Source organism: Anas acuta, chromosome 1, assembly GCF_963932015.1.
Source record: "Anas acuta chromosome 1, bAnaAcu1.1, whole genome shotgun sequence".
Lineage (NCBI taxonomy): Eukaryota > Metazoa > Chordata > Aves > Anseriformes > Anatidae > Anas > Anas acuta.
The window spans coordinates 92,648,686-92,709,633 of NC_088979.1; the positions used below are offsets into that span (position 1 = coordinate 92,648,686).

The 60,948-nt window shown below is 42.4% G+C and overlaps 2 protein-coding genes and 1 long non-coding RNA gene across 12 annotated transcripts; all 3 read right to left on the reverse strand.

The window, feature by feature from the left end:
* Window positions 1–4,072: 4,072 nt before the first annotated feature.
* On the reverse strand, window positions 4,073–30,419 carry B3GALT5 (beta-1,3-galactosyltransferase 5). Of its 9 annotated transcripts, none has more exons than XM_068687837.1 (4): window positions 30,399–30,419; window positions 12,704–12,792; window positions 11,175–11,364; window positions 4,073–10,786 (listed from the first exon to the last, which is right to left on the reverse strand). In XM_068687837.1, exons 3-4 carry the CDS (start codon window positions 11,265–11,267, stop codon window positions 9,830–9,832), a joined length of 1,050 nt encoding a protein of 349 aa, XP_068543938.1. In that variant the 5' UTR covers window positions 11,268–11,364; window positions 12,704–12,792; window positions 30,399–30,419; the 3' UTR covers window positions 4,073–9,829. The 9 variants fall into 9 exon arrangements, with proteins under 9 accessions (XP_068543938.1, XP_068543928.1, XP_068543964.1 ...); XM_068687827.1 differs by having other exon boundaries at window positions 30,396–30,417; XM_068687863.1 differs by lacking the exon at window positions 30,399–30,419 and adding an exon at window positions 19,817–20,089 and having other exon boundaries at window positions 12,754–12,792.
* A 1,914-nt stretch (window positions 30,420–32,333) lies between these two features.
* Window positions 32,334–59,885, reverse strand: SH3BGR (SH3 domain binding glutamate rich protein). 2 transcript variants are annotated; one of them, XM_068687922.1, is made up of 7 exons: window positions 59,670–59,881; window positions 54,056–54,241; window positions 48,097–48,177; window positions 40,533–40,646; window positions 35,868–35,897; window positions 33,788–33,913; window positions 32,334–32,840 (listed from the first exon to the last, which is right to left on the reverse strand). In XM_068687922.1, exons 1-6 carry the CDS (start codon window positions 59,712–59,714, stop codon window positions 33,830–33,832), a joined length of 540 nt encoding a protein of 179 aa, XP_068544023.1. In that variant the 5' UTR covers window positions 59,715–59,881; the 3' UTR covers window positions 32,334–32,840; window positions 33,788–33,829. The 2 variants fall into 2 exon arrangements, with proteins under 2 accessions (XP_068544023.1, XP_068544031.1); XM_068687930.1 differs by lacking the exon at window positions 32,334–32,840 and adding an exon at window positions 33,199–33,583 and having other exon boundaries at window positions 59,670–59,885.
* Window positions 40,679–43,308, reverse strand: LOC137859203 (uncharacterized). Its single transcript, XR_011098191.1, has 2 exons — window positions 41,143–43,308; window positions 40,679–41,007 (listed from the first exon to the last, which is right to left on the reverse strand). It is a non-coding gene; the product is annotated as an uncharacterized lncRNA (long non-coding RNA).
* Window positions 59,886–60,948: the final 1,063 nt, after the last annotated feature.

Consider the following 60,948-nt stretch of genomic DNA (forward strand, 5'->3'; position numbering starts at 1 on the left):
GATACAGAAGCATAGAATCATAGGTCATTAAGGTTGGAAAAGACCTCCAAGATCATCTGGTCCAACCATCCCTCTACCACCAATGTCACCCACGTCCTGAAGCACCACATCCAACCTTTCTTTGAACACCCCCAGGGTCAGTGACTCCACCATCTCCTTGGCAATCTGTCCCAATGCCTGACTGCTCTTTCTGAGAAGAAATTTCCAACCTGAAATAAATCACACTTTGGTGAGATTTTCCTGATTATTTTGACTACAGAATAATTTGAAAGACTGGATTGGACTGGCTATGCTCTTTTAGAATGCAAAGGTTAGGTGAGACCAATCCTACCAAGAGAAGATGTTTCCCTTTGATCTGAGAAAGTGGGTTGTTGCACTTTGTCCTACCTCCTTCTCCTTGTCTTATCTGCCTAGGAAGGCAGGTCATCTTTGTCTTGACCTAAAGATTCATGAAATGATGCTGCTATAATTCAGGCCTCAGTAAGTCCTCATCACACTAATATAGCTCATCTGATTTTTTTTCAGTTAGATTTTTTTCTTCAGAGTTTATTATAAAGCCATAACTCAATGAAGAGTTATGTGCTTTGGATCCTTAAGGAGGAGAGCTTTAAAAATAATCATCTCCTAGATTTTCATGCACAGGAGGCCACACGATTAAATGCTTTATTTGAATTAATATTATTGCAGTTTTTATTTGACCTTAATAAGCCTGCACATCTGCAGTATTTTTTTCCAGTATTTTCCTGGACAGGATTCCTTCTGAAAATCAATCCTCGCTTCCCCTCTGGCAGGTATATTCCTCCTCTCCAGTACTGACATTGCTGATGAGTTGTAGCTGTTAAAATGAAAATGACATAATTTAGGAAACATATTGAAAATATTCAGCATGGAGTCCAGGCAACAATAAGTAAGTAAGAAAGAAAGTTTATCACAGAATGAAAGAAGATGCAGCTTTGGTGCTGTTAGGAGGAGTGTAAATCTGAGAAGGAAATTTTTAGTGCACTCTAATATATGAGTTACCCTAGCAACATTTTCTTCAGCTTCAGAAATGTTTTGTCTCTGGTCCAAACTGTTAGCTTAATTGCTTTGGTTATCATTCAGTTTATTCTAAGGAACTTTTCAATGCACGGTAGCATGCCAAGAAAATGTAAACATTGTTCTGTACACTCATTATAATCACTATTACATTCTTCGTTATTGCTTAGGGTCATGATTTTAGACTCCCTCCTGAGCTTTACATGCACAACAAGAGTCTTCAAGGAGTTTGGGTAAAGTGCATCTTTACCCAGAGCTCCCTTAAACCTAGTACTCTCAATACCTATTGATAAGTCAGTGCAACTCCAGGCATCACATGAACAGTGCACAAGCCTCATCAGTGATATGCATTCATAAGCACTATGTCCAGGGCTACAAATTCCCCTGGACATTCCTGATAATACCAGGAAAACTACCATGGGGTATGAAATTATACCCTTTTTCTTTCTTTGCTGATATTTTTGCAAGGTTGACGGTTATGAGAAACATTAAAGCTCACTCTTCTGAAAATAGAATATTAATGAATATTCCCTAAGTGACCTACAGGCATGATCCAAGCTGACACTGCAAAGATGAGAGAACAGATTATCACCATGAAAGTAGGCACTGTACAGGAGGACCTCTGTCCTTTTTGCATTTTCATGAAATACATCCTTATGACTGACATCTTATTGCTCCTTTTGGGCATTCAGTTAAGATCACAGTGTATAGAAGGCAGCTTTGGTCTTGTGTTTCATTGTGGTTGTTGTTGGTGGTGGTTTTGTTTTTTAATTTGAAATATGTCTCCTATGTATTGTACTTGTGATACAGAGTCTGTGGTTGAAAGCTGCCTTTCACAGTAAGAAAACTTTAGTCCCTGGCAGAGGTTGTTTCAGATATTCAGCTTCTCTTTATGTTTGTGTTCACTGCTATATTTTGGCTTTCTCTTATACGGGAGCAGTAAAATTTATTTTGATATTTAGCCATTACCTTTGCAACACTCATATGTAAAATAAGATTCCCCAGAAGCTTAGGGAACTGATGAGCATGGAAAGATCTCGAGAATATGGTAAAGATTTATGTTTTTAGGCTAAGGTTTCCAGTCCCTCTTCTCACCTATCCCATGCACTATTTTTTACAGCAAAGCCGGAGCATGCAGTACTGCTCAGATACATTGGTCTCCAGCAGCAACCCTTCTGCCCCTCAAGGTAAACTTGCCAAGCATGCAGGACCTGGCATCAGCATGAGTGGTCAGGACCCCCAAAATGGGCTGGGGGCCCAGGTGAGCCCAGCCTTGGTACCTGTGTACATCCTTACCCTGGGCACAGAGGTCTGCTCCTCCAAGTGCTGCTTCTTGGCTGCCTCCTTGCCCCAGCAGGAGCAAGCTGCATGGCTCATGCACACCACAGCTCACTCCCACTCCTGCCTCCTGGCTTCGCTCCCTCTTTAATTCCCTCGTTGCACCTTTGCTAGCAGAAGCACGTGTAAAAGCTGGAGGTCTCTTTATGTACTGGAGTCAAACATTTACTTACAAGCACTGTTCCAGCAATAACAATTAAATTAAACATGAAGGGAATATAGCTGCCTGGAAGATCTACAAGCTGGAGGTGTAAATCACACCACATAACTAATTTATGACATTCTGTGCCTACAGCTGTACGCTGACGTTTTTTAAGTGTAAGGGTGGCTGTGATTTCTAAGTGCTTTTGGCAATGGAAGAATAGGAAACTGACTGCATGTGCCTCTGTCCCTGCACCCAAAGCCATAAAGGAAGCAAGGCCAGGTTAGGTCAACAGCCAGACACAAGGGATATCATGTAAGTGATTCTGCTGGAGAAATCCAAAGAGGGGACTTGGATTTTTTTATTTATTTTTTTTTCCACAGAAATAATGAGCTTTCGATTTTGTGAAACATAAGGCAACAGCAAGGGCATTTCTGAAGAGAAATTGTTCAATTACATTTTTCAGTGAAAATGTACTTGAGTAAATTTTTTAAAAGGATAGCCTTAAACCACTGTATTATTAGACTTTGGAGAAAAAAAAAAAAAAAAAGAAAAAGAAAAAAAAAAAAAACACACTGTATTTTCTCAGCCAGAGCATGTTCAAAATACAGATCTGTTTTTTCAGGTTGGATCTCATATGTCCTGCATATCTCTGTCTTGTGACTGAGATGCTTTCCCTCTATGTAGTGTGATGCTATCTGTAAATACTTTGGGAAATACATTGTTGGAATGAACTAAAGAAGTTACGGCCACCTACAAACAAACAAGCAAAATATGCCAGAAAGTTAAGCAAGGACAAGAAGATAAATCAAAAGATGCAGGTAGTGAGGAAGAACTTTTCTAGTTGCAATTCCTAGTTCATAACTGCTTGTGTTTGGCAGACAGTCCGACTAGCTTAAGTTATTTGACATTTCTCTTGTAAGTGATAGGGGGGCAGAGCTGTTCTTCCTGATCTGAAGGAGCATGCCAGTCAAGCACAGTCAAACACTGCTGGCTACTGTGACGCAGGCAACGCTGTTTCAGGTCTGTGTTGTTTCTGGACCTGGATCTTCAAAATGGCATAAACTGTGGTTAAAACTGTATTTTTATTATTATTATTTTTTCTACCCTTGTTGTGGGTTTAATAATCTTGTACTTGACATTCTTGTCATTTTGGAAAACAAACAAAAACAAACAAGCAAAAACAACAGACAACAACAACAACAAAAACACTCTGTGTTTCAAATCACAGCCTGCTTATAAGATTCTGTTTTAAGCTGCCTTTGACTTAAAGGTGTACCATGTGCAGATTGTTAATGACAAGAGTGTCATGTGGCAGGACTGCATGTGCAATACTTGAGAAAGCATTCCCATTCTTGGTCACTTTGTTTTTCATGGGAATTATGTACTTGCCTTAGGAAGAGAAACCAACAACTCTTATTTTAGGATGTGAAAAATAAGTGTTTTAGAGAAGAGGAGAAAATCAATTGTAACTGGAAAAAGAGCAAACCTCCTGACTTGACTTCATCCCAAAATGTTAATATGTTCACGACTGAAAAAGAAGTGACCACACAAAGCTGTGGTAACAAAATATTTTACTAAAATATTATACATTGAATATTTAGCTCAACATTCTCAGGTTCTATGCAAATAATGCAAACGTGTTTTATATAAACATTACACAGTATCTTGCACAAATCCGAGAAGAGCAACATCTCTGCCAGATCCATTATAGGTGGTTAGCCCTTGTGTTCCACTCAGCTTTTATATAAGGCAAATGTTTGATTGCAAAAATCTATCCTGTATTCTCAAAATATCTTGGAAGGGTGATACCTCTTCAGTAATGCTGAATCAGGCAAGGTATGTGACCAAATCCTTCATGGACATTTTTGAAAATCCTAACCTAAATTAAGAACAGGTTAGTTGATGGGTTATGATTGTGAAAAGTATATTCATTTTTCTGTATTCAAAAGCCAATCTTGCACTGGGAGAAATACATTATGCTGAAGTGCACTTAACCAGCTGTAAGACGCTATAAACTCTGTTGATTTCTACATGCCTTATTACTAAATGAGAACTAACTTTTCAGATAAACTTTCCAAAGCTATTCATAAAAAAAAATATGATTTAATGATCTACTGACCCAAGCAGCATAAAAATGTTAGGATAATGCACATAAGCTTCCAAGAATTTGTCTACGTTCTTCTATTAGCCTATAAAAAAATAGAAAGATAAGTGTGTGTACACTGCAGTATTTTGTTTACCATCCTAGTTACATTTCCATCCTTTTTCTGGTCATCTATCATAGGAAAATACATTTATTTTGGCAAAAGGCCACTGAACAGTTTTGATTGTGTTAAAAGTTATGATATGTGGCTGAAGCAGCAAAAACTCATTTTATTTAGCTGATACATAAAAACTGACTATCTTTGTGTCTTTGTTTCAGTAAATAAATTTGCCTTACATGCAATCAGCTAATTCTCTTAAATCACCTTTTACAGCAGTATCTTATATTTTGAATAATTATTCATTTACTATGTTCTGATTTAAAGTAGCCTATTGAACTTTATGAGATTTATGGAATCACTACTGAGCTTTACAAAATCACTTTCTAATTTATGTGAGCATACAGAAAATCATAGGCTGAGGAAAATAATGTGCAGCAACCTAAAGCATTCACTTGGGAAGCTAATTTCTAAAAAGGAGAGGAACAAACTACCTGAATTTGTAACATTTCAGCCTGTACTCATTTGCTTCTTATTGGAGATTTAGTATTGGTAGGCCAAATGTTTCAGTGAGGCAGGACATTAAATGCTTAACTGCATATATTCAGTGGGGACAAAATATTTCAAATACAGCAATAAGTAGGCATCTTGCACAGGTTGCTAGAAATTTCAAGTATGCTCCTAGGAAGCAGCATCCAGAATGTGATAGTTTCTTAAAACAGGCCTGAGGACCTTATTAGCTACAGTACAGTACCTTATTAGTACAGTAGCTATGAATTTAGCTCAAAAATATAGGGTTAGCATCTACGAACGTGATTAACATAGACCAGAATCATCTTCCCTGATATTCAACTTCCCTATATTCAACTAAGCAGGAACACTCTTAACTAAAATTAAACCCGTAGTCTATAAGGCTAGCTGAACCTATCTGTCAAGGGTAACATTTCCGTGATGGTACAAGGCCACAAACAGCTAGGGTAAGCCATATTTTAATGCTGTTCAAGAACAGTCATCCTTCAGTAAACAACACAATATGTCTCCAGAAAGGAGACTTTATCCGTGGCCACCAACTCAGTGAGACAAGACCAGCAGCGGCACTGTCCCAGGAGCCAGGTGCCACTATACCTCTTGGATCTCAACACCTAGTGGAGGTGAAAAAGTAAACTCATCTGTATGTAAACAAAGGGCTGTTCTGCCCACACACATTGATCGGACTGGTCCTGCCTTCTGGGGTAAGGCTGGTGCCAGGCACAGAGGTGGAAGTGAAGCACATGTCGTGGTGTGTAAGGGAAGGAGAGACCCACAAGGGACTGAAGGATTATTTCTCTGAGTACCAGAAGAAGCCAGTGTGAGCACCAGGCTTCACTGTGCTGTCCCAGCTTACAGCCCCTCCTGCCCCACAGGAGTGGGAGCTAGGAGAGGCCAGAAAACTTTCCTTTATGATCAGTATTTTTCCATAAGTTAAAATAATAGAGTCACAGAATCACAGGTTTGCGTTGGAAAGGACCTTAAAGATCACCCAGTTCCACTCCCCTGCCATGGGCAGGGACACCTCCCACCAGACCAGGTTGCCCAAAGCCCCATCTACCCTGGCCTTGAACACCTCCAGGGATGGGGCATCCACAGCTTCTCTGGGCAGCCTGTGCCAGTGCCTCAGGACCCTCATAGCGAAGAATTTCCCCCTTATATCTAATCTAAATCTCCCCGCTTTTAGTTTAAAGCCATTGTCTCATCTTGTCACTGCACTCCCTGACACAGAGTCCCTCCCAGGCTGTCCTGCAGGCCCCCTTTAGGTACTGGAAGGCTGCTGTAAGGCCTCCTCTTCTCCAGGCTGAACAACCCCAACTCCCTCAGCCTGTCTTCACAGGAGAGGTGCTCCAGGCCTCTGATCATCCCTGTGGCCCTCCACTGGACCCACTCCAACAGGCCCATGTCCTTGTGCTGGGGACCTCTGAGCTGAATGCAGTATTTCAAGCAGTACAATTGCCAGCTTGCACCTTGGGTACAATGACAATAAATGGCAAAAAGACTTTTCTGCTGTTTACATGGAAAGAATAGCAATTTAAATGCTGTTGCTAGGCTTGCCCAGTCTGACCCTTTGCACATACTGAAGGCAGCAGCACAAGTAGATGTGCTACAGCAGAGCTTTGAGTCCAAAGCCAAATACACCTGCAAATTTGGTATGGGAGGCAGGGAGATGCCATTCAGCCTGGAGCTGGGCTCCCCACTCGCCGGCTCAGAGTATGTGCTAGGGGAATTCAAACACCTCCTTTGCCACCCACCCAACCACCTGGTTAGCCATGTCCCTGTAAACACCATATGCGTGGCTATTTTCTGAATGGGAAACTTAAAATAGAGATTATTCTTCTACACAAAAAAAAAAAAAAAAAAAGTCCTGTATTTTTTCATCATAATCTGTGGACTCAGGTAACTTTACATCAGAAGAAAATGAATAATATAATGTATATTCTATTCTCTACCTTATATTCTCTATATAAATATAATTCTCTTAATAAATACTTTTCAGGATGGGACATATTTCTGCTGAAAATATTTATCCTCCTCTTCAAGCACAAGCAAGTGAAAAAGGACACTTGGACAATGGTCACTAACATGAATAAAAAGAACAGAAAAAATACAAATAAATAAAACTAAAGTAATAAAAGTATTCTATATTAGAATTTATGTATTTGAAAGAGTGTCATAGAAAACCTTGAAAGACCAGAATACCTACGCCACTCCTTGCTCTCTTCATCTCTAGATCTTCCCTTGTGAGCCCCTCAAAAGAAACTCAGCAAGGCTCTCAGTTCTTGCTTCTTCACTCATCCTAAATACAGAGTTAGACACCTACCTTTGCTTGCACAATCCTTGCCCTGACTGGAAGCGTGGGTGGTGTTCACCTGCCCACCACGTTGCTCCCAAGAAGGCCAAATGTGGCCAGGAGCAGTCACCAAAGCCAGAAGTGCACTTCCCATCTCTCCTGGCTTTCACTGTGAGGAAACCACAAGGCTTGGGCTGGAAGGAGAGCCCAGCACTGCCCGGCTGGGCCAGGGTAACGTGGGGATTGGGACCATGGGGTGTTTTGTGGAGCACAGCCTCACCGCTCTGTAGGGAGGGTTCTTCTTTGCCATCCCAGGGCCGTGTCTGACCCTGCTTCCCCTCACCAGTCCTAATTCTGACCCCACCTGTCATTGCTATGGCCCACCATTGATCTCACAACCAAAATCACAACCATTATGATCTGGACTCTTGGTTGGGCCTGGCGGTTCTGCTTGCTCACATGGCTGTGTAGGGCTGGACCCTGCCAGCCATGGCAGGGATCTGCTCAGATCCCAGGTCACTTCTCCTAGGGAGCAGCCCCACTCTTGCTGCTCTCTGGAAAATATATTTCATGCACTCCCCAGGCATTCGATCTTTCTTTGCTGGTAAAACTGACCTTTTCTTTGTGTGGATCAAATGAAATAGGAGTACTGAATAACTCATGAATTTATGAACTCCTGCCTCCCTGCCCAAATGTGTTTTCCGCTGCATCTGCTGTAAGGACTCAATTCCTTATCTATGAAACTTACAGACATCCTAGTGATTTCCTGAGTCTTTAGCTGGTAATAAAATAAGAAATGAGCTTCCTAGCCTGAATGTTTACTTGGCCATATTTTCCTACTAGGTCTTGTTTATAAAATAAAAATCCTGCTGTCTTTTCCACCATACACACCTAGTTCCTCACAGGGAAAACATCTAACTCAGATGTATTATTTAGTTCACTTTAAGGAATCTGGTTTAGCCTTGATGAACCAGCTTTCAATCAATCAAAGTGAGGCATAAATGTAAACGGCGTCTCCTGGGTCTATTGCAGTAGAGAGACCTGGACAGTCTGCACAGACACTCCTCCTGGACACCTGGGAGAGTCCAGTGAAGGGTCACCAAGATGGTGAAGGGGCAGGAGCACCTTTCCTGTGAGGAGAGGCTGAGAGAGCTGGGGCTGTTCAGCCTGGAGAAGGGAAGGCTCAGGGGGATCTCATCAATGTCCATAAATACCTGAAGGGAGGGAGCAAAGAGGACAGAGCCAGGCCCTTTTCAGTGGTACCCAGCGCCAGGACAAGAGGCAGCGGGCACAAAGGGGAGCCCAGGAGGCTCCCTCTGAGCAGCAGGCAGCAATTCTGTGCTGTGCGGGTGAGGAGCCCTGGCACAGGCTGCCCAGAGAGCTGTGGGGGCTCCTCCTTGGATTTACTCAAAACCCAAGTGGTCCTAGGCAACTGGCACTAGGTGGCCCTGTTTGATCAGATGACCTTCAAAGGACCTTTTCAACCTCAACCAGTCTGTGATTCTGTGATATAGATCCATCTCTACCATATGATCATTTCAAATGGGTGGCATATACAGGGAAACAAATGCACATTTCATGTCACCCGTTTCATGTGTAGTCTTACATGTTCACAAGGTGGTCCGCAATACCTAGAGTTATTCCAGGAGTGCTGCAAGGGAAAATTCTTCCATCTCTGAAAAAAAAATAAATATATATGTGTAGACTGGAGAAGTATCCATGCCACTATGCAGTTTTGCCTTTGCAGAGCTCACACTGCAAAGGCACAACTGCATAGCTGTGGTTCTTTATGCCAGGAGGGGAATGCCCTGGCAGCAGCAATCACATTTTCTTAAATGCCTGCACAGATGAGTGCAAATGCAGTAATCTATCAAGGGAGACAGAGAAGGTGGTGCAATTTTTTTTCTCTGAATGAAGGAACCTTGATTATTATTTTTTTTTGAGGTTTTTGTTTTGTTTTGTTTTGTTTTTCACCATAGATTTGTTCCCAGTCCTGTAGCAGCAAGATTTGGAGAGTTGATCCGTGGAGAGGATAGTTTTGTGTGCCTGCATCTCTTAGAAAAATAAAAATAAAAAAATAATTGCTTACGTAGAGAAGGGATGGAAAGATATGGGAGTGAATAGAAGAGAAAGAGGTTACAGTGTTCTGAGGCAGAAATGGAGTTTAAAATAATCTTGAAAATTGTCTTTAACATGATGGGTCTAGAATTAACTGGGAGTTTTGCTGGAGTCAAGAGCAGCCCTGTAAGTTCTGAGCATTTCAGCTTGTTAATTCAATCAGGGAATGTGCTAGAGCACTCCTCCGTGTTCTTCTGTCACTAAGTGATTCCAATAGCTCAGCTGTTCAGATGGTTTTACTTGATGGCACATCACAATTTTCTTAAAGCGAGAAACAGAGAATGTAATCTTGTCTGGAAAAAATGTCTGCTCTGAATGAAGCTCTTCCAGATGAATGTTTAATTTGGCAAGGCACAGTCCTATGAATACATCCTCCAGTTTGATGAACAAAGTGCTCTCTGAAACATTATAGATCTGACTGGCAACATCAGTGGATAAAACATAGCCAGTTCCTGAACAAAACGGTGGGTAGGTGTTTCCTGAATATTCTTCTATGCTCACGTACCACTTACTCTTTTTATTCCTTATGGGGTTATCGTGCAGTTTTAAAAAGCCTGTGAAGAACCCTGTGGTCCTATTTTTCCTTAGAAGCAGCTCAGTGAGGTAAAAAACATTGACAAACACATCTGTGTCGGTTTTCATCACAAAGCTGGACTGGTTACAAAACTTGTGAATCCACTCAACTCCCATCATGGTCTTCAAAGTCAGGTTGTAGTATGTGTCTATAAAGTCCTTTTGAATAATGTCTTTGTATTTTTGGCTTTCAGCAATGATGTCAGCCTGCTGTGTGAGATTCACAGTGGTTCCCAGGAGGAAATATGTCACAAGGCGTTTGCTGGCCACCATTCTCTCCTTCCCCCAGGTTTGCCGGATGGCCATCCTGGCATTGATGTTCTGGTATGAAGATGTCACAAGGAGGACGAGAAAAGGTGGGTTCTTATGGCAATCTATATCTGGGAGCTGCAAGAAGTTTCCTTGGAATCTCCCAGAAGTCTTTTTAGGTAGTAAGTGATTCTGCTTTTTTTCACAGAATATACAGAGTTTGTTCAAATTCATGTACGTAAAACAGAAGCTGACACAGCTAACCCCTCCAAGGAAAAAAAGAATCTTGAGTTTTCTGAAATCCATCTGAAAGAAAGAAGAAGGAATGGCATATTAAAAAACATCCAGTTCCTTTCAGAGTTGTATACAAAACCCCCTGCATAGGGATTTAAAGCCAGGTCATCTCTAATTAAAAGCTACCTTCTTCAGGGCACTCACTCACATACTTTTTCTCTGAGGATCATTCCTACAAGGCATTCTGCTGGCAATCAAATTCACACTCGTGCTTCTCTGAACCTCCCCCCAAGCCCGTATACCCTCACAAACCCACACAAGAGGGCTCACCGACACCAGGCCACCCTGACCAACGCTTCAGACCCGTCTCACAAGCTAGACAGTGGAGAAGAGGTAGATATGTGCTCATGCCAGATGAGAGAGAATAACAGTAACAGTTGTTTGTTTGGTTTTTAAATACCATATTTATCCATTCGTTGGAAAAATGTCTGGGTGTTGAAGCCAGCAAGCCCTGTCCCATTAGCAGACCTAACCAGGCTCCTCCTATCTTCATCTTCTTCGCATCCTGTGGGGCTCTTGCACCAACCTAGAGACTGCTCCCGTTCTTGCAGCTGGAAAGGCCATGAGCTGTTTATTTGACATTGGGCCAGCTGTTTGGGAAACCAACAAACAAAACAGAACAAAACAAAAAGCAGTGGGTCAGATTGCTGGGATTTTTCCCCTTTTGCAGAATTCAGGTGACTCAGTAGGGCATGCTGAGGGGAAAAGGGGGTAGTGTGTACGCCCCTATGCTTTTAGGTGAAAGAGGTCCCATCAACAACAACACTAATTTGGTCATCCTTGTAACAGATCAATGTGCTGCGTAACTGGTTACAAACCTAGTACAAATCCTAAGAGAAACAAAAACAATGGAAGTAAAGCAAAAAAGGCCACAGTGCCAAAAAGGATTACATACCTCCATAAATTAACCTGTTGAGGAGTCTGATGCCTGAGCTCCACAGTCCCTGACCCCACCACCTCCTGTTTCAGAACACCACGAATTCTCACTGGGGGGAAAAGCTTTCCCTTCCTCTTCCCTTCCTCCCCCCCCCCCCCAACTCCCTAACAATGAATTTGATCTGGCATTACATCCAAAAACACACACAAAAATGAGCTGACAAGCCTCAGAGATGCAGATTTCAGGGAAACTTGATCTCTGCCTTCTGAGGAGGACAGTTCTGCCTGGACTCCCCCAAGCCACTCTAGTGCCCTCAAATTGCTCAAATCCAGACACAGCTTATCCCCTTTCCATGCAATGAACGGGTTTTGCATTACAGGCGTAAATATATTTTAAAGTCCAGACAGGTCTGCCTGAGACCAAGTCCAGCTCACCTTACCTGTAAGAATAGTCCCATTAATTTTGAAAGGTATCCACAAAAGCATGAAATGAGCGGAACTGGAGTCCTGGATCCTGATACTCCTCCCATAGTGAAATCTATTTCTGTAATGATTCACTAATCATTTTTGAAAATGCAAACAAATTTCACGTCTCTTCTGCCACTTGTATTGAAAATGTTGTCTTTAAATTGAATATTCCTCAAATCTGTTGTTGCTTTTTTTTTTTTATGTATATGTAGCTTACTTGAGATTAAATCAAATGTTGTTTTAACTAAATGCACATGTAAAATTGTGTGAGATTGTAGATAGAAGGAAATGCATATATATGTTTGTATATATGTATATATACATATGCATGTGTGTATATATGTATATATATACATTATATGTATATATAATGATGTTCTGAGAACGCCAACAGAACTGCAGAAGGGGTCTGCTCCTGTCAGCGCTTCTCATGACGCTGTTCAAGGGTTTGCCATTGCTCTGTAGCAGGACTTCCAGGACATACACAAACAGAAGCCCTTCAGATAAGCCCTTCCTTTAGTGGAAGCCCATTAAAACATCTTCAGAAATACTCAAGAGCAAGCAACCATAACACATCACGCTCACTTTGCCTAATCTCAGCAGAATCAGACTGATGATGGCTTGACTGCAGCTACCTCTCACGTCTCTTCTGGGTTTGGTCACTGGTAACACATCTGCAAAAAAGAAAAAAAAAGCAAAAAGCTCCAGGGGTGGGTGACTGGCAGAGCAGTCCCCAGCACACATCCTGGCAGGTATCCTGGCAAGTATCCATCCTCCTTTTCAGTCTGCAGATGAAGAAGCATGCTGTCCATAGATGTGTGGGCTATGCAAATGCTTGCATATTTATGTTGATTTTAAAAGGTAGTTGTAAACTTCGAAAGTCAGACGTAATGTAAACATGCAGTATCAGCAGGTCCCTGCCTACTGCCAGTCGGGCAATGGCCTCTGATAAGAAATACTGACTTCCTGGAGCAAAGTCTCTTCTGACAGCTGGAAAATTATGGCTTTTTTTCAAAGGGTTAACCGTCAAAACAAATACAGGCTTATGAACTAGGAACTGTAAACTATTATTTTTTTTCAACAGAAATTTCTGCATCGTCCCTCAGACGTATGAGCAGCACATCAGGCACTCGCAGTCTGGGGTCTCGCCTTTCGCTGCTTCCCCACTGGTCTGCATCCCATGCTGAACCCTGGTCTGGGCGCTCACCCTGGCTGCAGCAATGTGGCACTGCCACCAGCCCTGCAGACCCCCACAAGACCCACACAGGGTACTTCTCTCCTTCCCTCTTGCAGAGGTAGGAAGATTCAAGGGACCATGTAAAATGAGTTATCAGGGAATTAAATCCCACTGGCACTGGCTCCTGAGTCCCCAGCTCACCCTCATCCTACCTGTAAACAGCAGGGTTAGCTTAATGGGTGAAGCAGATGCTGTGTCTCCCTCATTTCCTGGGAAAAATGCTATTATATGAAGGATGGGTGGAGAACAATGGCTTCTGTCATTTTTAAACAACACAATATGGCTACGAGTGCATTTAGCAGTCATCCAGCCTAAAGCTCATTGTTCTACAGCATGGGTTAGGTATGACAAGACACGTGGTTGCTAAATTAAATTTGACTTCCGCTGTATTTTTTCTCCTTTGTCTGCATCTGACAAATAATACAGCCTGTGATTCAAGATTTCCAGCCTGTGAGCAGCTATCGTTACGGAAGACTCCTGGAAACGTTAGTTTGAAGTGAACAATAAGTCTACAGAAGATGGTCTAGAAAACAATGGAGACTTATTAGCAATCAGTCTCTTTTCCATAGGTTATTTTGAAGAGCACCCTAGCATCAAAACAAATCTTTTAGGCTTTATAGAAAATCCTTTTGCATTAAGGTCTATTTGAGGTTTCTCTCTGATCTGGGTCAGAAATTGCAGTTTGTAATTATCTCAAGGCTTTTTCCATCTCCTATTGTTGCAACTGCAAAATATTTTTATGTAGCGTGTTGCTAAAAAAGTACCTGCTTTGTGTCCTAGAGAGGGGTTTGTTCACCCAGCCTGGCAGGGTGTGTTACATCTCTGGGTGGATCCAGCCAGGTTTGTGCTAAAGCCTGGGACCAGAGCTATGGCAGCCTGCAACTGGTCACTGTCCTGGCACACACCTAAAACAAGCAAAGGAAGGAAAGGAGAAGGTAGCACAGGTCTGCGATCCCAGGGGGCTGAGATCTGCCTTGCATGCAGATGAACTCATTAGGTATTGGGGGGATTTGCAGCTGGGCTCGGGAAGGTCCCCAGGGGCCTGAAGTGGCAGCTCTTTGCAGGAGAACCAGGAGCCACTTCCAGCCTGAGCCTCAGAGTGATCTGGAAAGCAGCAAAACAGCAACTTGGAGCTCACTGGCACTCACCAAGATAAAACCTCCCTGAATTTCATTTCTCTCAGCAGAGAAGGAGAAAGGGGAAGATGCATCTTTGCTGTCCTAGGAGGTTTCCCAAGAGTGATGGAAGTTTGCCATGCTGAGCAAATTTGCTAGGGTGTCTGCTACAACACTGACCCTTAATAAATTCCTTCATGTTGTGCCATGAATGGGCCACGTTAACTCATTTGACTGAGCCTAGTTATTCCATCAAAATTAATCCGTCACCCCCTTTAGGTTAATGAGTATAATTATCTAAACAGCACCAGGAGATCAGGGCTATGTGCCATATGGGTCAGGGAAAGCAATCCGGCCAGCGGCAGAGAAGGTAAGTAGGTCTAGAGTCCCCATGAGAAAAAGATTCAAAATACCAATTTAAAGAACTAAAGGTTGCTAAATTTTTCTGGGGCAAAGCTGCTGCTCTCACACTACTGAGTGCAGTGGGTGATCGCTGTTGGCTTTGCATTGAGGTTGCAGGCCGTGGCCATGAAGGACCCAAAGCACAAGACAACTCAAGCACTTTTGACCATCAGCAGGAGTCACCACCTTGCACAAGAGAGAAGCACGCAGCTGCTGCAAGGCAGACCCTTGAAAAAAAAGCCTGGCTGTCATTGAAACATCCAAACGGGAGTAAGAACCTCGGGCACAACTAAAGGCAGCAGAGGAATGCCAATTTGCCTTTCCTAATAAGCAAAAGTAACATGTGTCCTGGTGTAAGCACTACTAATGCCTGCTAACTTTTGATTTTTGCTGGAACAAAGCCCTTAAATTGCTTTCTCAGAAGCTCAGCAGGACACAGAGAGGGATTAAATATGCATAGATAATTAGAAAATGTCAAGTACAGCAGGAAACATTTATTTTTTTCCTAAACACAAGCCTTTCAGAAGAGTGGGGGCCAGCTCTAAGCTCCCAAAGTCGAGGTCCCTGGCAAGGCAGTGGGCTCAGCAGTGGCTGGACCAACATTTCAAGGGGAGGAAAAATTCCTTTGATGGGCATCTGGGTTCCCTCATTAGGCCAAGCTCAGAAGCTAGGGCCGGCCAACCCATCTGACCCATATCCGAAATCAAGCAATGCCCGGGGACACGCGACTCTGCCTTACCCCCTTGAAGCACCAGCTGACCCCTACTCAAGAAAGTCCTTGGTACCCACATCCCATGGGGCCACCACCCATGGTGGCCAATCCAGGTCATGGTGCCACCTCCAACTGAATGCAGATAGCAGCTGAGGCACTCTGGCTAAATGTCTCCTCTGTGATGCTTTAAAACATCTCTTCACATCAGAAGGAACTACACACGGCAGCATACATTAACATCCTCACTTATACTGAAAGTCATACTGGCCAGCAAGGAGGATGGAAAACCAAAAAGGGCAAAGGAAAGGGGAAAAACATCTTTTGGTCTTTCTGTCGGACCACAGGAAGCCTTTTTCTCTATACTACTTGTCATCAACCTTCAATATCTGAATTTTCTGCCCTCGTCAGTCCATCAGCAAATCTATGCAAGACGTTGTTCTTGTGCTTCATACAAGCCAGTTTCTGTCACTGAAGCATAGAATTGCTAGACATTTTATTTACAACCAAATCCTGCTTTTTTTGTTTGTTTTCGTTTGTTTGTTTGTTTGGTTTGGTTTGGTTTTTGCTTTCTTTACACAAATAATAATATTTTATTCCACCAGTAACGCCCATAATGGGATTGCCAGCAAGATAAGATAGAAGCCACGTGAACAAAACTTGTGGACTCTGGTCCGTCACAAGAAATGCTTTTCCTATTATTTTTAAATGGAAAAACATTTAAAGAAGACATTGGCTCTTCCATGTGGGGCAGGTGGCACTGCAGGTTAAACAGCCTGAGAGGAAAGTGGAAGGAGAGAGCCAGGCAGCCAAAAACCCTTTCTGTGCTGCAGGATCACACGTCAAGCCAGGGTGCTTGTGGCACCAGTCCTACAGAGAGTTACAGACATCCCTAACCTTGCTGATCCAAACAGTCCACCTATGCTGCAAGTGAGCAGCTACATGACGGATGGAGAAGGAGCGTTATTGTCACCGATCTGCAAATCCTACTGTGCTGCCTGGCTTGTTCCCCATCATCATGCTGCTAATGCACATTTAGCCTATTGACCCTGTAACTGTACCAGCAAATTGAATTGCCTTCGTAGAAGATTATGCTAGTTTTATTTACCACTTCAGATCTTACAAGGAATAAAAAAAAAACATTTTTTTCTTTAAAAAATGAAGAATAGAAAGAAGTCCAGCTATGAAAAATTAAGTAGTTCTAGGGTAAAAAAACAGATTCGAGAGATGTGTTAAATTCTAAAATAATACTCATCCCAAGGAAATTCTATGCATATAGGATCTGCATTCAGATATATGCATACAACGTAATTTTTAAGCATCATGATCAACACAGCCTAAACACTGTTACAGTTGTAATATGTAGAAAAACTTTTTTTCTAATAATAAAAGAAGGAACATGACCAAAAAATAATGGAAGAAAGAAAAAAAAAAAAAAAAAGAGAGAGACTTATAAAACTTTTTAAAATTCGGTAATGGAGGAAAAGCCTCTGAAGGTTTCACCTGCTTGCCCTAGATCTCCTAAGGCTGTGCTATAGCACAGACAGTTTTAGAATAGCTGCCTGACCTGCTGCAGCTCCTTCTCTCTTCTTACCTCTTCAGAGAGCAGTTTATGCCAATTCCTTCTCTGAATGATGTTTCCCATAGTACCCAAGGTAATATACTAGAGGTGAACTACAGTGCCAGTAGGCAAAGGAGCGAGCACAGCCTTAGCATGGCAACTCTCTCAGGTGCATCATCTAGGCACACAAACATTTTGCCACATAATATCCACATGCAAGAGAGGCATGAGGAGAGAACAAAAGTTCATGACTCCCATCCACCAGACACAGTCTTCCCAGTTCAGACACAGCAGCACCACCTGTGCAGATTTCCATTCCTAAAATGGTCCAGGCCAGAGGTGCACACCTCAGCACCCAGGTGGCCAATGCCTACAGGAGAGCAAAGACTGCGAGCATGTTTTCACAGAGCTTTGGACCTTCTGCACTAGAGGCTGCATCTTTCTCCTTATTAAAAAATTCACCATGAGCTCTTGATGCAGCCGTGACCATGTACTCATAATGCTCATTTGGAAAAGTCAAAAGGCATCCTGAGACCAAAACACAGCACTGCTCTCAAAACCAGCAAAAAGTTTGGCAGGAGTTGGAGATGCTCCCACAACACCACAGGAAAGAAATTCTGCATCTGAAGAGTCAAAAAGAAACACACTTCCAGGGAACTTAGCCAAGTAGGAAAACTAACTTCTGTTTTAAAATATCATTTTGCTTTTCCAAGCTTCCTACAAAATCCTCTTGATGACATCCTGGCTCTGAAAAAAAGCCCACCAAAATATCTGTTTGATTAGTTAATGGGGTCATAGTCCTTTCTCAGGAGGCAGGGGGACAGCAGGGCAGCAGAGGCTGTGACAGGAGCTCCCTGCGCAAAGCTCAGGCTGTCAGAGCAGGGACAGCCACTGCAGTCCAGCACCCAGAGCTGTCACTTTTTCTCATTTTAGGAGCATATTGGGATGGTTTTACTGAATACGGGCAATCAATGGAGATCTGGCAGGCAACCATCAGAGAGGCGTCCTGCCTCGCGGGTGGAGAAGATGGCGGTGCCTCTGGGCGCAGCCTCCTTGCCCTCACAGATGGACCTTTACCCTTCTCAGTAGTTCTTTCCTCCAAAAGTTTGGTCTGAAAACTTCCTGTCTCCATCCTCCCTTCACACCCTCTGTGCCAAATGTCTCTTCCTGGATTTCTCTTCAATGCCAATGTGCTCTCTTCCCTTTTTATTATTACCTTGTGAATCAATGGGTGTAATACAATTACTGGTTTCACTTGCTACATACCAAACTCCCGATTGTGCCAAAGGTTAGTGGCTGTCCACAGCTGGATGCACCAAAGCAGCCTTCCCTACCACGAGCCAACATTGTTTCATTGTGCTGAACAGGAGTAAGGTTCAACTCACTGCCACCATCTTGCTTTCCTAATGAAATAAATCAATTACAACAATTCTTCCTTCAGCTCTTGATTTCAGTGCTGTGATTCCAAAAGCCTGGTTCACTGATCTGTGGGAGCACTGTGCTTCACAAATTATACATATGAGTTTGTGTCCCCCAAAACTGATTAAGTATTGCACCCTCATTTACAAGTAGTGCTACAAGTTGGATTTTTCATCTCAATGAAACTGACAAACAAACCTGAAAATGATATTTGAGACAGGATGAGGGTCTTGCTCTTCTCCCTCAGAAGCAATCTCAAGATATGTGAAGGAAGAAGGAAGAACAAAGCAGAGAAGAAATAGCTATGCACACTGTACAGAAAATGTCTGAACCAAGAAAAAACACCAATGAAGACATTGTAACTCAAATCTTTTGCAAACAGGTTGCTTCTCAGCCCAGCCAGTGCCACTGTAGAATGAGGACTTTGCAGGATGTTACCCTTTAGATGTGTTTTTATTTTCTATTTTAACCCGGGGCAGCACGTGCACGGAGTAGGTGAGCCCTTCTACCCTTCTCTGGCCTTTCCTTCCATACTGCTTTTTGGCACCATTTCTTTATCAGTGTTTGAAGATTAATTTTTCCCCTATCAGTACAACTGTTTACCTAAGTCTTTGCATTTATGTGTCTACTCAGGAGGCAAGCCAGTACTTTAGGAGGATGTTCCCAGGCATTATATATTTCGTGTCCTATAGCTCCCATAAGCTCCCTATAGCTTTCCACCACCATATAGTCCTACCCAGAACAGAGGCAGCCCAATATAATTATTTACCTGTACTTCCCAGACCTTTTAAAGCATTTTCTCCAAGGTCTCAGCAAACACACGGGACAGCAAGGAAAACATCGCACCCCATCTGCCCAAACAGAACCTTCTCTGTAGCTGGGGGAAAGGTTCAAGGACAGCCAAAACATTCCCCGGTATTAAAACCTACCCTAAACGCTCCGGCAAACAGGAGCAGGGATTGTTACCTGCCTCCTGTCAGATCAGCGTATCTCTCCTGCCAAGGAGCACGATACACCTCCTGCCCCTTCTACCCTAAGAGAAAAGCTGCAGCCCTGAGCCTTGGGACGAGCTCCCCAGCACTTTGGGGTCGCACAGGGCTCAGCTTGGGCTCTAGACTTCGACACCGCTCTTCAGAGCAAGCCTCGCCACTGGCTCCCCAGCAAGTGTGATGGCACCTGCTGCCTCGTCTCACCCCGCTCTCACGGGGGAAGGCTGGCAGGCGAGCGGAGGCCCCACGCGTGATTGCAATCCTACCTGTGCTTGGAGATCTGCAGCTCTTTCCCTCACGCGCATCCCCCGGCTCTCAGGGCCATGCTGCGGCCAGTGGGCTCCCACAGCGGTCGCAAGGCTCTGCCTGCGCTCTGCTCTCCTCCCCGCGCCGCCCGGCAATCCCACGGCGGCTGCTGCGTGGCCACCTCCAGCCCCTCGCGGGCTGTGGGATGAGACGGGGAAGGCACTGGTGCTGCAGTGGAAACCCGAGCTCTCTGCCTGTCTCTCCTTCCCTCCCTCTATCCTCCTCCTTCTCCTCCTCCCTCTCCCTCCCTCCCTTCCTCTCTCCCTCCCACCCGTAGGTAACAGCCGCGCGCTGCCACTGCAGTGGGATCGGCAGGGAAAGGAAAGTTAGCAACTGTCCACAAATAGGTTTATTCTGCATTTATTTGGGGAGGGAGGGAGGCAAAGACCCCCACGGTGATGCCGGCGCTGCTAACGGAGCCGCAAATCCTGCCGGAGCAGAGATAACCCCTTGCAGTGCTGGAAAAGTTGGGCACCGCGCTCTGGGTTAAGAGCAAAGCTGCCTTGTTGTTCGCAGCCCGGGGGAAATCTTGCACCCAGGCACCCTCTGAGCCATGGGGTTTCCCTTTAAAAACCTCTACAACCTGGTGAAGAGGGCAACAGGGAGCTAAGAGCACCCTATATCTGCCACAAGGCCGCCTCCGGGAACTCATCACAAAATAGAGTGGTGCAGGATTTTCACCTTCACTGATGCACATTGACCCCCGTGGCTGCAATTAGTGAGGGAAAGTTTAACAACAGCAGCTACTGAAGCAAACAGCTACAGGCAAATACATTCCTTTCTTCAGGGCTGCAAGCTCGAGCAGGATTGAATGCTTCCAGATAGATGTGATGGGTAAAGAGGCCCATTTAATAGCCACCTTCCCACTAACAACTCAGGGAGTTTGGACTTCCAACAAGAAGTATTCCCTTTGATTTGTCACTGTCAGGTTTTGAAACGGCCGCTCTATCACGGCATAAAAACAAGGGATGAATCAATCACCACAGGCTGCTGGCAGCTCCCTTCCTCCTCCCCCTGTGCTCCAAGGGTATAGACAGATAGATGTCACATAGGAGATGCACTAACCACCGTTTCCTTCTTCTCCTTTGCAGGGGAAATACAAGAGGATAGGTTGGGAACCACTTCCAAACCTGCTGCAGACAGCACTGCTCCAATGGGGCACACACAGCCCCGAGCAGGGTCACAAGCTGAAGTGCTCCTGTTCACGGCAGGCTGAGAGGCTGGTGTCTTTTGGGGAGGTGAGGAATAAAGGGGAACTCAGAGAAATATAGATGTGGTGCTGGGAAAAGCAGGCAAAAACTACCTCTGATTCAACACTGCACTTGGTGTGTAGGGCCACCCCTACGACAGGAAAGCGTTTAAGCAGAGTAATGTAAACATATGTCTGTATTTCCATATAAGTCAACATATGTCTACATGAAATCGGTTCTCAAGGAGTGAGTCAGGGCCCAGATCAGCATTGTAGTTGAACTAAAATAGTCCTCAGCCTTCTCGAAAAGCACATAGCCTTAACCTGTCACATCAAATGAAAATTATATACTTAAACTATAATCTTCCTGTTCCCTTAGTCATCAAAAGAGGCTAGATCAAATTAAAAAAAAAAAAAATAAAAAAAAAAAAAATGGAAGAAAATAGAAGGAAAACATGGATGCTGAGAAGCTGGCTGAGAAGCTCACAAAGACGTGGGGCTTGGAAATGAAAAGTGTCTGCCTTCCAAACCAGATTTGTCCCAAGCCCATCTCCCCCAGCACTCCCCATAGCTCCTTTCTCCTTCCAGCAGGACACTGGAGCTCGAAGCACTGATTGTGCTGGTGGCTCTGTGTTGTCATCTCCTCGGGCAAGTGATGTGGGTTGGAAGAGCCCTTAAAAAGTGACAGGTAATATTTCCACAGCTCCCTGCAGCACAAGGCAGGCAGAGGGAAGGTCAAACTGCAGTCACCCATCAAAAGGTGCCGTTGTTTGGTGGGGGATTAGCTTTGATTTGCTGTGGTGCTGTTCTGTAGTTGCTTTTTTTTTTTTTTTAATGTTGTGAAAAAGTGAATAGGAGCTATGTCCTTGGGCTATTCTGAATGCAGGTGCTGATAAGATGGGTGAAGGCAGAGCAGTGCTTGTAGCTGAAGAGGGTGAGTGGCTTGTGGGCTGTGTACCAGCAACAGGTACGGGATGCACTGGGAGTTTCAAGGCTATTCACTTTATGCAACATGGAATCCAATTCTCAAGTAGAAGTTTTCAGCATCTTTCTACATTGAATCTACGTGCAAATTATTTTTTCAGTCAGGAGGAGGACTTCTGTTGGAAGTTTTTGGGCAAAGTTTGTCATAATGACATTAATAGCAGTGCAGTTTAACCTCACGCGAGGAGCGGTGGTACCAATAAAATGCATTTGTATAGTAGCCAAATGGCTTCTACCCTCATATTTATAGTATTGTAAGTCCAGCGATGCAGAACCGCTCCTCTGGCAGACTGAGCAAGCTGTGCTGGTGAGCTAGGCACGTCAGTTACCTCACTATACATCTGCCTTCATCTACATAATGGCATCCCTGCTAGATGAAGGCGGGAGTTGTGCTCATTTAACCATACCAAAATACTTGAAGTCTCACCACAACTTATCCAGACAAGACCTTAAATACCCAACGCCTGCCTGTGCCACGCATCGCTGCCCACAGCTGCCCGCGGGCACGGGAACATCCTTTTTCTGCTGGCCTGCTTCTCCCTGCCTCCCGCACGCCCTGCCCCGATTCTCTGCCCGAGGGAGCCAGCAGCTCGGGGTCTGGGGCTGCCTGCACGCAAACCTGAAAATACAAAGTATTTTCAGTCCAGGATCTGCTTGTTGACATGTTGCCTGGTGAATGCAGAGGACATCACTTGGTTTTATATCCCATTTCTATTAATTTCTGCAGTGTCCCGCTGGATGGATTTGCTTTTGTTCTGCACCAGAGGCTGTGGCTCCGCCACCCGGCCTTCTGTGCATCTACCACCTGTTTTCTGGTCCCATCCTGATCAGGAAGGCATTCTCTTTCTGCTACAGCTTTGTGGGCATCCAGGAGGTGATAAGAAACAGAGAGACCAGGACGCCGGGTCCTTGGGGAATCACAGAATCACAGAATTGTAGGGGTTGGACAGGACCTCAAGAGATCATCATGTCCAACCCCCTGCCAAAGCAGGTTCCCTAGAGCAGGTTGCCCAGGTAGGTGTCCAGGTGTCCCCATGCTACTGGGCAGAGGTGTGATCCTGAGGAAAAAATGATTGAGAAGGAGGTTTGGCATGGCCCCTGCTCCTTCCCCTCTGACCCATCTGCCTGCAAGCATTTTCTCAGTGCTGATTGATCCGAGTACCATTCTCAGGTACGTGGCTTGGGATGAAGCCTTGAATGGAGCTTGGCTGCAGTGCCAGAAAGCTGGCCCCCAAGTTGTACCTCTGACAAATGGATCCCTCTGAGCTACTGAGTTTAATGCAGTTTCTTACTTATTTATTTATTATCAACCTGTTTCTCTGCTGGGCTGGCAAGAGAGCAAATGCCAAGGGGAAGGTATCCAAAAAGCATAGTTTTGATCTGGCTCAAAACAAAGGCCGTCAACAGGAAAGTTTCTGTTTATTTGAATCAAAACCAAGTATACCAAAGCTTTCACATTTGAAAAAACAGCAATCCACAGGGATAGCCCGGAGGCAGGGTGAGCCTACCTCCTGGGCAATTGCCTGCCCTGGAAAGTGCTGTGCATAGCCAGCCCCAGTGTACGATGTTGTTTGATGAGTTTAAAGTTGATTGAGAAATCAGGTGCTTTGTTATGTGTTTGCCCTAATGGATCAAGTGCACCCCAGCAGATGGTTTTGGTCTGAGCCTCGGGTTTCTTTAAAAAAAGCACTGGGATACTGCAACACCAGCAGAAGTGGCTCCTACACTATTTCCCTGCAGCAAAATGCTGCAAATCCAGCTGAATGCACCAAGCTAACTTGCTGTCAGACACAAAACTGGTATAAAACAGGACTCAAGGGAAATCTGACCCAGTATTAATTTCAACGAGATTTAAAATTCAGAAAAAATGTTCTCCTAAAAGCACAACACAAATTAAATCATTTCTGACATCATTCCTCTTTGAAATGTTCCTGCTTGGTTTAAAATAGGATTTCAAGAAGTGAAACATGTTATTCCTTGAAGAATAAAAGGCCATTCGGCAAACATTTCTTTAAAACATGTAATGGCTGTATAGAGCCTTGCCACATAAGCCTCAAATCAAATGCAAACTTTCACCTACTTTTTTTTTCAGGGAAACCCTGTTAATCAGCACTGCTCTCTCTCATCCACCTGTTTACAGAGTGCTCTGCTGCACTCTGACCCTTTCTGTTGCCTCAGAAAGGTAACATTCACAGAGATTTAGAAATTATACTTAAGAAACTGTACAGGTTTGTCTCCTTTTCTCCATTTTTTTTTAATTTTTTTTTTTCCCAGATGAACGAGGGCAACTATTGCTAGATTGATAGGTGTCCATCTTCCCTCTGATTTCCAGGTATCAAACTCATGCCTTACATGTCCTACATCAACAGCTTCCAACTTTTCTTCTTTTTTTGCTTGACAGACACAAGCGGAGGGCAGTGGTGTACTCAGTCCATCCTTCACATGGCAGAGAAACACTCCTTCCTCCTAGGGCACGTCTCCTTGGGCCAGAGACTTCCGTCATTGTTGTATATACTGGGCTGGTGCTTACAGCACTTGCCTTTACAAGGGGCACCATGAGCTCATTTAGGAGCTTCTCCGTAAAGCAAGTTGTCAGTGGGACCAGGAGCAGACCCTGCTGTCTTCTTCACCCTGTCCAAGCAGACAGCTCAAACATGACACCAAAAAGCTCCATGACTCAGCACCCTAAGCTCTTCTCAGCATAAGGGCAGCTGGATAGCGCAGGTCTGTCTGCCTCCAGGTTGCTCGTGACTGCTAGTTTGGCTTCAGCCCTGGTTCCCCTTGACCCTCCTACAGCTAGCTGTTAAACAGGGGTGTCACAGGAGTGCACGCGGTATCCAGTTGAGTACTGTTGTGTTATTTCCGATTCCTCACTTGCCAGTTCGGAGCTTGTTAATCTTTAGCACCATGCCATGAAATGCAGAGGAGCAGTAAATGTACCTGGCCTTGTTTTCTCTTGCCCATTTAATCCACTCCCTGCTCTTTCTTTCCCTTTGAACGGGATTCAGAAAATGGAGTTGTAATTAAGAAAGAAAAAAGCTTTTTATCTGGAAGCAGTCCCCATGTTAACAACTGCACAACATATCCCCTAACGTCTTACTTACTCCATCAATTAACACCATGGCATTTGTGCAGCAGTCCCATACACACAGCCTGGCGAAGGCAGCACAGCCAGGCTTTGGCTCCTGGCTCCGCTTGCCAAGGACATCCAGACACTCACATCTCCCAAAGATGCAGGCACCTTCTGCTAAGGCTATTTAAATGTTTCAGGGTAATTCTGCATGTCCAGCTTGTGTTTCTCCCCTTGGTTCTTAGGCTCAGAAATGTGCCAATGCCTGTACTGCCCTCAGCCTCCTCCAAACCCATCAGTGTGTGGTGTTGCACTTGTGCTCCTGGAGGTAGTCATGAAGCCATGCTACTGGTTACTAAAGGAAAAGACACTTGGGGCAAAAAATAAAAATAAAAAACTGATGCGCTGCCTCAGATGTCTAAGAAGATTTTTAATGGCTGAACATAGCTAGCTCAGACACTTTAAATAGGCACACACTGCACTTCTCTGCTATATCTTGAAGGTTAACGCACACCCTCTGCAATGCACATTAATATGAAGTGACTTTCTTATCATCATCTATCACTTCCCTCCCCACTTTGCAAGGCAGCCATTGCACCCTTCAGTGCCACCCTGTAGAAAACAGCAAGCATCCCTCTCCTTCCTTATTTCCCTCAGCACCAAAAACAATTCCCACTTTGGGCAGTACATTTTCGTTACCATCAGCCACAAAATCAAGGCAAGGAAGGCAACGGCTCAAGCCAGCCCCAACGACTTGTAGGTTCAGGATACAGCAAGAGGGGCCAGACCAGCAGCTTCAGAGGTAAGTGACTGGTCTGTCAGTGATGGTGCATGATCAAATGCTCTGTTTCTGCTCCATGTCACTTCTGCCACGGCACCACTTCTGCCAAGAGCCGTCTCTTGGTGGGCAGTGGCTGCCCCACTGCAGCCCCCATCCCATGCCAGGAGCCACTGCCTGGCCCCCCATGCAACCCACTGCCCCAACACAAGGAACCTGCCCTTTGTGCTCCTTTTGGGAGCAAAAAGGGCAGGCCGAGGCACCGTCCTCTGAAAGCAGCTGACCTTCACCTCGGGCACGGCGATAAAGCCAGCTGCCAGGTCCTACAGCGCCAGCAGACCCCGCGGCGACCACGGGACAAGCCCCTCTGTAACCCAAAGAGGCTCATCACCTCACCAGGGATTATCTCCCCGGGCTTTTCTGAAGCCCACCTGCTGAGGCTGACAGGGATCAAGTGTCTGCCAAGCCCTTGAGCTGTTTGAGCAGCAGTGACAAGGCTTCAACGCGCGCCTTCAAGGCATTGTGCACCAAGATACCTGTGGTTTCTGCATGAGTCACTTGGGGGTAGATGGTGGTGCTGACATTAGGAATAGCAACAGTCAGGCTGAGATCTCCACAGGGGAAAAAACATACCGCTAATGCATAACCAGATATATAGCACTGCCTGAGCTCACTCTCTGGAGCCACCTTTGACACCATGGTAGCACCACAGGCAGGTTTCCACCCACAAAACCCCAGCTGCTAACAGCAGACAGCTGTTCAAGGGCAGTTCCCGGCCATCTCACAAAGTCCTGCCAAGTATTGGCTCTTTCACTGCATGGAGAAGCCTTTTAAGCAGTATAAAGGAGGCCTCTCATTTCCATGCTTGTGTGTCTCTAGCTGCTTCTTCTCATCAGGTGAGAGATATTTCCAGGTTATGGAAATGTTCATGATGAGATCCTGTTTTTCAGCATGTCAGGCAGAACTGTCCCGTGTGTTGGGTATGTGCAGTCATATGGTCACCGTACCCTATCCTTGCTTTATCTCTCATGCAGGTCCTCAGGACGTGTAATGCATGATGCACCAGGTGCACTGCTGAACATTCATATTCCCCCTTTCTCTGCATCAAGTTCCTTCTCCAGCTTCATCCTTTCTCTAGCCCCAATCACACAGAAACTCTCAACACCCACCATTTCGCTGGACTGAGCCAACCACAGCTCTGTCACCTCCTATGGTAAACTGGGCCACACAAGCCCCGGTACCTGGAACAGCTTTTTCCTGATCCCCCAGTGTGAATCCATCCTTTTGGACCAGAGGATCAAACACCACCCCGTACCCAAACAAGGTGCCACCGCAGCCTTATGCAACATTACTTGGTATGTAATACCCTGCACTTCTGAAAATAGCTCCTGAACACATCCACTCATCACATTTCTCCTTGCCACCACTGCATCACATTACAGCTCCTCCTGGCTCCCAGACGAACCCGTGCCACAGGCATGTGTGGCCCCTCTCCTCCCAGACCAGTCCCAGGAGGATGAGCACCCAGCTTGTAGCAAAAAATCTTATTTATCCCCAAAGCATGTGATGCTGGTTCTCCGTACTGTCAAATTTTACCTTGCTTGTGTCCTTCGGGGCCTGTCTTCCTGGCCCATTGCCCCATTCTCCTCCACAAAACACCTCCCAGCTTCTCGCCAGTTCTGAACTTCATCAGCATGCCATCCTGTGCCAGGCCATCAGCTAAGCATGGTTCCCAAAACCCATCCCTGAAGATCCTCTCCTCCATGGTCCTGCTGGAGCTGTTTCTTCCAGCTGCTGCAGGCATCTGTGATGGGATGTACTGGCTGCTTCGCTGAAACCAGCCCCAGGCTGGCCAGAGGTTGGATATCATTTTCTGTCACTGCCTCTAGCTTTCATCAAAATCTGATTAGGAGCACATAGACGCTGGTACCAGACCTGTTTAAGTTGCCTGCAGCCAGCATTAACACAGCATGCTGCATCATTAAAAGCCAGCGATCTTGCAACCCTTATGGAAAAGTACTAGAGCATACGGGAAGCCAAAAATCCTCTGATAATCCATGCTCCATCCTCGACTGCCAGCAACCACTCACATAGGATAACCAGAGGCTGCTTCTCAGCCAGGGCTGCTGCTGTGGGGTCTCCCTGGCCAGAGGGATGCTAAAGACGATGCTGGAAGAGGATGCGTCCCCTTTGTTTGGAATTTATTGTGTGAGTGACTCACTTGCTAAAAAATAAAAACAAAAAAATCTCTATGGTGAGGGAAGGATGTACAGGCCGGGCATCAAGAAGAAAAGCCGCTGGTGTGCCTTGTGCTGCCTGGGATGCTAACTTTATCAGGGCAGTGTGGCTCCAAAGGCTGAGGCCAGCAGCAGCAGGTGCACACACAGCCCCTGAGCTGCTCTGCTCTGTGCTCACCTCTGCCTCTGCCCTGGCCTACTGAGCCCACACGGATGCTGGAGGGTTTCTGCTGAAACACTGTCAAGCTGTGAATACAAAAAGAAATAAAAACCTTCCCCAGAAGTCTGGAAATTGGAATTGACAGGAAAACAACAATCATCAAGGGTGCTGTATTGAAAGTCGGTGCAGCACCAAGAGCCTCCCTCTGCCACCAGTGCAGCTGTACCTGATGACCATTTAGTTGGTCATTTATTCTGCAGGCTGTGTAGAGTTGGGTGATGGCAAGCATTGAGGATGCAATGTGGAGGAGAAGGTGGTTTTGATAGCTGTCAGGTATCACTATACTGAAAAAAAGTAGAAGTGAGTATTTTCTAATGTCAAGTGGACAACTCAGACACATATAAGCTCATCAAAGAAAGAAGATGCAGTTATACTTCCATCTTCTGATCAATATAATGATACTTTGATTTTATGCCCATAAATTTTCTGTAACCATATATATATATATATATATATATATATATATATATATATATATATAAGTATGAAAGTAATATATATATATTACTTTCAGAGAGAAGGTAAACTATAAGGAAGTTAATTGGAAAGTCTGTGGTCCAAAATGTTTTTGGACAGGCTGGTATCAAAACTCAACTTCTCTTAGACTTGCTTGGTGTCATGACAACTCTATTGCTTGCAAAGTGTCCTGAAAGTGAAGGATACTTTTCCTCAGTGAAGCTGTGGTTACCATAATGCAGGTCCTGGTGTTCTCAGGTTCATCCATAGTCCCTCTAAGGTAAGGATTGCATGGCTCCCTCCTCCTTCAAACCATAGGTGCTGTATGTTGTGAAGCAGGGGGATACACACCAGGTAGTCCACATCTAATTTGGACTCTTGACCTGTGGCATGAAGCACATCATCCAACCTCTGCAACTTATTTTCCCATGAGCAAAAAGGAGACTGTAACTCATTAAGGATGAGAGTCTCAGCTGAGTGTTGATGTTTCCGTTTGCTGTGTGCATGGCAATGACTGTGTGACTGCAGGAATGTCCCTCGTTCTTCAAGATATTTGACATCAAACCATAAACTTTCAATCTGTCTTCTGAACAAATTACTCTGTCGAATTTTCAGCTTCCCAGATTGTTTGTCAAGTGTATCTCCATCTTTCCGAAGTTGTCAAAGGATGCTTATCTCCTTTAACACTGATATCCTCGCAGCACACAGAAGACTATTAGCAAGTCTTATTAGATGGGAGGCAGGTGAACAGATAAGGGGGATAGAAAGGTGACCAGAAACACACACCAAAGGCTAGCACAGTGTTGCCAAAACTACTGAGTAGTTTTGTTTCTCTGCAATAAATTTCCCTTAGAGTTTTCTCAGAAGAAAACCTTTTACATGATTTGGTGTCTCAGAAGTGCTCTTATACAAGAGACAACATGGCACAGGTTGCTGTCTGGACCTGTAATTCAACCCCCTACATTACTAGCAACAGACTGAAGCCCCTAATACTCATTTTCCTGGAAAGCAAGCCACTGAGTATCCCTGTCTGCCCGGGTACTTTGTGATGATACTTGTCATTTCTTTCATATTTCATCAGTCTGTTAAATTTGGCAATCAATCAATTTAAAGTGCAAATAGCCACCACCCCATGGCATGCATGAATCTATAGGCTTGAAACCTTTCTAATGTTAGCTTGTTTCAGTACAGTTGAAGTTTCTAGCATCATTCATCAAGGAAAATACTCTACATACCGAAGTGTCACCAAAAGCAGCATGCTGTTTTGTGTTTAACTGCGATGCTCCAGCAATGATTTTGCATCCACAGTGAGATGCAGTGTCAGGCAGTCCCTGCTAGCCAGGTGGGGTTGTTTTCTCCCAGTAAATAATAAATGGTATAATAATGCAGACAGTATGTTTTCTATTGAATCTAATTCATTAGCTCATGTATTTTTGCTGTTAGAAAAGTAGAGTTAGAAAAGACTTAATGCTTTTCCTAGTTGCACCAAACCACTGCAGAAAGTGTTAAGCTTACACAAGCAGAATTAGCATTAGGGCTAAAATCACAGGGCACTCCTGCAGAGCAGCAGCTGGCTTTCAGTGAGGTTAGCCTTTGCATACTCACAACCTCCTTTCGTCTGGCAGAAAAGACGATCAGCAAATGCTAGGAAGTGTTATCCCAAGGAAAGCAGCAAGGGTCTGTTTGGTAGGTACGGCCCTGCACTGCTGGCTTTCTCACTAGGCACTGAGAGTATCCTGGGACTGGGTCAGTGCACTGTGTCTGTAGGTGAGGCTTAGCATTCCTCACATTCCCCGAGGGCCTTGCCAGATTATGTGCTCTCAAGAAGATGGTTGCCATATTTCTGCCTTAAAAAGTAATACCTGGATATGTGAGGTGTGGTCGTTTTTTTTTCGTGACTGAAGCCATCGGGCCTGCCCGGTGTACTGGCTATGCTGGGGCTCTTGGCTCTGCACCTCAGCAGGGGGAAGGCAGAGCTTACAGGACACAGGGCACACAAAGCTCTGCAGCCCGGGATGCAACAAGGCTACTGCAGATGTGCAGGTTGTCACACAGCACAAGCTCATCATGTTGGGTTTATCTCATTTCCAGGGTGACTCCATATTTCCAGGTGTCTCCATAACTTCCTGACAGCAAATTGCAAAAGTCCACTACCCACAGTCTAAAAAAGCCCTCTCTTTTGTGCCTCGCACACTGTTCTGCTAATTTCATTGCGCATCCTGGCTGTGTATACTGATTTTCTTTACAGTGTTGCGGTATTTCTTGACTAGCAGTTCTGCATTCATCTTATTCAGTGCCTTTATGATGTTCAAAATGCCTTGGCTTCCTCTCAAAATGTAAGAGTCTTTTTAGTCTCCTCGTGGAACAGCTGCTCCATTCTCTCGAGCTGTTTTGTTGGTTTCTTTGTGCCACTTATATTACCACATCTCCCCCGAAACGCAGAGCCCAGACAGCACAAAATGCTCAAGATGTCAGCTCGGCAAGGCTGTAAATGACAACAGAGTCACGCTGTCTCCTGATGGTGTCCAGCGTTTTGCTGGGTCTTGGCCGCTGCTGCAGGTTGAGCTGATGATTTCGGTGAGCTGTCAGCGAGGACTCCAAGGTCCTTCCCTCGCTGCAGCTGGCAGCTCTGAGCTCTGCATCACCTACAAGCGTAAGAACAGCGTGGGCAGAGAACTGCTTACCCATCTTTCACCTCCCAATGCTCTGCAGACTTCAGATGTATCCTGAACAAACAAATGGACCCACTCAAGAGGTTCAGGAAACCTCCCCAGCTTTTTCTTCTACCTAATTTGTTCTGTTATTTTTATAGTGATCACACACAGCACTGGAGATCTCCACTTAAAAAGCCAGCCTCTTCTTGATCAGAGTTAAACATAAAGTTATGGTTCCTTTGGGTATGTAGCTATGGGCTACTTTAATAACTACTTTTTATCCTCTCACTTCCCCTGTAAGCAGTTATTATAAATCTCCTAGCAATTAATTGGACAAGGGGATGAAATCCAAGCTCCATCCTGCTCAGTGAACTTCTAAATAACAGTTAGAGCATGAATATGGATTAATTTTCTCTGCCTCCCGGACCCAGTGAATACAGATCTATCCCTGAAAATTGACAAGGTTGGGACATCTCTTTCCTGTAAAGAAGATCATGTATCCTTGTGGCTAGGGTCTCCTGCAGGTGGGCTGCTGATGCCTCCGTAAACAAAGATAGGATCAACCCCTGTGCTCTCCGTGTCCTAAATAAATATGTTAACCCTGGTTCAACCAGGTAAGAGAAGGAGAAAGTGCCTTATTTTCTTCTCTTATTTTGTATGAGCTTCTGATCATGCCTGATCTGTTTCTGCCTCTCTGGTGAGAGAGGAGTATGCTCATGTATCTTGTACATCCTATGGGACTCAGGTAAATGTATACATAGCACCAGAACCATTAGCAGGAACATGAGGCAAGGTGAAAAACTAAAACCTTAATGATGGAGAAAATGTAATTTTACAGATACTAGTGGAGCTTGCTAGGATTAAATGAATACTTTTTACAGACAGAGAAGAGATGTGACAGAAAATGTTTATTTAAACTGCTGTACAATGGAAATCTTAATCATTTTCAAAAGTCAGCTGGGGAAGAAGTGACTCACTTAGGTTGCATGCAGGAAGCCTTTTTGTAGTTTTCAGTGCTGAATTTCATTTTCTCTGAATACAACATCACTTGTGTGAGTGCAGTTATCTGCTGAGTGGCAGCAGTGTGTTTGGCAGTACATAAACATGAAGAAAGACATGGTTCCTGCCCTGAGGAGCTTACAATCTAAAATACGACAAGGACAATACTATTCCAACATATAACAATCAACTGGAATATCATCAGTCAGATATAAGAAGATCCATTTTAACAAGCAATTGTAATACCAAATATATATACAAAGGCCGCAGGTAGGATAGGGTGGCATCTTTGCTGCTACATATTTATATGTTCACATGTATACAGGTGTGAAAGGTAGTGATAGTTTGCTTGAGAGGGTGACTTTTTCTTTGGCAGGGCTGCTCCAGTTTGTGCTTCCTGAACAAAAATAAGGAAAAGTAGAGCAGAATTTAGCACTCTTTCTGTGACTTTACATATCTGAACACTGGACAGCATCAGGCTGAATTAATTTCCATGAAACAGACCCAGATCTGGGAGAGGCAGTGTGGAAGAACTGACAGCTTTTCTGTCCTGTTGAGGCACTGGGTCTCACATCAGTGTGAACACATTTGCTGAAACCTATGGCAGTTAACTCAGGAATAGCATTAGCTGGGAAACACACCAGTTCTAGAAAAAGCTTATAATACCTTGTGGCTGCAGTCAGGAGGGTGTCCCACCACCCAGAGGAAGATCTGCTGAAAATTCCAACTTTCTTGTAGATAATTTTATTTATTTATTTTTTTCCAAAATAAGAGATTGTTTGATCTTTATTTCTGTGCACAGGAGATGAAACAGTAGAAGGAAGAAGGAAACCTGAAGATTAAAATATGTTCTGACAAAACGAGCTATGCTGGATGCTTGTACATCTCTATGGGTACAAGTTGTGCCTCTCAGATGCTTCCTGTTTTGAGTTTTTAAAGTCACTTTTGGCCCAGTTTCTAAGCAATCATAGTTAACAGATAATAGTGTCATACTTCTGGTCAGGTTCTTCACCCTTCCCCATTCATGATTTTTGAACATGTTGACCAAGTTCAACTACATCTGAAGGAGCGCTTCTTTTGAAACATGAAGCTCTTGAAAGTGTCAGTGAAATTAGAAAGAGGAGAGAGATGAATTCTTACCTGAGGCAAAAGAGAAGCTGCAATGAATAAGCAGAAAAGTGTACATTTGGCCTGCCAGTTGGGCAGGTAGGGCATGTGTATGGTTTTGGTAGTTTCTTTACATTCCTGTATTGCAGGCATTTAATGCAACAACATACACAAAATTTTCAAGTTAATGTTTCTTTTAGTAGATTTAGAAACCATGCTGGAAATCTCAATAGTTACCTGAAAACCTGTTCAAGAAAGAATGTGTCATAAGGAAGTGTACTAAGACTCTTCTTGCTCCTCTACCTCTTCCTTTTCTTCTCCTTCTTCTTGCTTTTCTTCTCCTTCTTCTTGCTTTTCTTCTTCCTTTTTTTTTTTTTTTTTTTTTAACAGAAAAGAGTTGTAGTTGAGCAATTAGGAATTAAAGGAAAATAAAAAGTCTTGAAATGCAGAGCTCTGCCTTTGCAACTGCTATGTTTCTAGCAAAATCAATCTTAATAAAGCTTAAAAAATAGGACAGTAGAGTGATGTATGGAGTCTTTATTCTTAACGTGCCACAGCCTTGAGCAGTTAATAGGCAAGCAAGGGATATAAGAATCCTTTTCTGAGATAGGTTAGAACACAGCTCATAGTTAGGCTGCAAATAGATGGTCAGGATTAAAATGACAAAATAAAATATATGTAAATATGGTAAAGAGTTTAATATATTTTGAATTAGATGCTTTCTTGAAGTAAACAAGTAAAGATTCATGGCACAGGAACTAAACTCCCAAATAATCCAAAAATTGTTTGGAGACAGATAACAAGACTTTATTTCTGGTTTTAAAGTTCTTTTTTTCTCTTTGTTTTATAAAGAAGAAAAGGCACAAGTTAGAGGCAATAGCCCTTTCCTTCAGTAAACTAAATGAACAGTCATCTGTAAGGTAGCATTTGTATAACACAGATGTTATGTCTGTGTTTACTGTTTTTTAATAGCTAGCAAATTAAGCTTTAAAGTATAGTTCTACTCTGAAAAAAAAATAACAAAAATGGCACTGTAGTCTTCTCTGTTCCTTCTCTTCCAGAAAACTCTTGCTTAAAGGCACTTACTCTGCAATATAAACACTTTTATCTCAAAAATGTCATACTTACATCTACTATCTTGATTACAAAAATTAAGGGAAAGTCCTCCCATAGCAATCAACCAATTAAAGATTTCATAAATAGTTTTCAGTCAGGACTTTCGGTAGTGTATAAGCACAGAACTTGGGTTTTCTGTATGAGAATCATATCTGAGTCACTTAAGTAAAAACCTGTTTAAACATGTGCTTGGAACTGTTGTAATCAGAATCCTGTTTTGAGTAGTTGTTTTTAGAAAAAAACTATTGCATTAGGGGATCTTCCTTACCAAACCAGAAATGTAATATATATTTCCACACAGGTCAGCCAAAGTTCTCCCAGTGAAATATTTTATCTTTCTGAGTCTTTCCTCAGAAAAATTGTCTTTTTTTTTTTTTTTCACTGTTTTTGAAATGGAGCTTGGGAAGCCCAAAGGCAAGCAACATTTAAAAATGTGAATAACTTTAGTTCAGAATTCAATTACCCTTTACAAAAGAATACAGGCATTTTTCTTGCTTGAAGCACGAGGTAGTGGTGTCAGGGTGCGCTACCAAGCCTTCAGAGCCCTCATCTGCCTCACCACCAGAAACCTCCATGTTCTGCCCGTGGGCTCAGGAGCTCCATTGCAGCTTCCAGACCCACAACTCACAACTCTGACAGGAGGCATTTGTATGTATACCCATGTATATATGCATGTATTGCCATTTGGAAGTGGGAAGATTAAACATGCCCCTTCACTCATTACAAGCTTGTAGTGGAAAACGGCCTAAAGTAATAATTAGCTTTATTGAGAAGACTGAGGAAATATTCAACGCATAAACTTATGATTCTGGGCAAAGCAGAAAAGCATATAAGGATTTGCACTTGGGCCTTATGAACTCTGGCAAGGGAAATATACCCTCTGTAGGTAGAATTGCCTAATTAGCATGGTGGCAGTAAGAGATTTCCAAAGATCTAGCTGTCTTGGGAGCCCCTGGTGAATTTTATTAAATAATCCATGAAAGACAATTTCTCTTCAATATACAGCTTTTAACGATTATTGACCTTTTTTTGGTCCCAAGTATGACTATGTTATGACCAATAATTTTCTCTAGCGGAATATATAACTGGTATATTCAGTTTCATGAATAAGAATTTGCTAACTTTTGAGCATTGATGAGACTGGAAAGGAATGAAGTGAACACAAACACTGAAAGCAAAATGTCCAAACAGCATACTATACCCCTGTTGCTGCATCTTCTTCCTTGTTTTCCTAAGTGAAACAAACAAAAAAAAATGTTTAAAAGATAGATCAAAAAGAAAACTTCAGAGGTCATACAAGCAAAGCACAGGGAAAGTAAACATTAAATGTAGGAAATTACATGGAATTCAGTGGATTTATTTTGGGACAAAGTCCTCCAGATTAGCTCACAAGGCACAGTTATGCTAAGCGTTTACTTTGAAAAGGGGTCACAAAATCATGAGACACAGCTCCCTTTTTCTCAATTACTTCCAGTTAAATCTGCTTCATTTGCAAGCAAAGCATTAGAGCTTGAGTTTTGTTTTTTCATTGGGGGTGGTGGTGGTGGTGGTAATTAGCTGCTCTTCAAAATCCAAGTTAAATCAAAATTATACAGAGATCTATCCATGTTATATATTGTCTCTCAGGATCTGGCTTGCAATGCTGTTAACTGTTGTAGGCTGGAACAGATGCCTTGGCTCAACGGTACTGAGGAATAAGAAATACTACAGACTGGCTTTGGACCGTAGATCGAGTCAAAGTGATGAAGAGGGATAAAAGAGAGAAAATATAAACGTACAGTGAATAATATTTGATGTTAGATACCAAGCTGATTGTTGGAGAGAAGAGCTAATCTTTCACAAAAATTCAAAGAGAAAGGGCAAACGCAGCGGCACCATGCAGGAGGTGTGAGTGGTTGTTACAACTTTACACAGAATGAGTGGAGATAAGGAAGTGAGCTGCAGTGCCAGGGTTTATATATGGCCTGGGGAATTATGGAGACAGGATACAGACTTGCATTTTAATATGATTTTTGAACATGTTTCTAAAATAATTCTGCCCTGAAGTGAGCCTAATCTGTACCACAAACTGATTTAACTGGGACACCACTTAAAAAAAGATTCTACCCCCCAAGCTATAAGCTAAAGTTAAAATCATATAGTAAAAATAAAGAAAAATAAGTGCATAGAAGGTCACAGCCTTTTCCTCCAAAAACTCAAAAACGAAAGGACAAATTAAGGGAAAGGGGCACTATATTCAAGCAAAATAGTTCCTCAACCTTCTCCATCTCTGTGGGGATTAGGAATGGAAAAAAAAAAAAAAAAAAAAAAAGGAAAAAAAAAAAAGATTAGGGGAATGTCCTATTTATTAAGAAGGATAAGCTTGATGAAGTGATTAGGGAAGGAAAGAATGCAACAGGTTTAAAGTGAGAAAGAAATTATAATCAAAAGAAATCCAAGTGCACCCGTCCCTTGGTAACACAGGCTGAGAGCTGTTCCTGTCCCTTACTACAGTCCCTGTGTAAGAGATTTCTATCTCAACATCTGCTCTGGGCTTTCCTGAACACACATGTGAATAAGGAGCTGGAGTTCCTGAATCTGAAAAGCTGCTGGCAGGTCTAACGTGAGGTGCATGAAGAACAACCTATTGCACTGTGCACTTATCCCTTCTGCTTCCAGGAAGCAGCTTCTGATGGAAGAAATTTGTTTTTCAGAGGGCTGGGGTCTCTTGCTGGCTTCCCCAAAGTCCTACCTGAGACAGAGATGGGGCTTCTGGACTCCTGCTTCTTCCAGCAAGGGCAGCAGAAGCAGTATGGGAGGGGTGCAGCCTCCACGTGGACCCACACTGGCCCCACCACTGAGGTTTTGCAGAAGCTTTCTGAAACCTGGGACCTCCGTGAGGCTCCACAATTGAGAGAGCCACAGTTAATTTTGCCATCTGTCATATGTTCATTGGCAAAGACTGAGATATCTTTACATTGCCAAGAGTCTTCTAGAATGTTTCCATAGCACTTGCAATTCTCTTGCAGAGTCACTGGAGAAAAGCAGGCTGGGTTATGCCCTACACAGGAGAGTCGCTTTTCACCTTGCTTTAAATGGAGTGCTAAATAAGGCCAAAATGCCACGAATAATTTCACATCTATATATTAATTCAGAAGCTGAACATAAAATTGTGATATTTTTTTATATTTTTACAATTTGATCTGAGAGTTTGTGAAAAGAAGTTGACATTCCAAATGGGACCTGACTATAGTTCAGAAGATGAAAGCGTGTGGCTGCAAAACACCACAGGCCACTGATAAAAAGGTCACCCTTTCAGAACATGGTACACAGAGATCAACTTTTAATAAGCCAGAAGAAAAAAAATAAAATAAAACCTGTGTGGGTAGAGCAAACAGAAAACATCTATTCAGTGTGGTCAAGTTGTCAAACAAGATGTGCTGGGCTGCACAATGAGAGGAGGAGAGGGAAATACTAAAAATACTGTGCTGATACTTCATGTGTCCTTTAGGGCCCAACATCCAATGGAGATACTCCAACGGCAGTCTCATGATCTTTATATGTATTTGCCTTCATAAAACCCTGGCCACATAAGGAAATGTAATTCTAGCTCTCTTTTGTAGGGGAAAAAATGAGATTCAGACAAAAGACAGAATTCATCCCACCGTAGTTACCTCAAAGTTATTCTTCTCATTTAAACTAGTCCTCTGCATGCTCACCGTAGTGAATGAAAATACCAGAATTTCTAAAGAATGATTCATGCCATCCATGCAGAATTGCTAATTACAATGAACTGTGGCAAGGCAGACAGATGCCACGTCACTGAAGTGATTTGTCCTACGTGACATGGAAGTGGGCGGTAGAACAGGATGAAAGATGGCTTTTTGTTCATCCTTGGCATGAGCTACTAATACCTTGCGGCCCGCAATTGTGAGTATACTCTCTAACAATGAGTGGGACAGGAAGAGAAAAAGTGCTTTTTTGTTTCCCTAGGAGCTAGTACACTGCTGGCACAATGGAGGTGAGTGCCAGAGCCAGGCGATTTCAGGAAGGCTTTTCTTCCCCCTTATGTAAAACCATGAAGAACATTTCAGCATTGCCAAGACCGTGCAGGTGAAAGAGGAGGACTTGGAAGACTAACCATGTTTTATGCCCTCATAACGACAGAATTACCAGTTCAAATGCACCCTCTTGCCCAGTGTTCACTCCTCTGCCACTCCCCTCCCTGTAAAACTAAAGGACAATGTTTGCCACTTACAGCTCCTATCTGTTCCGTGAGAAATGGAGCAAGGTGCTTGTTGTATAGAAGCGGTGTTGCACTGTCATCACCAAGCCTTGATACATAGCTGCTTGACATATTTGCAGACGTGTTCCAGCAGTTTGTTCTCATTTGAAAAACATTAGAGTAGATTGCTAGCCAGAACGGCAGGTAATCTAATCCAGCCAGGGGATGCACTACTGTTTTATGCTGGTTTTCTCTTAAAAGTTGGCATTTCTCTTAAAAGAAAAAGGTATTTGACGGCATTCATGTGCTGGCTGAATTTATAGAGACACAAAAAGTGCTTAGATACAATTTAAGGAGAAATTTCAGTTCCCACTGAGGACTGTGTCTCTTTTCATCATCATGTAGGATCAACTTTGAAATGTAAAATGGGACTTCCAGTGCCTGAGACTTACATGAGGCTGTGCAAAAGGATGCATTTCCAGCCTAATGGTTCAGTCATTGTTAAAATTGGGAATGGGGAAAGTTGTAAAGAGTGAGGTACTTCCTCTGGAAAAACATTGCAGCATCTATTTTTAACATTGCAACATTTATTTTTATTTAAAAAAATAAATTAGTGAGAGATTATGCATTTGTTACTGATATTACACACACACACACACACACACACAAAAAGTGTATTTTTGAGGTGTGTAAGTGCTTGATTCAGCAGTAGGCTTGCCTCTTTGGGAAGAGAGTCACCTGAAACTGCGAGATCAAAACAAAGCCATCCTTAAATGCCAAATTGGCACAGTGGCAGGAGAAATACAGTATCGGGATTCCTATCTCCAGACACAGGGCCCATTTCTGCTTAGTCTCTACTTGGTCTAGACCCTGGCCAGTGACACAAATATCCCACTGAGGAAGAAAACTACACAAGAGAATTGCCCCTTTTCACACGATCCATCTATGCTTTCAACCATAACTACTTTACTGATGTCAGCTAACTGCAGGGGAATGTAAATGTTATGTTTTGCAGCTATTATTTTAGAAAGTTGAAATAATTGAGATGGTTTTGTCCAAGAATCTCTTGCACTGCAGCTTGAGATCTGCCTGTGTGGCTTTGATATCACAGCATAAGGCACGCAGGAAGGATAACAGTGGTCTCCATTTCTGCAGGGGCTCCTGCATGGGCTAGTGAAGACACTGTCAGATATGGCTTGCCATGGCAGCAGTCAATGCTGGAACCTGACAGCAAACATTAACAAATAGATTTACGAGCACTGCAGATGCTGGTCATTGACATGAGCCAATTTTTCCACATGGATAGGACTCAGATGTCTAGTTCTAAATTATTCTCCATAATGAGAGTTGAGATCCAAGTGAACATTAAAAAAAAAAAAAAGCATATGAAAGCAAGTGGCAAAGGGCATATGATAGCAAGTAGCAAAGGGAAACTGCTAAAGAAAGACAATTGTTATCCATAATTCAGAGCAGGGTTCCCTGGAGTTTTATCTGTTTAATATCACCATGATGTCAAAGAAAATGCATCCAAAAGACAAACAGGAGCACTCTGCAATCAGTCTTCCCACCCTAAGATACATTAGGAGGGCCTGCAGGGTTCCATTTCTTGAGCTCAGCACAGGTAAAATCCTCAAATCACAAAGCAAAAAAGGAAAAAATTACCTGTTGATCTTCTGATGGTGACTGAGCAGACTGAGACTCTTCATGAGTCCCTTCATTTGCACTGTCTTCTGTGTGTGCCTCAGCTTCATTAGTGGTATCAGACTTCTCAGTTTCCTGGCAGCAAATAAGTCATTATTAGCCTCAGGACACAAATCCAGCAATTTCTTTCCATACAACTCATGACTTTATGGTTTGGGGAAGTGTTTTTCTAATTTTACTTCAGCAGTCAAATCAAAATCGACCCTTTTGGACATTTTCCTTTGAAAGGAGCGTGTGTTCGCATGTTGTTTTGTTGGTAAAGGCATGGGGTTTGTATACAGAAAACAAGAACTGAAGCACCTCTTCCTTTTCAGAGCACAGCAGATTCTCTAACTTTACTTTTGAAAGTTTAGTAGAAATGGATGCTCACCCTGATGGCTTCAGAGAAAAAAGGCTTTTTCACCAGCATGCACTCTAATTAAACTTCACCAGGAGGCTACAGAAAAGCAGTTGTAATAAAGGACTTCATGCACAATCTCTTAATAGTCTTTTTTTTTTTTCTTTCTTTCTTTTTTTTTTTTTTTTTTTTTTTTTTTTTAACCAACAGGTAACTATCCCTCAATTCACACACCGATCTATCATATCTATTTCTTCCAGTAGCATCCCAGAAGACTCTTCATTTCAAGTCCTGCCCAGGCGAGGTAGCCGTGAAAGGTCACACTGGATCACACACTGTGTCAGATAAAAGGAGACCTGTATGGCCTTGAGTGGAATAATAGGAATAGGATGAACTGCAATAGCATTAAGTGCAAAGTCACATTATTTGGGAGAGGTAGTTCTGGGACAGATATTAGAAACAGGTGTTTATAATGTATTTTGGGACCTTGTTTGCTGATGATCATCAAATAAGAAAAAGATGGATGTATTTAAGTAATGACAGAGCACAATAACCGAGCTGCAAACATGATGCAACAGTGAAAGCAGTACTAAACACGATCCTCAGATGCACGAGGTGAATTATATCTGCTGGAGCTGAAAGCAAATACTAATGTCATTGTATGAAGCAAAAGTGAAACCTCCTCTGGATCACCCTGTACCATTCCAGTCATCCAGGCTCAAGAAAGATTTAGCCTGGAACAGGTGCAGAGGGGGGTCACAGAAATATCTGAAGGAGTGGACAGCCTATCTTATGAAAGGGTGACAAAAAAAAGTTTTTACTACTTTAATCTATTGAATGCAATGCAGTGAGAGGACATGATGGCTCTCTAAAAATAGATCAGAGTAATATCAGAGAGGGATAGGATAAAGAAGAGCACTGAGGTAGATGCAAAATGAGTAAAACCAGCTGTAAATAAAAATTCTAACCACTGGCAGTGTGAAACTGGAAGAGCTTTCTAGTAGAGAAGTGGAGGCAATGGACCTCATTCATTAAAATGGAATTTGACCACTTCTGAGAAGCGTTACCTGGTGTAGTTGCCTCCAACAATAGAGATTTGGGGTCAGAGATCCTGTCCTATGCCATCTGACGTCTGACACACTATGGACAGAGCAGCACATCCCTGAACAGCAGAGGAGCTCCTTTCCCATCCCTGTGACCAAACCCTTACAACACATCCACCCAATTGCTTTGGGGTTTTCTTTTTTTTCCATAATTTCATCTCTGTCCCTAGTGTTACACCAAATCCCCTGCTCATGATACCCTATCTTTAAGCTTCACAGGTCCTCCTCTGGTGTCCTTATTGTGTATGATCATGTGGGATTTCCTCAGCCACTGTACTTAGCCTGTGGATGCATGACAGTAGCGGCGCTACCTGGCTTTTAGCCCCAGTGCAGACTCGAGTGAATGCTGACTGAGATCTTTATCCCAAAATCTGGAGTGCAATACAAGACATGTCTTCCTGCTGAGATGCTCTGCTGAACTGGGATTAAAATGATAGAAAGGAGGTCAGGAATGTTTGGAAGCAGGTATCACAATAGAGTGAAAATAGACAAAATACTCCTGCAGACGTGTTTTCTTCCTGAAACTTCACTGTCTGTAATACCTGATGCCCTTTTTGTCATTTTTTTTTTCCTGAATCAGGGAAAATGTGTTTCATCTGTAAGAAGCTTGTAACATAAAGAGAGTGGGCACAGAGGCTGCCATGCCTTTCCCCAGGGAACAGCAGCAAGAAAACTACCAGCAGCCAGCACCACAGAAGCTGCCAGGCTTTCCCAGCACTGCCCTGCCCCTTCCCCACCGTCAGCAAAAACCTCTGCGGGGCTGCGTGGTGAACTGCACTGGGAGACTGATCAAGATTAAAGCTTTAGAAAGACAAGCTTCTCCAGCACCTCACACATTTTGATCTCTCCATTACACAGCTACATGAATGTTTTTTTTTTTTTCCAGCATGTGGAGGATGCCTGATGAGTATCTGGGAGTAAAGAAAAGGAGATGGAGGACAGAGGAAGGACCAAAGACTACTTTTTCTGCCAATGCTGTCTCATCTGAAATGCACATAAAACTGTGGGCTCACTGCACTCTGCTGCTGGTGGCATTGTTATGAAAAACAGATCTACAGAGCCCATTGTTTGGCTTAATTTATCTTTTGCTTTCCCCCAAAAGATAACAAAATATTTGAAAATTTAAGTATGTAGCAACACGTAAGATATTGAAATTCTCTTGTCCAATGCTGTGTTTATACATTGTTTCTGTGAGAAAATTATAATGTCCTTACAGATACTTTCTTTGTAGCAGTTCCTAAAATGAAAAGGTGAGTGTTCATGAAAACCGAATTGGTTAGAAATCTATTTTCAGCATGTATCCTAACATTTCATTGCAAAATCCCTGCACTCAACATTTTTTGGCAGATACACAAAGCACATAAAGAGTGAAGATGGCATTCTAATTCAAATGTACCTATTGTGTAAAACTACCTCAGATGAATCATATACTTACTCAGAACATAAGGCAAACAAAAGTGATGGCTGAGAGATCTGAACTCCAGAAGCAGTTTTTTTTGCCAGCCAGGACACACACACGCATGCACACACATTGTTCTCAGTGACTATATGGACACCCGTGGCATTTGGAATACCGCCATCATACTAGCTCTTCAGAGCAATATAAAATTTATTTTTTATTAATGTAAAATGAAGTCCTTTTCATTAAGATTGGCTGACTGGTTACTTTTCCTTTAAATGAAATACATGTGCTGTAAATTTGTAATTCAAATCAGTTCCAGTAGAAGTCTTCTTGAACTAAAAGACTAAATCTCAGGTATCTAATATTTGGGGATATTAAGATTTTAGGTATTAAGATTAAGAATACTAAGATTAAGGATTTAAGTCTATACAAGATTTGAAACAAGACCTTCAGCCTGAGCTTCTCTGAGCTCACAGAACAGCTGTAAACCTCAATGATCTCTGTACAAGCTGCCTGCTCTCTGGAGTTCAGGGAAATGGAAGCAATATTGTGTTTTGGCTAATACAATTGTCACAAAAAAAATAAAAAACCAAAAAACTGTTGGCCCCTGAAAATAAAAAGCAATTAATTGCCTGCATTCAAACCTTGCTAAGATACTCAAAGGTGTAATAATACAGCATACTGTTTGTCATCTTAGATTAAGTAATATGCATCTCATTAACAGAACAATTCACCTGTGTCATTTAAAAAAAAAAAAAAAAAAAAAAAAGCAATGTAGCCACTGCTTTTAATGGGCTCTTTGTATATTAGTGATATTTCAGAGCATTTTCAATAATTTTGAAAACAGTCTCAGGCTCATAAACATGATGAGGGTTTCAAAACAAAAACTTTGGGGGCAGCTGAGAATGACATGCATGACACTAGGCATACAAAGTACGTTGATCATAGCTCAAATATATACATGTTTACATGTTGGCACATAATTGTCTGGTCACGCCCCTAGTCCAAGATTAAACGGGATCCTTCAGAAATTTATCACTAACTAGAGCGATCTTTGGGGACAGCATAAATGCCAGACCACCATGAAAGATGTTTAAAAAACAGAATAGAGGTATTTAAGTCCATGTATTCCTTCAAGTGGGAAGTAATTTCATATCAGTAGACTAAAGAACTTACTAACACAAACACCCTGCCAGCTTCTTCTTTTAGCCATAGGGTGGTTGGGCACTGGAACAGGCTCCCCAAAGCAGTGATTACAGCACTGAGCCTGATGGAGTTCAAGAAGTGTTTGGAAAATGCCCTCAGACATAGGGTCTGAGTTTTGGGTGGTCCTGTGTGAAGCCAGGAATTGAACTAGATGATCCTTGTGGGTCCCTTCCAACTTGGGGTATTCTGTGATATAAAACTATGTTATCATTACTGTTAAATGATGCTTTAGAAAATATGGTAACCAGTGTGATGGCGAGGCAACAGGGGAGAGAGAATTGTGTGAGCTAATTGACTCTTTTGGAAGTACCAAAAATATGCACTGATTCCTGGTAGGGTCACCGTGTTTTACTGTCTCATGGCACTCTTCATGAAAATGACAGTAATATATTTGGTTTATAGGAAAAGAAGTTTGAAGATCTTTGCCCAACTCCCACAGTGGCCTAAGCAAATAGTTAGCAATTAGAGCATCAGCCTTTCCACCAGGGTCTGCAGAATTTTTCATGTGCCATTCATGCATCAAAACACTTCCTTGTATTGGAACTGGGAACACAAAGATCAAGCTTTTTTTTTTTTTTTTTTTTTTAAGTAAAAGAATACTTAAGTAAGTGTGTAAAGACCAATGTGTGTGCTGCAGATCTGAGAAGGATCTCCTTTATGTATCTGTGTATTCAAAGAATCTTTACACGTGTCTTACTGTCAGGCTGCACCTTGGTGACAGTCTTGTGTTTCAGACAAATCAGACTCGCCCTGTAAGCTTGCACATTAGACTGGCACCATCAGAGCTGCAACACCTAGCAGTAACAGTTCAATGTACACACTAGATGATTATTGGGTGACAAGTTGTAGCCACCCAATTCAGAGAGACAGAGGCTACAAGAAAGAGAACTTGCAAAATCGAAACATATTTTGCACTCAGCAGGCTGACAGGGCAATGAATTTAGCTCCAGCTATTTTGTTGGGAAGCTAGAGTTTGTCGAGGGAGTAGCAAAAAAGTTTCTCTGCTTGCTCTAGAAAATAAGCTCAGAACAGCCTTTGGTCGAGTTCTTAGTGGGCTGTGCTGTGAAACAACACGGTCATTAAAGAGGTTTTTTACTGCTGGAGCAACATGAGTCAAAAAATGGAAAAGGAAAGAGATTCTTCTGAGGCAAGAGTAGTCAATATAAAAGGCATATCAGCTTCATATTAATCTTTACAATGACTCCATGATATAATAACACCTATAAAGCAAATGCTCACTGGCTGTTTTATGGTGTTTCCATGCTTTATCATTGTAAATTATCACCATATTCTGGAGAAAGGAAAGAAAGGAAAGAAAGGAAAGAAGAAAGGAAAGAAGGAGAGAAGGAAAGAGAAAGAGAGAGAGAGAGAGAGAACGAAATAATGAAAGAAAAAGAAAGAACGGAAGGGAGGGAGGGAGGGAGGGAGGGAGGGAGGGAGGGAGGGAGGAAGGAAGGAAGGAAGGAAGGAAGGAAGGAAGGAAGGAAGGAAGGAAGGAAGGAAGGAAGGAAGGAAGGAAGGAAGGAAGGAAGATTATGAAGGGATTAGTAGGAAACCCTGAAACTCTCTCGTATGTGTCATCATTAGCATCTCCTCCACACCTGACTTATTATCCTAGATTCATGCTGCTGAAAATCAATGTCACGAGCCACCCATTGTACTTCATGCTAAGGTTGAATTGACAGCCTAATGAAAGGAAAGCAGAAGCAGTGCAGCAAGGTTATCAGTATGACAAAGCACAGCCAGACTGTCATGCAGTGAAGATGCTAAGAAACACTTCTGAAATAAATGCTAAAAGATTGCATATGTCTCTCTCAAATTCAGTAAGATTCCAAAAGGATGGAAGTATACTTTCACTCTTTACAAAGATTTTTTAAAAGCACTCTCACTTATTTCCCGTTTCTGGATTGAAACAATCACCAAAACAATGCAGCCATTAATGAGCATAAACCATGCTTGTTTTCTACCAATAGCACTAACAGTTATCTGCCCAGAAAGAATGTACTGAACATATTATTTTCAACATTTACAAAGTTGTCATGAAGTAGAAATTGTAACAGCCTCAGTTGACATCTTGGAATGAATGAATTCTTAAAAATTGCTACTTTGCTTCAAGACCCACTATCTAACAGAACCCTGCATGGAGGAGCAGATAATGTATGAAGTGGGAAGATGGAAAAATGCAATTCTCTTTATCTCATTGATTCTTCACATATCTTCTATAATGATTATTATATGTAATACCTGGAGTCCTTTAAGCCTTGCATGGCCTTGTGGATGTTAATTAAATGAAATCTCAAAAGACCCTTGTGAGGTAGGCAAGTGATTTTTATTTCCCTTAGTGGGTGATGGGACAGCTAAAGCAGAAGGTTTAAATCACTAGTTCCTTATCACACTGGGACTCAGTGTCAAAGGCAACATTTATAGCAACTGTGTTTCTCCCCTGTGTATCTCTTCATCTGTAGTTCTCAAAGCACTAAGAAAAGCCTTGTTTTTTTTCTCTGCTTTTATGGAAGAGGAAGAACAGAGGCATTTACAATGGCATTTTACTCAGAGTTTACTCAGCGGCTGGCAGCAGAGTTAGACCAGAAAGCAGAACCCATGCTCCAGGGCAGTTCTTCGGCCAGGTCACCACAACACCGCAGGTTCTCTGCTGTCACTGACTCATCACTCTCTTGATTCATTCTGTTTGTTGAATCACTCGTATTAAAGATGGCAACACTTGATTATGATCTAACATGATCTCGAGATAAGAGAGCTATAACACCCCCAGTTACAAAGCTTCTACCTAGGAAAAGTGCATCCATTCAGGATGGAATGGGTCCAGCACCCTGGCCCCTCTAGTGGTGGCAGGTATGGACTTGGTTTGCCCCGTTTGATGCAGTCAGGGAGAAGTGAATGCTTCACTAAGTAGCATAATCCATAAACTTCGTTTGGAAATTCTCCATCATTTAAAAGCTGAACATGATAAAATATTATTTTGTGGGAGAGGAGAGGAGAGGAGAGGAGAGGAGAGGAGAGGAGAGGAGAGGAGAGGAGAGGAGAGGAGAGGAGAGGAGAGGAGAGGAGAGGAGAGGAGAGGAGAGGAGAGGAGAGGAGAGGAGAGGAGAGGAGAGGAGAGGAGAGGAGAGGAGAGGAGAGGAGAGGAGAGGAGAGGAGAGGAGAGGAGAGGAGAGGAGAGGAGAGGAGAGGAGAGGAGAGGAGAGGAGAGGAGAGGAGAGGAGAGGAGAGGAGAGGAGAGGAGAGAAAATCATCAGCTGGAGGCATGGTAACAAGCTTTTAGTGAAAGAAGGGAAGAGAAAAGTATTTTTTAGTACTGAACCAGCAATATTTTTTTTCCCCTAAGAACACTTTGCTGCACCAGCACCTAGTGTAATGCTTGTCACCGTCCCTTATTTGACATGCTGAGTCACTGCTTCTCTTCATCTTTTATTAAAGTAAAATATATGTCTCCCGTGGAAGGACAGCAGTGCCTACCTTTGTGCCTGGAGGAGGAGCAAGACCCAGGAATGAATAAATAATATTTTCTTCTTTAGCAGAGAAAAAGGATTCAAAGTCCTAAAAATGGAACAAACAAACAACAGAGAATTGGTAACAACAATAAAACAAAGAGCACAGGAGGAAGAAACTAGTACAGGCACATCTTTCTTATATTGATGAGAATGACTATGCATTTGTAGCAGTGCCTGCATTATCTAAGCCCCAGGAAGAATATTCAGATAAAGGGAGCTTCATCCTGGCTGGCAAAACGAACAAATGGGCAAACCTCTCCAGAGACTTACACTTTAATTATATCACATCTATGTCAGAATCAGATAAAACCAAGCGTCTCATTTTAATGTTCCTCAGCTATACACACCAAAGCAAAGCAATTCCCATCTAAATGTTAAAATAAACCTTGCTGCAAGAACACAAAATAGGCCCTCAAAACCCTAGACAGCTTTATGACAAAGAAAAGGGAACAGTCAATGTAATAGCACAAGTGAAATGGCAACAAGGAAATTTTAAAGAAAGGTACACTAATCAGAAAATGCAGTATCTTTCCAGACAAACTTAGCACAGGGCTTTGTTGTTCCCTCTGACATATATGTACCAGACAAAATGTCTTGTCCATATGTGAGCTGAAGCGTTAAGTCAGTGTCAAAAATGTCCATTTTCTCTTCAGTGCTGAAAAATGAAAAATAACTGAAAAGGAGGAATGGATGGCTCCTATCCTACCATCTAGAACTCACTGTGTCTTTCCTGTACAACCTTCCTATCAAGTAAGGAAATTCTGCTATCACTAGTGTGTTCCTGGGAAGTTCACAACTCACGTCTCGGACAGGTAAAAGTCAACATATATGCAATAATATTCTTAATAATAACTTTCAATAATAATAACTTTGCAATAATATTCTTAATAATAATTTTATTTCTTTATAAGTTAACACAAAAACTCCAGTCATAAGTGGCTGGCCCGCAATCACAAGGCAGCTCTGTATAGGACAGGGGACTGAATGCATCTGCTGAGTCCTAGACGACTGCCATGACCACTTTATCATCCTTCCTCTCATCCCAAATATCTCCAAAAATAGAACCCTGTAAATAAGAAGGTGATGACTCATCACTGAGACTTGTTTGTAAAGCTGAGTTAGGACCCGAGTTGTTTTATTGGGCTGTTTTGGTATTTCCATAAATGACTGGCAAAGGCTAACCTAGGGAAAGGCTGCAGCAAATGATTTAGAAGCCACTCTAACATCAACAAGCCTGGAATCAATGACATTTCAGGCCAGTTTGGAAGAGGCAACATAGCTTAACAGCCAGGTTAAATGACAGCCCATTTTACTGATTTATCGGAGGGACAGCTTGGTTTTCACACAGACCTGGCTACAGGCAGTGGGAACTGCCTGATCTGGGAGAAGCCCCAGAGCACTTTTTGCCCTGACCAGGCAGAATACCTGCTGCTACTTTGGGCCGTTCATTCCTCAAACCATCTCTTTGCTGCTTTCATGTTGCCATGGGGTTCCCCTTCTTATTTAACCCAAGTCTGCCTTACATGTCTGAAGATCCATACATTTTGGAGTGCTACAGCAAACAGGAGCATGAAGATTTTCTGCAATTTGAAGGGCTGGAATTTGACACAGCCCTTTGACAGGCCATACAAACACACGAAACCTTTGTGTCCTTCTGTATACCACATACTCATTAAAAAGCCCAAGCAAACCATGGCACAGAACATCAATAGCTGGACAACAAGGAGAAGACTACAACAAGGAATGGCCATGAAGTGGACTTGATATTTTATGCTGTTAGCTCTCCCCCAGAAGAAAAGCAGCAGACTGCAAATGCACAAAAAATCTCTGGAGGCACATAGCCTTGTAGATAACCAGACCTGAGGTCACAAGCAAGACGTGTGAATGACCACACGAACCCCTAATCAATGAAGGATACGATCTTCCAGCATATCAAGTACTCCTTGGCCAAGAGGTAGTGTACAATATGACAAAGTAAATGTGGTTTCTCACAGTAAATTGTAAGGTAAATCAAGTAAAAGCAGGATTACAGTGACTGCGGAACAGTTTTTGTGTTGTACATTTGCACTCTTGCTTCCCTCATGGTGACTTGTTCAAATGACCACTCACTGAACCACTGAAGATAACTGCTCCCAAGAAAGGCAGTAAGAAAAAAAGCAGCAACAATTTATTTCAGGTAAGCAATAGTATTATATCTGTATAAGAAGACATAAATGGTCTATGCAGAGGGTGGGGGTGCCATTTGTCTTTGGAATGAGTCTTTGAAAAATACAGCAAAACATATATTTTGCTCCCCCCCAAAAAAAATAACAACAACAAAAAATCTTCTGTGGGCATTTCTTTATTAAATTAGCACACATACAGTCTACATGCCACCCTTTATATGGTCACTGTAGAAATGCCAGGCAGAAAACTGTAAACTCCAGCTGGACATCAGTGGAAAGCAGAGTGAGTGGTACAGCCCCAGATCAGCCCTATATTTGACTTTAGTAGTTACGCAAGGCATGGAATAAAACTCTTACCTAAAAAATCAGTTGTGTGTTGTTGTTTGTTTGTTTTAAGATACACAATGTAAGCTATTCTATAGAGTTAAGTTTATGGAGAAAATCATCGATTTCAGTTTACAGAGAAAACCAGATTACTTTACATTTCTTTCCTTTTTTTTTTTGTTTTGTTTTTTTTTTTAGCAAAATTAAGACAAGAGCAAGAGTGCTCAGTATATTTAGAAAGTGACACAGATGCAGACGTCTGTCTAGACATGAGCAAAGAAGCAGCTTAAGAAAAAGATCGGATAAGAACTTAATTGCCAACACTGATGGATTAGAATGGATACTTGAGACTAGTGCTATAGCCAGGCATAGAAAATGAATCTGTTTCTGATCTGCTTCTTCAAGTGGTTACTAGATAACATCACTTTTTTTTTTTTTCTTTTTCTTTTTTTGGTGTCTGATTTAAACTTCATTTGCTTTATTTTTTGCCCATCTTTTCTGTCTCTAGTGGGTATGGAACAGAACATATTTTACAAAATCCTAGAACCACATGGTAATTCAGATGGGAGAAACCTCAGGAAACCATCTAGTCCAACCTCCTCAAAGCATACTCACTACTTAATTCAGACCAATAACGAATTCCTCTCTGCTACAGGCTCAGCCTTTAAAGTATTTGGGGGTTGCCATGTCTCACTTCAAATCTCTCTTTCTCTGGGTGAGGAAAGAAGCCTTATATCCTAAATTTTCATCTCCCCATTGCTCCCAGACCAGGATATTGTTTATATGTATATGTTATAGCTTATATATATGTGAATGGGAACAAAACATTTAGGACAACCAATGGGAAGGGAAGTGAGGGAAAGGGAAGTGAGGGAAAGGATAGACCTCAGAACGAAGAATGAGCAGAAATGAAATCATGTAACAAGTTTTAACTTTTTTTTTTAAAAAAAACAAACAAACAAACAAACAAAAACTATTCAGGAATGAAAAAAATAGTAGGAAGGAGAAAAAGCAAATGTCTTTTTAAAAAAAAAAAAAAAGAGGTATAAAAATGGCATAAAGAGCTTGACTTGTTTACAACTGCAAAAATAAGATTGAAAGAAGATATAATCTCCAGTTATAAATACACTGGATGTGAACTGCTTTTGCTAAAGGGCAACTTTGTCATACAAGAAAATGTGTATAAACTGACTGCATATATCCAGGATTGAAATTCTAAGGTTTCCTGATGCCCATGAAGCTGAGACCTCTGAAGACTGTTCTAACTAGCACAACATATTTTAAAGGGACTTTCAAGAATTCAGGACATGGAAGTGGAGTCCATGACCTCGACAGATCTTCATGATCCTCAACGCTATTTTCTCTAAAGTGGCCAAAGACAAAGGAGGCGGGACACAGGGGAAGAGTTAAGGTATATACTGTATGGAAACCTCAAACAGGGTGAAACAGTCCTGGATTTCAGAATGACTGGTCTGTTGGGCCTGCAAAGGCTCTGCAGGGAAGTAGAAAGCAAATCTCCAGCTTTGTGCTGTAGATATCCTGTGGAAGACATCATGCATGTCTGAGGAATTTAGCAGCAGTCTGCCAGCCACCTGCCTTGTTCTCAAGCAGCCCACCTAATCTCACTTCACACACACTGTGCAGCTCCCTGAAGGCACCTCCTCCCGTGGAGAAGGGTAAGGATCATGCATTGATATCCTTACATTATTTATTTGGAAAATGTGCTGAGATACTATGCAAAAAAATGAGTCTCCGTTATGCACCCACTGGGATCACTAGCTATGAGCCTTGAGAGCTGTCCATATGAGAACTCTGGAGACTTTCAAACTAATACATTTTATTTAGTTTTAAAACAGTACCTACAACTGCTTTCTAGACCCCTTTCCAATGTGGGGTGTTTTTGCAAAGGACTCTTCTTTAATATAGCTTTATTTTAAGATGCAGAGTATTTGGCTTCCTGAAATAGCTTCACACATGGAGTAAAAATTGTATATTTATCATTTACTGACAAGGCTGACTGGCTGCAAAGCTCTGCAAGGCAATAACTCTTTAATTCACTAGGTTACCTCTCTAGGGAATCTCAGAAATATTTATGGCAACATTGGCAGCCACGAAACCCAGAGTAAGATATATCAAGTGATACATTTTATTGGTACAGATTAGATGTTGAAATTACATGAACTCTAGCCTACCAAGTTCTCTTTTAAGATTCCTATGAGAAATGAGGAAATTATTGTACTCTTTACTCATACTAGCAACTCTGTCTCTCAAAGCACTTAAGTTAATTCTGAAAAAGCAGTGGCATGTAAATCCCTTCTCTTCCAAAACAACCTTCACAGTAGTTCACACTGGATTTGTTGAGTAACCTAAAACTGGACTCACTATGTGAACTGCGTTTCAGAGTACTTTGCAAGTTCGTTTCAGAGATCATATCAGAGTACTTTCTGGTTGGTATTTCCATCCAGACCATGAGCAAAAAACTGTCTCTGATATCTCCTTTGATTCCAAGTCCTAATGTTAATGTTGTTGCAGTATTACATGCCACTAATCTGACCTTTCTCAAGAGAAATAACCGGTTACAAGCATATATGAAAGTGTGTTAAAATTTCTGTTGTGAAGAGTTGGATTTATTGAATAAGCAATATAATTTCAGTAACTCAAATCACATATTAGAGTTATTCCAGTCAAATACATTTCCTATTTATTTATAACATAGTGGAAAAGAAAGATGCCTGTTCATGGCCCCTGGTGTCTCAGACATCTGCTTGACATCCCAGCACCCCAGATGGCTCTGCGTGAAACAGACAAAAGACCAACACACAGCGTGCAAAACTAACTGAAAGTTTGAGAAGGGAAGTGCCATACAGCTAGTCTTGAATAACTCAGTATTGTTAAACCACGTAACTGAGCACTTACTACTCCAAGTGTGGTTGAGCTGTTTTTACAGTCTAGATTTGGTTATCCTGTGATATTGTGTGAAGAAGCCATAGTATCACCTAGCCAGTACTGCCTTTGGTCTTCGGGAGCTGAAGTGAGAGTGTAGGCTGCAAGCCAACAGCAGGCCAACTTGTGAGTGAGCTACGCAGCAGGAGGTAGGAGAATGTGAGAGGAAAAACACAGAGCTCCTCACAGGCAGCAAACTCCGTGCCTTGCAGTGAGCTCTGGGTCCTGCACAGGCTCTGGGTCTGTGGGAGATAATACATACAGCCTATTAAGCAGAGTTTCTCTAGTCAGTTTTCCCTCTAACTGTATTTTTATCTTAAAAATGAATAATTTTATCTTTATTTTCCTTTCTGTGCCTAAAAACACTTTCTAATAATTGTTCTTTCCAACTGAATCTCAAATTGGACACTTCCAACTACTGGAAAAGAGTCAGTTTCTGTGAAAAGACATTTAGTGCCTCTGAAGGCAATAAATTTCCAAACAGCTTCTTACCCCACAGTACCGCTCCTCATTGAAGATCTGTGGAGGGAGAGGAATTCCATTTTGAGGCTTTTTTTCACCCGGGACATTCTCTCTCATCCATTTCCTGTTGTCCTCGTCACCTGCTATGTCCATTTGCTGAAAGTCAATCTTGTTGGCCTCTAAAAATCCCACTACTTCTTGCTGTTTCTTTTTGATCTGGTTAGGTAAAAAAAAAAAAAAAAGAATTGGTTTATAAAATTGTAGTATGTTTTCTAAAAGTGATTACTATTACGAGCAGAGCTGATATGTCAGATTGGATCCACTGCTCCAGTAGCCCCCAAACTTTTGAAGCCAAGATTTGACTTTGCTTCTCAGCACCCAGACCACTGCCACTACTTCTCTTTCCCCCAGCTTCTTTCTTTCCTCCCTGGAAGCAGCAGTACCTCCATCTTAGAAAAGACACTCAGCAGGAAGCCTCCTACTCTGAACCAGATCTGAGTGCCACATACAAACAGCTAAAGTAATCCTGCCTACATATGTACATACTCTCCCCAACATACGATACACACTTTTTTCTTACTCTTTCCATGTGCCATTTAGATTTCACTGAGCCACGTTTGTTTTTCCATCCCCTTTCTTAAATGCTAGGCATAATTAAAGTCAACAGCAATCCTGTACAGCTTAATTCCTATGCTTGAATATGTCCCACATTACAGACAGCAATGCTGTCTTTGTATTTGAAGCAAGTGCTGTTTAACTGATGTGTACAATCTTTCTCATGTTGCTCTTTGGTCACAAACAGCCACGTTACTACCTAGCACAACCCAGAGATGATTTTCTTCACCTCCCAGTTATGCGACTCCATGGAGCCTGTTAGTGTCATATAGAGATGGTAGCCTGCATGATGTATCCAGGTAGTTTTTATACGTAACCCATCCTACGATTTGAAGGCAGGTCTTCCACAAGTCAGAAATATGAACACCTGAATTTAAAGTGACACCGGACCAATGTAAATCAGTCTGAGATATGCAATGAGATGAGAAGCAACCCATGGATTATGCATTTCTGTAATCTAATAAACCTGAAACGATGAAGAAGTAGAATGATAGCCTATTATATTGGAGGGGTACGTTTTCATTATTATTATTAAGGATACAATTTCTTGTTCCTGTTTAAATGATCAAATATCTATCCATGCAGCTATATTTGCTTGAAAAAAAAAAAAAAAAAAAAACACATAGAATGCTGTACATGCTGTTTTTAAGACAGCAGCAGAGGTTTATGGTGAGCTAGAAAAAGCAAATCACTTTGAATGGAAATACTACTCTAACGTGTTCACAAGCCACGCAGCTGACAGATCTCAAAGGTGTTCTTACATATTCTTATTTTCACTTTTTAAACAGAGGTCATTTTCCTAATGGCCATTTAGCTGCGCAGTTATTTGCCAAACACATTCAGACGGCAGAAAGCAGTGGCTGAGGAATGCATGTGCCCACTTCATTGGAGGAGGTGGCAGGATAACGTTTGCATAAATAGTTAATAAAATCTGCATGAACCAGTGCTAAGAGTGCTACCAGCTCTAAAAGCCAGCCCTTTCAAGTGCTGTCAGCTGCAATTTCAGCATCAGCTTGTCTCTTTGGACACAGGCACTGAAGGAGATACGGCTCCTGGAATACCTAGTGCCTGGACAGATAATGTCACTGAGGAGATAAGGTAAATGCAACTACTGAGTCTGAGCTCCCTTGCTTATGGCTGCAGATATTACTAATAAGTAGCATTAAAACTGGGTAAACAATTTTTCTTCAGTTTGGAGTTCATAATACCCAAGAGGCTCAGACAGAGCCAGAAAAATGAATGCCAAGGAAAAATAAACAGTTATATGTAATTATGCTAAATAAAGATAAGGCAAGATGTTTCTCATGATGATGATAATAATAAACTATGCAGAAAACGAGCCATATCTTAACAATTACTAGGGCTTAAGCAGAGAACAAGATTTAGTTTCTGGGACATACATTAAGTATGAAACCATAAAGCAAGCCTCTGCCATGGCTGGCACTAGGTAGCTTGGCAGCTGAAAGGATCTCCAGCAAGCAGCACTCAGAGAGGGAAATCTTCCAGGATGAAACAATGCAGAGGACATGCAAAGGTTTTCCCAGAATGGATGAGATTGCAGGAGCTTGTTTGTGCCCTCACTTGTGCCTGATGGCATGGGAAGAATTCAGATCACTTGGCCATAGATTCCCTGGAAAGTAGTGGTGAGCACAATGTTATTTCATCAATGCCATTTTGGCTTTCAACAAAGCTTAAGTTCCCCCATGCCTGATAGTCCTTTACATTAAGAAAGAACTGATTTAAATAAATATTATCCAGCTAGAGTGTAAGAGCTACAGCTAACATTAATTTCGCCTGATGCATAAGTGACTATTATCTTCTGTATTGTTGCAATCCAGATCATTCCCTGTGACCAGCTGCCTATGGCAGAAGCAAATGTTATCTAGTCGACAGCTTACCACAGCAGGAACGTTAATGCCGGCAGGCAGAGCTGCTCCAGCTCTTGCTTCTGAGACACAGACAACCTGTTCTTGATCATTATTATTTATTAGATTCTAACTCCTGCCACAGCTCTTTATTTAGCGAGATGTTAGTCTCATTAGTCTGTATTTTGCTCGGTCTTTCTGATGTGATTGGGTTACACGAAAACTGAGACCTGCAGATTTGAGTGCAGGCAAGTTCACAAAATGACTGCAGAAACACTGAGAAAAAAAGGGGATTTTAGAGGTGTCCTAACCATGAGCAGCAGTGAGCAAGACTTTGGAAGACTTCCTCTGTGTAAGACCCCATTCTCTCGTGGCTTATGGTAGACTAGAAACTTACAGGACATTACCCATTTCTAAACACCTCTGTGGCTAGTACCAAAATTATTTTAGTTTTTACTAAAGACATTTCAAGACAACCATTTAGTACCCTTTTAGGCTATGAGTGTCTCCACTTCTGCTTGTCTTAATGCATAGCTCAGTTATCAGCTGTGCTTGGCACACAAAGGTAATAAAGTGGAAGTTATTTAAAATACATTTCTGAATCATTGAGGGGGGAAATACAGACCTCAGGTTTGCTCTAGAGCAACACCAAATTACATCACTCAAGCAACTGATCCAGAGCACAAGAATGTTACTGGCTTCATTACATTCACTTTGAAAAAGTACTTATTAACATGAGAACCATATGCAATTAGTAGTGCAATTCTAGAGTACATAAAATAGAAAATATTGTCATTCTTTACCAACAATATTCTGCTGATATAGGCCCATCATATTTTGAAACTCAAAATGAACAGCATGTATTTGATGGAGATCAGCCACACTGAAGAGAGCATCAGTGATCCTAGGACAATTTAGTCTCCCAATTTAAGCTCCACAGGGATGAAATTCACACTTCTCAGGGAGAAGCTGTAGAAGGCCAATAGAAAAATTGTTTTTAATAGGATTTTAGTGACATGCTAGGGTTTGTGTTGGATCCTTGCAGGGGTGAGTTTTCTTTTATATATATCAAAACTCATTAATGGTTCATTGAAAGGGTACCTTCCATCTATCTCATCAGTAAATGTGGAAAACTTCTTCAGCAGAACATCATGTTTACTTGGAATTGCAATTACAGATCAGTAAACTGAATACATGCTACCTTCTGAGATCGTTACTGCTATACATACACCCAATGCACAAGGAAAAAGAAATAGGCACGTTGCCATGTAAAGATGCCATACTCTTCCTTCTAGTATGTCTAGGATCTCCCTGAGAGCTTTTGCAGGCTGCTAACATATAGTAGAGATTGGCATTTATAAGCTTAAGACCTGTTGCAGTTCACTGGCATTAGTTATCTTTCTCTGCACTAATAAACTACAGTATCAATGCTTAACAGCTCAAAATGACCAGATGAAGCTGGCATGTTGCCCAGTGCAGCATACACACCCCTTCATTGCAGTCCAAAAGGAAAGGAGCTAGCTATAACTGCTCGCTGGGAGGGAGATACAAGGAACATGTATGGCATAGGAAAGATTTGGGTTTGGCTAGTGCTAAATATGCTTAGTTTTAATTGCATAAGCGATCTCCTAAATGCCAGTGTTTAATCGAAACTTCCAACCTAGAAATTCTGTGATTCTGTGTGATTCTGTGAAACACTCAGAAAACTGACTCGCTGACCTACAGCCCCACTCCTGTAGCTGCAATGGCAACAATCCATGCCTTCGTCACACAGCATCAGTCTTGAAGGAGAACCAAGGTGATGACCACAACACACACATCCAGGATGTCTGTGGTGGGGAATTACAGTCACGGTCACAGCTTTTCCCCAGAAACAGATGACTGCCAAAGGAGGCAGGTAAGGCTCTTGTTCGGTCAACCAAAGGAAACCAAAACAGGAGACCAAACAGGAGAGAAAAGACTGCCAATGCATGATGTGTGGCAATTTACCACGTTGTTTGAGCAGCAACTGTTAGATTACAAACTGCCAAACCTGCAGTGTCCAACCTCCTCCTCTTCTTTTTCTGCCTTGCATATAAGTTTTCTTATTAAAAAAGAAAGGAATGGGAAAATGTCAATAGTATATTCAGAGTGTCAGGCTTACAGATAGGCTGGCAAAGGAAAAGATACAAAGAAAAGAAAAAAAAAGTAAAAAAGAAAAAAAAAAGAAACAAGAAAAAAAAAAAAAAGCTGATGAAGGGACTGCAAACTTTCCTAAGCTGTGTTCCAGTTTGAATTTTAGTGAATGTTTCCCATTTAATTTTCTAGAGATGGTAGCCCTCTGAACAGGGGGTGTTTTCGGAACTGTTCAACTCTGGAAGCTTCTTAAAGACATGGAGCTGGTGTCAGAGAAACAGAGATGTAGTTAAGCTATGTGCAAGCACCAGCCAATTTGTTTAGCCATGTCACTGGGAATGAATGACCGCCAAAGGAAAGCTGCAATCTGAGCTCATATGGGAACTGGATATAAAAGGAAACAGTCCTTTCCCGGTTTCCACCTCCCACAGACTTCCAATCTCCCTACTATTCACATGCCCTTTCCTTCAGCTGATACACTGTACTGACAGCTACAGCACTAGATCTTGATACTAAAAATCATCAGTACACCATTTCAAGAGACATTATATATATAAAAAAAAAAAAGCTAGGGAAAGGGAGGAGGATGGGGACGACATTTTTTTCCGCATAATTTCATTCAGCTTACTTTGACTGCAGGTTCTTTACTAGACACTGTTCCCCTTCAGCAGTTGCAATGTCCTAAAGTCTCTTCTAAAAATAAATACATTAATTTCTACCGTAAACAATCTACCTCGGTATTTGTGCAAATACAATATCCACTTTTTCCTTCTTCAGGGAATATAATTTATTTTTTTTTTTAAATATATATTTACTGGCAGATAATCTGTACGGAAATGTTATACCTACTGTAAAATATAGCATGCAAGCAAGCCTGCATTAACATGAATTCTCTATATTCTTAGTTGCTTTCAAGGATAAGGTGTTAAATACAGACCATAAGAAAATTGTTGTTTTTCTCTTACATGCAAACTCAGGCTGTCCCAGGATCTTCTAGGCTAATTTACCAACCTGATGCAGAAAGAGACATACGTAAATGAGACACATACCGCTGTAGACCCCGAAGATGTGGCTACAAAGACTTTGATCACCATTTTGACAGCGTTGAAAAGGAATCAGCAGAGCACGCCTGCTATCCACAGGTCAACAAATTCCAGAGAGGAATCCCAGCCTTCGGCAGCTCCTGGGCTAACCTCGATCCTAAATGGGTGCACCCCACAGCAATCCACCAGCTTTGGCCTCTCCCTCTCCCTGGGGGTCCCGGGTTTTCCCACTCAGTTGGCTCCTAGGTATTTTGGGATGAGGGGCCAGTAAAGGATTGGTTAGTAAGAGGAGCCATAGCAAGAGGTTTGCACCTGCCCCTGGCCTTATTGCATTAGATTGACAGGATGGCAGTCCCTAAAAGGGAAAGGAGAGTCCTGCACCAATGAGGCAGGCTGCAGAAATGTTCGGGAGAGGGGGAAGGGACAAGGGACAGGGAACAGGGAACAGGATCACAGAGCTGTAGGGTAACGTTTAAAGTTGCATCGGTGTTACAGCCACCTCCTGCGCAAAAGGGCTTGTGCCCTCTCCCTGACAACAACAAAGAGATTTCAGAGGGGTAGATACAAATTTCACTTTAGAAAGGGAAGGGGAGGAGAAAGAGTAGGGGGAGCATAGGATCAGAGGTAATTCTAGTAGAGATCATATTGAAATAAGCCCCTGTAACAAACACGCTCAGCTGTAAAGAACTCAGATCATGATCCAAACCGCAGGGCGCTTATCTGAAATGAGTATGTCACTGTATTTCCTGATACTGAGGAGGGTGATTTTGTCGATTGTATGTATCCAGTCTCTATTATCGGATTTTTTTTTCCTTCTTTTTGCATCATCAGTGAAAACTTCCAAGGCACAAGAAGAGGTCCAGAACTCCTGGTAAAAAATATTCCGTTCTACTGTGGTATGCAGGATGCTCTTTTTTTCCATCTGGTTGTTGCCTTCTATCCCAGAGATGGTCGCAATTCAGTGTCTGCCTGCACGTATTTGCAGGTCTCTGAGCATGAAAGTTATTTTGAGAATGTTAAACGTTAACAGATAATTTTCAAGTATTAAGGGCCAAGTTCAGTTTTGCTGTAAACGAGCACCATGAATAGGTCAACAAGCTGACCTGGTGTCAGAGATGAAAATTCTAGGTTTTAGAACGTGTTCATGCACAACTAATTATTGATTGAACATTGCAGTGTTCAATCCTAAAAATACTTTAAATGGAAATTCCCTTTTAGGATTGATTAGTGATTAGGGCTGAAAACACAATAGTTAGCAGTGCTATCCTTGAAACTAAGGTGGTGT

Coding starts and splice junctions, on each gene's coding strand:
- B3GALT5 (XM_068687837.1), bottom strand. CDS start 11,267: ATGAAGATAGGAGGAGCCTGGTTAGGTCTGCTAATGGGACAGGGCTTG. Junction 10,787..11,174: donor CCAACGAATGGATAAATATG/GTATTTAAAAAC, acceptor TCTTTCTTTCAG/ATGGATTTCAGAAAACTCAA.
- SH3BGR (XM_068687922.1), bottom strand. CDS start 59,714: ATGGTGATCAAAGTCTTTGTAGCCACATCTTCGGGGTCTACAGCG. Junction 54,242..59,669: donor CATCTTCGGGGTCTACAGCG/GTATGTGTCTCA, acceptor TTACCTAACCAG/ATCAAAAAGAAACAGCAAGA. Junction 35,898..40,532: donor CACCATCAGAAGATCAACAG/GTAATTTTTTCC, acceptor TGTTTCACTTAG/GAAAACAAGGAAGAAGATGC.